At 45.3% G+C, this 72,089-nt stretch overlaps 1 protein-coding gene across 1 annotated transcript; it reads left to right on the plus strand.

Moving 5' to 3' along the window:
- Positions 1-5,529: 5,529 nt before the first annotated feature.
- On the plus strand, positions 5,530-51,619 carry LOC137439949 (uncharacterized). The gene is made up of 6 exons (XM_068136235.2): positions 5,530-5,858; positions 18,206-18,689; positions 18,815-18,856; positions 35,053-35,164; positions 48,131-48,341; positions 50,373-51,619. The coding sequence occupies exons 1-6, from the start codon at positions 5,786-5,788 to the stop codon at positions 50,897-50,899; spliced, it is 1,449 nt and encodes a 482-aa protein (XP_067992336.1). The 5' UTR covers positions 5,530-5,785; the 3' UTR covers positions 50,900-51,619.
- Positions 51,620-72,089: the final 20,470 nt, after the last annotated feature.

Here is a 72,089-nt window from a genome sequence, read left to right on the forward strand (position 1 = left end):
GTAAAGTGGAAAAGCGGGAGGGCCGACGGGAGTTGTGGGAGATATGTTGAAGGCAGCAGGAAGTTGGGGTGTGAAGAGAATGACAGAGATCTGTAATCTGGTGGTGAATGAAGGCCGCATTCCAGTGGATTGGGAACTGAGTACCCTCGTCCCTCTATACAAGGGGAAAGGTGACCCTCTGGAGTGTGGCTCGTACCGAGCGACAAAGTTATTGGAGCATGGAATGAAGGTATTGGAAAGGGTGTTGGAGAGGAGGATAAGGAAGAAAGTGAAGATCGACGAAATGCAGTTTGGATTTATGCCAGGAAGAGGAATGACAGATGCGCTTTTCATTGTGAGGCAGTTGCAGGAGAAGTACATGGAGAAGAGGAAGAAGTTGTTTTTTGGGTTTGTTGATCTGGAGAAAGCATTCGATAGGGTTCCACGCAAAGTATTGACATGGGCATTGAGGAAGTTAGGAGTGGAGGAATGGTTGATCAGAGTAGTGATGGCAATGTACAAAAGAGCGCGCACAGCTGTAAGGACGAAGGACGGGAACAGTGGTGAGTTTGAGGTGAAGGTGGGAGTGCATCAGGGGTCGGTACTAAGTCCACTACTATTTGTAGCTGTGATGGAGGTGCTGGCTCAGAACGTAAAGGAGGGTTTACCGTGGGAGTTGTTGTATGCAGATGATCTGGTGTTGATTGCGCAAAGTATGGATGGACTGAAGGAAAAGATGAACAAGTGGAAGGAATGTATGGAGACAAAAGGTCTGAAGGTGAATATCGGAAAGACGAAGGTGATGGCAAGTGGTAAAGCATGTGGTGAGGTGGAAAGAACTGGGAAGTGGCCGTGTGCTGTGTGCAGGAAGGGTGTCGGAGTGAACTACATTCAATGTACAATATGCGTTGAGTGGGTTCATCAAAAATGTAGTGGTCTGAGAGGGTCATTTACCAGTGTGGCAGCTACATTCAAATGTAAGGTGTGCACAGAGGGAGCTGCAGATGGAGGAAATGTTGAGTTGGATCTTGGAGACGGCGTGAAGCTGGAAGGTGTGAAAACATTTTGCTACCTCGGAGACATGCTGAATGGAGAAGGTGGATCAGACTCGGCAACGGTTGCTCGAGTGAGATGTGCATGGAAGAAGTTTCGGGAACTGAGTGGCGTGCTGATGAGGAGGAGAGTGTCGCTGAAGCTGAAGGGAAAGGTGTTTGCTGCATGTGTGAGAAGTGTTATGATTTATGGGAGCGAGACATGGGTAATGAACGTAGAGCAGCAACGAAGGCTGGAAAGGGTGGAAATGCGAATGGTTCGATGGATGTGCGGAGTATCGTTGAGAGAGAGGAAGACAAATGATGAATTGCGAAAGATGATGGGAATATTGCCTGTGATGGATGCTGTGAAGAGGAACAGGTTGAGATGGTTTGGTCATGTGTTGAGGAAGGATGAAAGTGACTGGTTGAGAAGAGTGATGGAAATTAATGTAGAAGGAAGTAGAGGACGGGGAAGACCGAGAAAGACTTGGCTAAAGATGGTGGAAGAAGAAATGCGGGCAAGGGGGTTAACAAGGAGAGATGCAGAAAATAGGGCAAAATGGAGAAGATTGTCATGGGGACCGCAAGGCTAACCGCCGCTCTAGCAGGGAAAATGGCCTTAAAATGCATGTTGTTGTTGTTGTTGTTGGTGGTTACTCTATTTACCTCTCCTGAAACCTCGTCCCTCAATCAGCACAGGCATGCACACCTCTTATTCTTGACCGATTGACCATACTATTCTTCCTCCGCCCCTCAAACGTCTCCACCACTCTCCCTACCAATTAACCAATTACCCACAAACCCATTCCCCCTGTTCCACCTTCTCCAAAACACACATCCCTCCTCCACACCCAAACGAACCCATTTCCTTATGCTTCCCTTTCAAACTCAACCCCACCAATGTTCTCCCCGCCCCCTGGACACATTCACCCTAATCGCCCATACCGCAACCCATTTACCCTAATCCTCCACCCCCGAATCCATTCCCCCTATTCTCCCACCCCCAAACCCATTCACCCCAATCTCCCACCCCCAAACCCATTCACCCTAATCCTCCACCCCTGAATCCATTCACCCTATTCTCCCACCCCCAAACCCATTCAACCTAATCCTCCACCCCCAAACCCATTCCCCTAATCCTCCACCCCCAAACCCATTCACCCTATTCTCCCACCCCCGAATCCATTCCCCCTATTCTCCCACCCCCAAACCCATTCACCCCAATCTCCCACCCCCAAACCCATTCACCCTAATCCTCCACCCCCGAATCCATTCCCCCTATTCTCCCACCCCCGAATCCATTCCCCCTATTCTGCCACCCCCAAACCCATTCACCCCAATCTCCCATCCCCAAACCCATTCACCCTAATCTCCCACCCCCGAATCCATTCCCCCTATTCTCCCATCCCCAAACTCATTCACCCCAATCTCCCACCCCCAAACCCATTCCCCCTATTCTCCCATCCCCAAACTCATTCACCCCAATCTCCTACCCCAAAACCCATTCCCCCTATTCTCCCATCCCCAAAGTCATTGACCCTAATCTCCCACCCCCAAACCCATTCCCCTTATTCTCCAAACCCATTCACCCTAATCTCCCACCCCCAAATCCATTCCCCCTATTCTCCCATCCCCAAACTCATTCACCCCAATCTCCCATCCCCAAACCCATTCACCCTAATCTCCCACCCCCAAATCCATTCCCCCTATTCTGCCACCCCCAAACCCATTCACCCCAATCTCCCATCCCCAAACCCATTCACCCTAATCTCCCACTCCCGAATCCATTCCCCCTATTCTCCCATCCCCAAACTCATTCACCCCAATCTCCCACCCCCAAACCCATTCCCCCTATTCTCCCATCCCCAAACTCATTCACCCCAATCTCCCACCCCCAAACCCATTCCCCCTATTCTCCCATCCCCAAACTCATTCACCCCAATCTCCCACCCCCAAACCCATTCCCCCTATTCTCCCATCCCCAAACTCATTCACCGCAATCTCCCACCCCCAAACCCATTCCCCCTATTCTCCCATCCCCAAACTCATTCACCCTAATCTCCCACCCCCAAACCCATTCCCCCTATTCTCCCATCCCCAAACCCATTCCCCCTATTCTCCCACCCCCGAATCCATTCCCCCTATTCTGCCACCCCCAAACCCAATCACCCCAATCTCCCATCCCCAAACCCATTCACCCTAATCTCCCACCCCCGAATCCATTCCCCCTATTCTCCCATCCCCAAACTCATTCACCCCAATCTCCACCCCCAAACCCATTCCCCCTATTCTCCCATCCCCAAACTCATTCACCCCAATCTCCTACCCCCAAACCCATTCCCCCTGTTCTCCCATCCCCAAACTCATTGACCCTAATCTCCCACCCCCAAACCCATTCCCCTTATTCTCCAAACCCATTCACCCTAATCTCCCATCCCCAAATCCATTCCCCCTAATCTCCCATCCCCAAACTCATTCACCCCAATCTCCCATCCCCAAACCCATTCACCCTAATCTCCCACCCCCGAATCCATTCCCCCTATTCTCCCATCCCCAAACTCATTCACCCCAATCTCCCATCCCCAAACCCATTCACCCTAATCTCCCACCCCCAAACCCATTCACCCTAATCTCCCACCCCCAAACCCATTCACCCTAATCTTCCACCCCAAAACCCATTCACCCTAATCTCCCACCCCAAAACCCATTCACCCTAATCTCCCACCCCAAACCCATTCACCCTAATCTGCCACCCCCAAACCCATTCACCCTAATCTCCCACCCCCAAACCCATTCACCCTAATCTCCCACCCCCAAACCCATTCACCCTAATCTTCCACCCCAAAACCCATTCACCCTAATCTCCCACCCCAAAACCCATTCACCCTAATCTCCCACCCCAAACCCATTCACCCTAATCTCCCACCCCCAAAACCATTCACCCTAATCTTCCACCCCAAAACCCATTCACCCTAATCTCCCACCCCAAAACCCATTCACCCTAATCTCCCACCCCAAAATCCATTCACCCTAATCTCCCACCCCAAAACCCATTCACCCTAATCTCCCACCCTCAAACCCATTCACCCTATTCTCCCACCACTTAAACCCATTCACCCTAATCCTCCACCCCCAAACCCATTCATCCTCATCTCCCACCCCTGAACCCATTTCCCCTATTCACTTGTGTTTTTTTCCAAGTTTGGCCAACTAAACCATAGGCACCATTTTGTTGCCCTCCCAAAACCATGTTGGCCAATCTTTTTGAAGGCACTGCCACTCTCCACCCCCCACCACCCCTCGAATTCAACCCCACCACTCTGTGTCCCTTGGACCTGTCCCAAAAATACTCCCCTTAAACCCACACACACCCTCAACCCCATTACCAACAAACCCACCCCTTGAACAAGTTCACACCACTCTTCTCCCCCACCCCCCGAAACAGTTTCCACCCCATCTCCCTCCATACCCCCAAATTAATCATGCTCACCACCTCCCAAATCCACCCTCTCTCATTTAAACGCACCAACTCCTCTCTCCACCCCCTTTGTGAGCTCATCCCCACCGCTTCCCATGGCCCCCTCCCAGAATCCACTCTCCTAGCCCCACCCTCACTGCTCCCCATGTCCCTCACCCTGAATTCGCACCCCACCCTCACTGCTCCCCATGTCCCTCACACTGAATCCGCTCTCCTAACCCCAGCCTCACTGCTCACCATGGTCCTCACCCTGAATCCACTCTGCTAACGCCATCCTCCCATGTCCCTCACCCTGAATCCACTCTCCTAACCCCACCCCCACCGCTCTACATGTCCCTCACCCTGAATCCACTCTCCTAAACCCACCCCCACCGCTCTACATGTCCCTCACCCTGAATCCGCTCTCCTAACCCCATCTTCACCGCTCCCCATGTCCCTCACCTTGAATCCACTCTACTAACCCCACTGCTCCCCATGTCCCCTCCCTGAATCCACTCTACTAACCCCACTGCTCCCCATGTCCCTCACCCTGAATCCACTCTGCTAATCCCCCCGCTCCCCTTGCCCTCCTCCGTAAACCCATCCCCACCGCTCCCCATCACCAGTCCTTCCGCGCCCTCCGTTCCTGGTACCGCGTGCTCTGCAGCGCGGGGCCTATCCGGGCGTGGCGTGAGCCATGTGCCTCGTCGCTCATTGGTTGGCGCGCTCACCGCATTACGTCACTTCACTCCGACAATGTGCCGTCCGAGTGACCGGGAAAAGCTGGGGTGGATTTCAAGATCCAGATTCGGACGGCTTGGCACGTGCCTCCTCAACCGAGGATTCTCCGATCCCATAGAAATGTTAAATTCCCGTTTGGGATTATCCGAGTATCCGAGTATCGCCAATAAAACGTAACTTTCCCTCGACCTTCGAGATGTGCACATTTGCGCCCCGTGGAAGCACACGTCACGTCACGTATGAATATATTTTAAAGAACCACGTGGCGGCGTTAAAGAGGAGGATCACGAACGGGTTCGGTCTCTGACGGGGGAACGGGGGGAGGAGGGATGGGGAAGAGGAAGATCCGCCCCGGGAGTTGTGTCGAACCGGCGTGCGAGCCTCACAAGCGCTCGTGGCTCTTCGTGTTCTCGACTCGTTTTGCTTTGTTGCTCCACCGACCTCGCTCGGTCCGATCGCGGCCACGGGCGGGTGGGGGCCGGGGGGGGAGCCCCGGCGAGCCGCCTGAGCCCGATCCCGCACCCGTCCCGAGCCGTCTCTGCCGCCACCGTGGCCCGGCCGCCCGGGAGGCGTCATGGGGATCGAGACGTTGCTGGAGGCGGCGAGGTTCGTGGAATGGCAAGCTCGGCAGAAGGAAACGGCGCGAGGTGAGTCGGTTCGGGTTTCGGGCGCGATCGGTTGTTTTTTTCGACCCCACGATTACTGAAGCGTCAAACGGAGGGGGTTGGGGGGAAGGGAAGCTGCACCCCACCCCCTTAACACCGTGCAGACGTGGCTCCCCGATTACTCACCTTTTGTCCCCAATGTTTGACATCGGTCCGCGACGTTCAAGCGGGAAGGTGGTGAGGTAAAAATAAAGGGGGGTCGGGCTGCGGTTTGAGGGAAACGGAACATCCGGTCTTCAAGTTTCAATCTTGTGGGACTCGTCGTTTTGAGGGAAATCGGGGCCAGTTTGGTGTGAGGGGGAAATATTGATCGGGACCGACGAGTCCATTGAGGTGAAGGTGTTTATCACGTCCGTTCCGCTGGGGAGGCGGAGGGGCTTATGGTCACGGACAAGAGGAGCGCGTCATGTTTGGCGGTCTTCATTGATCTTCTTTACATCGTGAGACTCAGGTCCCCCCGGTTCGCGCTATTTTCAGACTGTGCGAAAGGGAAAGAGACGAGACCGCGTGCCTTCACCACACCCACGACCTCCCTCCTCCCCCCGAACGGGGTGCACGTGCTTGCTGAGGGGCGGGGCTTTACCACGGGGCGCAAGCTCCGCCCCTCGGCAAGTTTCACTCCACGTGTGACGCAACCCCCGCCCCGCCCCGCCCCATATTGATCTCTCCACCTCTCTCACACCACCGGAGTATTCACCGAACTACGTACTATTCACCGTCTTCCAAACCGAACGTGTTCTCACGCTTCAAGCGTCGGTGCGTTTTTAATAGACGACGGTTCAAACTCGTAAGGTGCCTCAGTGGGGTGCTCGGTGCTCGACTCATTCGTTCCGGGTTGACTGAACCGAATGCCCCGCCCCCTTTTTCTCCGTCCCGCCCCTTTTTCGTCCTCCCGCTGTTCTGGACCCGCCCCTTACCGCGTGGTTCCCACGTGTGTTGCTAAACAATGAGCGTGCACCTTTTATCAGCAAGACCTCAAGAGGGCGCGCGTATAAATACTATCCCTTTATCTTTATCGATACCTCCTCCTCATCTTCAAGTTTCCACGTGTAGCAAACGTGTTAGTTCTTTCTCTTTTTATATCTTTCGCTCTTTTGTGTTTATTATTTATTTATATTTATTTGTGTGTATTCTGCTTCAATCGTCCCCTCTGTAATTGCAGATTTGTTTTGAATTCCCTTTTTGAATGCACTCTAATATATCCATCCCTCATATTCACGTAGTCCAGCGCATGTTCGATTCGCTTGATATCAATTGAAACGAATCGGGAGGCTTTCATTGAGCTCTTGGGGCATGGGGCTTTGCAATTTGCTCACACAATGCCCACAGTATGAATGGCTTTGCCTCAAATGGTTCCTGAGCTGGAGCAATTCGATTGGAGACTCGTCAAAACATTCCAAAAGTAGAACGGCACTCAGTAGAGAGCACACCTCCACCTGGTTGGTCGTATCACTCAATGGTGAAGAATCGCTTAAAAAATTATACGAGCTGGATCCGGATGCAGATCTTCACCAAAATTTAATAGATTCTTCCTTCTCACACACACGACCTGTCTGTCCACCAAGTTTCGTCCAAATCCATGCTTAACTTTTTGAGATATCCTGCTATGAATCGTTTTTGGCTCTGTCTCCCAATGGTGAAGAATCGCTTTAAAAATTAAATAATTCTTATATACAAATCCACGTTCAGATCTTCACCAAAATAGAATATATTTGTCCATGTCAGACACCCAACCGGTCCACCAAGTTTCATCCAAATCCATGCATAACTTTTTGAGATATCCTGCTTTGAATCGTTTTTGGCTCTGTCTCCCAATGGTGAAGAATCGCTTTAAAAATTAAATAATTCTTATATGCAAATCCACATTCAGATCTTCACCAAAATAGAATATATTTGTCCATGTCAGACACCCAACCGGTCCACCAAGTTTCATCCAAATCCATGCATAACTTTTTGAGATATCCTGCTTTGAATCGTTTTTGGCTCTGTCTCCCAATGGTGAAGAATCGCTTTAAAAATTAAATAATTCTTATATGCAAATCCACATTCAGATCTTCACCAAAATAGAAAATATTTGTCCATGTCAGACACCCAACATGTCCACCAAGTTTCGTCCAAATCCGGCCACAACTTCTTGAGATATCCTGCTATGAATCGTTTTTGGCTCTGTCTCCCAATGGTGAAGAATCGCTTTAAAAATTAAATAATTCTTATATGCAAATCCACATTCAGATCTTCACCAAAATAGAATATATTTGTCCATGTCAGACACCCAACCGGTCCACCAAGTTTCATCCAAATCCATGCATAACTTTTTGAGATATCCTGCTTTGAATCGTTTTTGGCTCTGTCTCCCAATGGTGAAGAATCGCTTTAAAAATTAAATAATTCTTATATGCAAATCCACATTCAGATCTTCACCAAAATAGAAAATATTTGTCCATGTCAGACACCCAACATGTCCACCAAGTTTCGTCCAAATCCGGCCACAACTTCTTGAGATATCCTGCTATGAATCGTTTTTGGCTCTGTCTCCCAATGGTGAAGAATCGCTTTAAAAATTAAATAATTCTTATATGCAAATCCACATTCAGATCTTCACCAAAATAGAATATATTTGTCCATGTCAGACACCCAACCGGTCCATCAAGTTTCGTCCAAATCCATGCTTAACTTTTTGAGATATCCTGCTTTGAATCGTTTTTGGCTCTGTCTCCCAATGGTGAAGAATCGCTTTAAAAATTAAATAATTCTTATATGCAAATCCACATTCAGATGTTCACCAAAATAGAAAGTATTTGTCCATGTCAGACACCCAACCGGTCCACCAAGTTTCGTCCAAATCCATGCTTAACTTTTTAAGATATCCTGCTATGAATCGTTTTTGGCTCTGTCTCCCAATGGTGAAGAATCGCTTAAAAAATTAAATAATTCTTATATGCAAATCCACATTCAGATCTTCACCAAAATAGAAAATATTTGTCCATGTCAGACACCCAACATGTCCACCAGGTTTCGTCCAAATCCGGCCACAACTTCTTGAGATATCCTGCTATGAATCGTTTTTGGCCCTATCTCCTAATGGTGAAGAATCGCTTTAAAAATTCTACTAGCCGGATCCGAATCCGGATCTTCACCAAAATCGAATCATTTCGTCCTTGTCACATACGCAACATCACGGCGAAATTTCGTTCGAATCCGTCCACAACCTTTTGAGTTATTTTGTTCACAAACGGACAGACAGGGGTGAAAACGTAACCTCCAGCCACCTTTGGTCCAAATGTTCACATTTCCGTTTTTCTTGTCCATTCGCTGTTTGGACAATGTTACAGCCTCCATTCGTGCCTCGTGACAGCCTTCCCGAGATGGTGGATTAATGGTTTGCCAAGACTCGTGATGATATAAAATTAGCTTCATTACCACCGTTAATCATCAACCATGTACGATGAAAGCGATTGCCAAAGGTGAAAGGTTCATTCCTCTGATTCTTGTACGTTCCCTCCTTTGGACAGGTTGCTGATTTCTCACACTAGGAATTGGCAGTCACTGTCTTGCAGATCGGTGTCATTGTCTGATTGAATCTCACATTGGAGCTCTTCTTCTTCTTCTTTTTCTTCTTGCCATGATTATTCCCACGTTCTTGTCGGGTTGGCCAGGGAGAGCTTCGCCCAAGTCTTTCACGAACATGCTGGCTGGGGCTGATGTTCGACGAAGTCGTTCGGGGAGGAGTTTGTTAATTTGTTCAGGTTGCCAGCCATGGCTCGCCTACTTTTCGACATCCGCGGGATCAACTAATGTCGATGATGGGACGCCCAGTCTAGCGTCCGTCCAAGGGGCGGCACACACATTGATGAAACGTTGGGATGATCGTGTGCCAAGATTTGAGCACAGGCTAGACTGCTTGGAGGCGAGTGTGAATAACTCTCGGGCCTTGGCCATCCTCGAGCCACGAGTATCAAAGCGCTTGTCATGTCATCATGTCACCCTTCCCTCCTCCCAAGTACAAATCCAATATCCAGTATTGATTTGTCCATTGTCTCGAACCGTCTCTTCTTCATGTCTTGTATGCATGGTAAGCCTCCATGTACGTGCCATAATTCTCTCATGGAGACGATGGATCTTAACTGTTCCCATATGCCACTGCAATGCCGTATGCGTTAAAGGCAGATAAAATGTAGGTCATGAGTAATGCCCTATTTACATGTGACATGTTTTTGACTCGGGATGAAGAAAACGAGTGCAGTTCCCTCACATATATGTCTGAACCAATCATACGTCCTCATGGGTTTTGTAATCACAGGTGTGTATCACCGTGACCTGTTGATGAATGCATACATTGTGACGTCACTGAAGTTTGTTTGTCTTAACATTACCATCCGAAGTCGTGGCTCATAATGGGAACCGGCGTTCAAATCCCTAAATATATTTTCCCATTTTCTACTAATAGTCTGTATGATAAACCCAAAAACACGGTCGGTAGGTGTTTGTCATCAACTGCTGTAGGCTCGACCAATGGCTCGATCGTATATCCGACATCAACTCTGGGAACTCATCCAGGACATTGCACTGGACTCTTGGAATCTTTCTTCCTGGATAACTTGTAATCTTGGACACAAAATGACACCATGTAAACTTCCATCATGTTTTCTGCAATGCAGCAAATAACACGTATGCTCCCTCCACCCAAAGGACGGGACAGTCCAGAGCAGCAGGGTTGGCTGATGAAGGTGAGCGAGCAATGAATAGATCAGGATGTTTGTGAAGTACAACACGCTGTCCTTTGATTAAATCCGTCAGCGTAGCAACGGGTAAAACTGCCGAGTCCATACATAATTTGAGAAGTGTCTTGTTTGTTTGTTTGTTTGACTTCTCTGCCCTCCTGAACCGCTTCTCTCTATGTAAATGTGTATCTTGTACAGTAGTCACATGGTGTTACCTAGTGGGAGTGCGGACCGAGGCCCCTGTTGGTATCACCAGGCGGCCTGATCATATCTGTCCGTTTTGTACATCATTTCGGAAATTACCAGAGAGCGCTCACTCGTGGGAGCCCCGAGGGTCTTGTGACTGTCCTCGGGATGCGACACCTACAAATTGCATACGCATCTAGACATCATAGAAGTGGGGGAATTAACCTGTCCGTCCGTAAGGACGTGTTCTTTGTTGGTGTCCTTATAATCTATCTAAGTATGCTTATCTCTCCTCATGTCTTTGCATGTTTATGAGCACAAACTCCTCCATGAGTCTTGACCTCAATATAGTTTGCAGGGTTGGTCATTTTGTACATTACGTTTACTGTTTATCTTATAAAAAAATTCAAGTGTTTGTGCGTTTTTTTTTCACGGCCAAACTGTAGCATGATTTAGTTTCCCAAATTTTCAATGTAGGTTCTTCAGAATCTGGGCAAAATTGTAAGCTACCACACATTGGTCTTGAAGTCTGTTTTGAGGCCACCAAAGGCTGCTATAAAGTATATTGGAATGTGGGGTCAGGCAGTGCTGCTGCTGGCCTGCAGGCAAAAGGTAACCACCATGAGGCCAATAACTCCATAGCTCCTTAATGTCCAACACATCCCAAAACCACCGCCGAGAAAAGCTCACCCAGCCTCGCTGCGCCGGGTACCCCTTACCCCCTAGTACCTCTGCCACCTTAGACAGGTGTGAAAACATAACCACCATCCACCACCTGTCTGTTTGTCTGTGAACAGGATATCTCAAAAAGTTGTGGACAAATTCGGACGAAACTTATCTCTCCTCATGTCACTGTGAAAGGTTGGGGGTGTGACAAGAAATACATGTAATTGATCCAATTTTGGTGAAGAGCTGGATCCGATAATTTTTTTTACAGGATTCTTCACCATTGAGTAACACAACAACAACATGCATTTTAAGGCCATTTTCCCTGCTAGAGCGGGGGTTAGCCTTGCGGTCCCCATGACAATCTTCTCCATTTTGCCCTATTTTCTGCATCTCTCCTTGTTAACCCCCCTAGCCCGCATTTCTTCTTCCATCATCTTTAGCCAAGTCTTTCTCGGTCTTCCCCGTCCTCTACTTCCTTCTACATTCATTTCCATCACTCTTCTCAACCAGTCACTTTCATCCTTCCTCAACACATGACCAAACCATCTCAACCTGTTCCTCTTCACAGCATCAATCACAGGCTCTATTCCCATCATCTTTCGCAATTCATCATTTGTCTTCCTCTCTTTCAACGATACTCCGCACATCCGTCGAACCATTCGCATTTCCACCCTTTCCAGCCGTCGTTGCTGCTCTACGTTCATTACCCATGTCTCGCTCCCATAAATCATAACACTTCTCACACATGCAGCATACACCTTTCCCTTCAGCTTCAACGACACTCCCCTCCTCGTCAGCACGCCACTCAGTTCCCGAAACTTCTTCCATGCACATCTCACTCGAGCAACCGTTGCTGAGTCTGATCCACCTTCTCCATTCAGCATGTCTCCGAGGTAGCAAAATGTTTTCACACCTTCCAGCTTCATGCCGTCTCCAAGATCCAACTCAACATTTCCTCCATCTGCAGCTCCCTCTGTGCACACCTTACATTTGAATGTAGTTGCCACACTGGCCACATGCCACAAGAATGCCACACATTCTTCACCTCGTATCTCAAATCTCAAAAAGGTTATGGACGGATTTGAAGAAAACTAGGTGGGTGAGTTGGTTAGGCGACAACAAGAAGCTGATTAGATTTTGGTTCAGATCCGAATCCAGATCTGGCCTATCAGCGGGATACAAAACGTAAACTGTTCAGTCTGGTTGAGATATGTGCTCTACCAAATGCCGTTATAATTTTCTTTGTTTTAAAGCTCGTGGAGGAGCTTGTGCGTTACCTTAGCACATATTTGAATACCCTTGCCTGAAATGTACTTAACTCCATGAAGTAGATATTTTGCCAATCAACATAGTAGATGGGATTTGAACCTGGGATCCCAGCATCATGAGCCATGTGCTTGAATGGGAGTACAGTACCAACTAGAACGGCACTCGGTGGGGCACATACCTCCGCCAGGCTGAACAGTTTACGTTTTGTATCCCACTGATAGGCCGGATCTGGATCCGAACCTGAGCTAAAATCGAATCGGCTTGTTCTTGTGGCCGAGCGAACTCGTCCACCTCGTTTTGTGTTACGTCCACAACGTTTTGAAATATGATGTTGTATATCATTATATATTTATTTTTAATTATAATTAATCATTACTAGGGCATGCCCGTACTATATATATATCTAAAATTATATCCCCCCCTCTATTTACATGAAATGGTTTGGTCCAAAGCGAACGGCTTGCGAGTACGGTGACAATCCCCCCCCTCTATTTACATGAAATGGTTTGGTCCAAAGCGAACGGCTTGCGAGTACGGTGACAATCCCCCCCCCCCCCCCCTCTATTTACATGAAATGGTTTGGTCCAAAGCGAACGGCTTGCGGAGTTTGGTAAAGAAATCGCCATAGCGTGCATAAACGCGCAGGAAAGCGAAAGAATCGCAAATTAGTTTTAATTAGTTTTAAAACATAGTTTAACGGCAACATAGTTTGCCAACGTGAAATAAATGAATACGCTCTCAAATGTGCCGTCCGAGGCAGAGTCTGTTCGCCACGTTCGGCACACGTGATAGCTCGCTGCTCTCTGATTGGTTGAATCGTTTTTTGGACATAGCTCGGTAACTACTTCTCCGATTAATATGAAACCTTGAAAAGGCACATCCTCGGGTCCCCAGCAATATACCTGGCAAGTTTAAAGTATATCGGACCCGTGGTTGTCGAGAAACAGCGGTCACAGACATACAGAGATTACTGGAATTATAGATAGACTAGGGCATGCCCGTACTATATATATATCTAAAATTATATCCCCCCCCTCTATTTACATGAAATGGTTTGGTCCAAAGCGAACGGCTTGCGAGTACGGTGACAATCCCCCCCCTCTATTTACATGGAATGGTTTGGTCCAAAGCGAACGGCTTGCGAGTACGGTGACAATCCCCCCCCTCTATTTACATGAAATGGTTTGGTCCAAAGCGAACGGCTTGCGGAGTTTGGTAAAGAAATCGCCATAGCGTGCACAAACGCGCAGGAAAGCGAAAGAATCGCAAATTAGTTTTAATTAGTTTTAAAACATAGTTTAACGCCAACATAGTTTGCCAACGTGAAATAAATGAATACGCTCTTAAATGTGCCGTCCGAGGCAGAGTCTGTTCGCCACGTTCGGCACACGTGATAACTCGCTGCTCTCTGATTGGTTGAATCGTTTTTTGGACATAGCTCGGTAACTACTTGTCCGATTAATATGAAACCTTGAAAAGGCACATCCTCGGGTCCCCAGCAATATACCTGGCAAGTTTCAAGTATATCGGACCCGTGGTTGTCGAGAAACAGCGGTCACAGACAAACACACAGACATACACACATACACACACACACACACACACAGAGATTACTGGAATTATAGATAGATAAGTATTTAATTAATTAATCATTTAATCATAATTTTTTTTTTTTAATGTCATTATATGAAATATCATGCAGGGGTTTTTGGTCCTATAACTCAATGGTGAAGAATCCCTTTAAAAAAAAAAAACAAGACACATAGTCTAACAATGGCTTAGCCAGGCTTGTTTGATACTTTAGTTGAAGAGGATAGTGTGACCTGGGTGAGGATACCAGTTAGCGGTTAGCAAATAAGGCAAGTATTTTTTTTGACTTCCAGCATGGACAGCCAGTTCGTGAATGCCTTCGGTATAAAAAGGACGAATGGCAAACGATGAACCAATAAATTCATTGGCACCTTCTCGAACATCCGACATTGACAGCAGGTTCGTGAAGGACTTGGACAAAAAAAAACGTACCCAGTCTGAATGTTGCTTTTCCCAGTCGATGGCGAATCTGCATATGGGGAATCCGTGAATGTCATGGATGGAAACCCTTACCCATTTCCTCATTCTGCTTTGAACTCGATATCTCTATTTTCATTCCAAACAGCATAAATTCATCATTCCAATCACAAATTAATACTATATTAATATATCAAAATATATCAACTGTATTGAGATAGTTTCAAACCAGCGAACCATCATCTGTTCACCTCCGGATTCGGGTGCAAGGTCCGTATTTATTGCATTGCAAAATCCTAATTGTATTGAGGAATTTCTGAAACCAGGAACCTACCTCATGACACCCGCTGGGACCCTAAAACGTTCCACAGAAGGTTATTATATTTTCTTTTAAGTTTTAGTAAAATATGCAAATGTAATGGTTACTACATGCTGTCCCCCTGTTATGTGACCAGATCCTCAGTTCTGATTGGTGGATGCTTGTGAGGGGAATATATGCATAGATATAGACAGGCAAACGCTGTTCTAGATGGCATTTCCCTACGTGCTACGCTGTAAAAAAAAAAGTAACCTTGTATCTGGATCTTCACCAACATGTAATCATTTCATCCTCATCACACACCCAATAGTGCATTATGATATGTGATGACGCTCGATTTTTGGTGCCAAAAGTGATTTTTTTTGCAGTTTTGTCAACGTTGGGGGGTAAATTAACAGAAAAATTAGGGGTTGAATTTGTTCGCTAACTTTTGGGGTATTGGGGGCCCTTTAGGGGGGGTACCCCCAAAAATTGCACAATCTGTATCTCGGCTCCTAGACATGCTAGCTTCATGATCTTGGTGTCTAGGATAGGGTTTCTGGGGGCGCCGAGTTCAATTATGATGTTTACCAGATGATCTGAGGTCAAGGTCATAGGCTCAAGGTCACCACAGGGTCATAAATGACCCCAAAATGTAAAATCAGCCAAAATAACTGAACTATGTCATATAGTACCACTTCATGTGGGTTTTGTTGGGTGAGAAATTCAGTGGTGACATATTTTTTTACATTCGAGGTCACGATCAGGTTATAAACTAGGTCATGGTCATTTCCTGTTGCCATTTCCTGTGTGAAATTCCAATGTGGTCAAAGTTCCCAAACGTCCATGTGCTGTGAGGTCAATGAGGAGGACCAACACATCAGTGTCCGGAGATGCAACAACAATATGTCTGAATTCACAATCCTTGATGCAGTGAAGAACATGAAGGGGGATCTGTGAGTCAGCCTCCTCGTGCTCATGGGTAAAGAAGTCCTCCAAGCCTGTGGGGTGCATTGATTTTGATATTGGTGTCATATGAGATGATAAGTCGCAGATCCTGTCCCTCAAACTCCCGTAGAAGTCCCTGGGCAAGAATCCTTGCAAGCTGACCTTTGGTCTTGGAGGAGGACAAGAGCTCCCGCAGAGGAACAGTCGTGATGCTCATTTCGTCATGGACCTCATATCCAGCGCTTGAAGCTTCGTCTGATGTAGCCCTCTTTGCCCTTGTCTTCTCTTTCAGACTGAGGGGAAGATATTGATCAAAGAGTACCCTGACTTCTTCGTAACCACCCTTATATGTACGCTTTTTAATGGTATTTATGAAGGCGTGCTTGAGGTGAATGATTTTCTTCATCCCTGGCGTTTGGGGGTCACCCCCCCCAAAGGCCCCCCAAAATACCCGAAAAGTTCGCGAAAAAATTCAACCCCTAATTTCCCTTTTAATTTACCCCCTAAAGTTGACAAAACTGCAAAAAAAATCACTTTTGGCACAAAAATCGAGCGTCATGACATATCATAATGCACTACAACCTGTCTATCAAGTTTCGGCCGAATCTGTCCACAACTTTTTGAGACATCGTGTTTACAAACAAACAGAGGTGACAACATAACCTCCGTCCACCTTTGGTTGCGAAGGTAAACACACTTTTCTGCTCAAAACCAACCACCATTGATCCATTCGCTCCATTCCATTCGCTCAATTCGCTCCATTCGCTGTCGCTCCATTCCTCATCCCTCAGATCGGCAGTCTGCAGCCTCCTCACTCTCTGCAGACCTGGACAAAATCACAGACTGGGCAAACAAATGGAACATGTCTTTCAATCCTGATAAATCTCACACTCTTACGATGTCTCTCCGAAAAGACCGACTGGAAAACCCTCCCATCCACTTTCTGAATAATCCTCTCCAAGAAGTTCTGTCACTCAAGCTTTTGGGTCTCACTATTTGCCATGATCTTTCCTGGGAAAACCACATTTCAAATCTGGCCTCCAAAGCCAGTCGCCGACTGGGCATCCTCCGTCGTGCGAAGTCCTTCCTTGGCACACCTGAGCTCCTCACCACATACAAGGCTTTCATCCGCAGCTCTATGGAATACTGCTCTCCCCTCTGGTCTGGTGCTCCTGCCTCACACCTAGCCCGTCTTCACGCTGTTGAAACCAAAGCGTTCAGAATCATTGGAATCTCCCGCGATGAAGCTAACTCCAAGGGCCTTTCACTCACTCACCGCAGGCAGGTTGGTAGTCTTTCCGTCTTCTACCGACTCCTCTCTGGCCTTGCCCCCCCAGCCCTCTCTGGGCTCTCCCCCAAATATTCCTACAGGTCGCACAAGATCTGCCTGCAACCCTCTTATGGTTAAACTGCCAAAATCAAGACTTTCTGCTCACCTTCACTCCTTCATTCCTCTTTTCTCCCACCTCTGGAACAAACTCCCTCACTCTCTTCAATCCCACTCCAGCCTCCAGGTCTTTAAAACAGCTGTTCACCACCATCTCTTATCCTCCCCCATCCAAAACCTTGATCTTTTCTACCCCCGCTAATTTCGGTCCCCTTGTGTTTTATACTTCTCCCCCCCCCCCCCCCCTTCCCACGCCTCCTGCCCCCAAGCCCTCTCCCTCCCACACTTCTCCCTGCTCTCAAATGTTGTGGTTGTGTGCTTCCCCTTCTCTCCCCATCTTGTCTTCCGCTCCCTCTTTTTGTATATTTTGTTTGTCTGGTTGATTTGTTTGTGAAATAAATGTTAGCTCTTTCACGAGCCTCGATTCAGTATACAAAAAAAAAAAAAAAACCTGTTTTGTTGAGGGTTCTGTGGTGACTATGCCTCAAAGGTAAGTGACACGTATGTACAGTATCTACGTTTCAATTCCACCCTCTTTGGATAGGAGGTGGGGGAGAAGAGGAAGAGGTCACATCACTATATATTTATTTAGATACCTTCTGTTTGAATATTCTCACCTGCTTTACATCCTAAAACTGATAATTCTTCTTGCATGATTCACCAACTGCTTTCACGTAATGCAAATGTGTATGAACTTGTTTCATGCCCGCTTGACACGGTCTATTGCACAAAAATGATCCTAACCTCATCTACTGTCCTGTTGCGCAATAGAACATGTGCACACCTGCAGCTGACTTTGTGTGTGTTGCAATGATCTCTATTTTTTTTTTCCCTTTGATTTCAGAGCATCTTGGCTGTGAGGGAGAAAAGGTGAACAAACCGCTAGAGGATGAGAACAGTCCTGGCTTGATTCCATGCAGGGATGGACTGCTGGCCCAACGCAGAGACTCTTTGTGTCCTGGCTTATGGCCTCAGAAACAGGATGTTGTTTCATGCCGCAGCCCTTTGCACGAACGGCCTTTGGATCCTCTTGGTGTCTCGCGTGTCGTATGCTGTCACCCATGCCCATCAAACGGGGCCAAGTGGAGTGACGGTTGCGAAAGACCCGAGTCACAGAGGTCGCCGTGCTCGACATCGCCTGGTGCGTTTGAGGGAGCTTTGCTACAAGAGATAGACGAGTCTCCAGCAGCCTCGCCTGTCCCTTGTCCCGAAACTCATTCCATAGACTCTGGCTGCACGACACCTCCAGTGGCCGGCCCATCCGTGCGCAGCCCCCGAGGTTCTCCTCAGACTTCGGAAGATAGCACGTTGGGAGTTGTGAGAAGACGGTATATTGTGGTGGTGATAGTCGTCATGGCAGTGCAATGCAATTCTATAAGCTTTGTGGTGGTGGTGGTAGTGGTTTTCATGGTTAATAATACTTGCCTTTCTTTTTTTTTCTTCTTCTTTGCAGACCCGGTTTGAGAGAGGCTCATAACAAATTGGAGAAGCACAGGCAAGTCCTAGTTATTAATTTTTAATTAAATAGAAGGCTTCCTTGGGTTGGCCTGTTTGGTATACTCATCTGAGCTCAAAATTCATGATACTGAAATCCTAGGTTGAAATCCCATATACTTTGTTGATTTTGTTAATTTTTTTCCCTTTACTACACATCAAGGTGTTCTGGCATCTCGTAATATCCACGTTGTCTTGCATGTCATATATGCAAAGCTTTTCACATGAGCCTTAAATCGTTACACAAAAGGCTGCTCATTCAGCTCGCATGCAGAAAAAAAGCAAACGAGGAAACAGTGGCAGCAATCAGAACTTCCCTTAGGGGGCTTAAAAGAAACAGCTTTTGTCATGATGTCATGATGTCATAAAGATGAATTAATATATGGAGCGAATCAAAATGAGTCGAATTTAGCATGTGGGGAAACGGTATAGCGGTAAAACACCATGCTCGGTGGGGAAAACGATATCAACTGGAGTCGATGGCAAGCCATCACAAATCCCAATGCTTCCCACCTAAAGCAATATTTAAAGAACCACCTTTAGAGGCCATTTTTCCCCGCAGAGCAGGGGTTGGCCTTTTTTGGGCACCATGGTCCCCTTTTTGAAGCAATGTTTTATGGCTGGATGCCCTTCTTGTCGCCAACCCTGTTAGTCGCCTCTTGCGACACACAGGGAATTACCAGTGAACTGGTACTCAATTTGCCGACCTCGGAAGGATGACGGGCTGAGTCAACCCCCCTGGTGTTAATTCAGCGATCGACCGGGATTCGAACCCAGGATCCGAGGATCCCAAGCCGGCACCCTAACCGCTAAGCCAACACCAGGCTCTAATAAAGCAATATTTAAAGATGGCATAAATTTCCACCATAAATGACCCAATATCAAAGTTTGAGTTCAAAATGTGCCCCTGTTTTGACCCATTTGACCTTTAAGTCCCCACTGGGAGTTCACATCCAAAAAAAGTCGTTACATATTTTGTGTCTCCAAGTGTTGATTACATATACAAAGTTTTATTAAAAATGTGCCCGTAATTGCATTTTCTGGTGTTTGAATCTTTGACCCCGCCCCCAATGGGCAGGGCCAAAAATAACACTGCTCTTGCACCTTCTTGCTATGTGGTGATCATAACTATCAAATTTGGTAGGTTTCTGCCCAACCGTTTTCGGAGGAGACAGCGTAGCGTGACGAACGGACCGACAGACGGAGCCGATTACAATTTCCTCTACTTTTTTTTAGCTCACCTGGAACGAAGTTCAGGGGAGCTTATGCGATGGCGCATATTCAGTCTCAGTCAGTCAGTCAGTCAGTCCGTCCGTCCGTAAACACTTGAAACGTTTTCTCTGAAACTGCTGATGGGATTGCGATCAAATTTGGCACAAATTATATTTGTTGTGTTGTGACTAAAGTTTGTTCACGGCATTAAAAAAAAGTCGGTCTAAGAGGGTTTACCGGGGCCAAAGTGGATCCAGGTTTGACCCCCTCTCCCTCCCCCCCCCCCCACCCCCCCAAAAAGGAATTTGCTTTTTCCTCTGAAACTACACACACTATTTCAATGAAACGTGACCACAACCTTCATCACCCATGAGGTACCAAAGTATGTTCACGGCATTTAAAAAATCTGCCCCTTTGTGGGTCTACGGGGGGTTGACCCCCAAAATAGACATTTGCTTTCTTCTCAGAAACTACACACAAAATTACGATGAAACCTGACCACAACCTTCACCACCCGTGAGGTACCAAAGCATGTTCATGACATTAAAAAAGTTGGAGTCTTAGGAGGTATATGGGGTTGGGGGAGGGGGGGGGGGGGGGTTGCCCCCCAATATAGTTTTTTTTCTCTTTGTTTGTTTAATGTTTTATGACTATATTAGTATGATTCTACAAGCTGCCCTGTCTTATAGCAACCATTGAAATTGGTGTAATATACCCTTAGTCGGTGCAGTATACTGTTTATTATACCAGGTGAGCACCAGCGGTATTGCCCCTATGTTTGTTATAATTTCAAAAAGTGAGGGGATAACAAGTCTGTGTGAGGGATTATTTCGTGGGAAGACAAAAGGCCACAGCTCTGTGTTGCCCACAGTTCACCCCTGCCAAGATGCAGAGAAGCTGATGGTTTGAACATTTTGCAGGGATTCCCATGCAAATAGATGGCCGACTTGTCTACATTAGGAACTAAGGAGTACACCGTCAGATCCTGCTTTGTTCCTGACATGACTGAAGATGGGGGCCGGTAGCAATTCTGGGGACCTTGTCAGTATAGGCAGATACCAGTGCAGCTTTTGTTTCCATGACAATATTAGAAATAAATATTCTGAGGTTGTAACCACGTCAAAAGACATGCAAGCAGAAATTTCTCCATCTCAGCTTGGGCAATGACACAATAGGTAAAACTGCAATTCAGTATAGAAGACCTACTGCACTGTCCTCCATTTGCAGCAGAGCTCACCACCCTAGGCAGATGAGCTGCCTTTGGGCTGGTGGAGTAATTTGCAAACTGCGAATATCATAGGGTGTCAGAAAACGAGCAAAAACCCTATTTGTGCGATGATTTTTTTTTTTTTGAACGGGGAGTGCAAGTCAGGTGGTTAGATTTGTGACCTGTGAGGGGAAGGTTGGAGAGGCGACGAGAAGGGGGTTTGGATGGTGGGATGGTGGGTAAAGGGTGACATTATCAAAGCAAAACTTACCCAATAGGAAAAAGAAATTCCAAAATAATTTGAATCAGAGTTGCAACAAAACCAAGAGTTGCATCCAAACATTGCAACGGAATGCTGCCAAAGGCAGATTTGAAGGCTGGCCACTTGTATATTAATGATGGAGTTTACTCTGCAAACTGAGATCCGTTTTTCCTATCGTCATTTGAGGGGAAAGGAGGAAAGGAGGAGAGGGTGGAGAGGGAGGAGGTGATGGTGGATGGGAAGGAGGTGGAAGGGAGGAGGAGGAAGAGGAGGTGGAAGAGGAGAAAGAGGAGGAGGAGGAGGACAAGAATGACGAAGAAGAGGTGAGGTAGGAGGACGAAAATGTGAGGATGGAAAAGAAGACGAAGAAGAGGGCTATTTATGTACGCCTCGATCTGCAATGTTTCTGGATGCCTATCCAATTCCAGTTTGAACCCATCTCACTGTTTCTGCCAACATTGGCAGACACCATTGGCTACGAAGATGTAGGTAGACACCGTTGGACAACAGTTTATGTGGTTTTAACTGGGGATCCCAACATCACGATCTAAGTGCTTACATGGAAATGGACAACGAGCAAACCTAAACATGTCATTCTGGAGTTGTGTTATACTATTTTCTGCTAGTGTTATACTATTTTCCACTTGACCCCTTCTACATTACTTTAAAGTTTCACGTCAATCAATGAAGCGGTTCAATAGATACAAGGTTTTTAAGATTGCCGTTGAATTACTTATCGCTGCCAAATCATGTGACCTATCACAAATTCCAAAGGACCATTTTAGCATCCAGACATGCGGAACATATTTCTGAAGTTTCCACTTGATATGTTCAAAAATGAGGGAGGAGATCGGTTTTAAAAGTTTTTGCTTCAAAAAATAATAGCTTCCAAACCATGTGACCGACGTCATCACAGCCCCCGAACATTTTATTCGTCATGGGTATGCGGTCATGCATGTAAAGTTTGGCCTCTATCTGTTCAGTTCTTTCGGAGAAAATGGTTTTTTAGTGGTTTTTAAGGCTTTTCACTAAAACAAATATGGCGGCCAAACCACGTGACCAATTGTCGTTTTTTGCGCATCAATTTATCCCTAGATGATGCTCAAGAAATTTCATCCTGATCGAATGAAATTTTGTACTTATCGAAGTATGACATCATAATGGAGGCACCGATTCACGTGTTGACTTTTTGACCTCAAAAATAATTGGTGGTTTAATTCAGTCACCTGGTATGCAAATCCACTTAAAATTCCAAGTCAATTGGATGAAAATTGAGGATTTTAGAAATCTGGCCTGTGTTGGCCTCAAATAGTTGATGGTTGAATTCAGTTAGCTGATATGAAAATCCTCTTCAAATTTCAAGTCGATCGGATGGAAATTGTGAATTTTAGAAATTTGAAAGAGTTGTTGACCTTTTGACCTCAGTAGTAGAAGAATGGGCGTTTCTGAGCACACTAAAATTTAACATTGAAGTCAATGGAGAAAATCAAGGTTAATCATTGACCCACTGGATTTTCAATTAGATTTTATCCTCCAATTCATTCCCATCCTCAAGATTTCAAGGTGTTCAACAGACATTCGCTGACGCTCATTCTCATTCACTCCGTTCGTTCGCTGTTAGTCATGCATTCAAGACGCCCCATTCTCCTACTACTTGTGGTAGAAGGGAAAATTAGGGGAAGGGGAATTAAGGATGGTAAGGAGAGGGAGAAATGGGGGAATTGGGGAGGGGGCTGCATTTGATCATACTCACTAAGTGGACCAATGAATATTTGTTTGTTTTATTTTAGGGAATAATTTAATTTTCTTATACCACTCATCACCATCAAGTATATTAACAAACAATATGTTGGAACTTGGTTCTTGGTACAAGTATCTTTGTTGAGCAGAGTTTATTATTATTATTATTATTTTTTTTTTGGTATACAAGATCGAGGCTTGTGTAAGAGGTAACATCAATAAGAAAAAAAGAAAAAAAGAAAAGGACACACAAAACATACAATAAAGGGAGCGGGAGACGAGATGGGGAGTGAGAGGGAAGCACAAGCATAACAACGGTAGAGAACATGGACATTGGGAGATCTGTGGGAGGGAGAGGGCTTGGGGGGAGGAGGCATGGTAAGGGAGCTGGGGGTGGGATAGGTATAAAACACATGGACACTGCTAGGACTTCCAGGAAAGAAGTCGGTATTTCAAAAAAGTGGATCTGGGGTGAATTAACGGGGGTAGAAAAGATCAAGGTTTTGGATGGGGGAAGATGAGAGATGGTGATGAACAGCTGTTTTAAAGACCTGGAGGGAGGAGTGGGATTGAAGAGAGTGGGGGAGTTTGTTCCAGAGGTGGGAGTAAAGAGGAATGAAAGAGTGAAGGTGAGCAGAGAGTCTTGACTTTGGCAATTTCACCAGAATAGGGTTGCTGGCAGATCTTGTGCGACCTGTAAGAATATTTGGGGGACAGAGCACAGATAGAGCTGGGGGAGCTAGGCCAGATAGGAGTCTGTAGATGACAGAAAGACCACCTACCTACGGGCCTGTGGTGAGCGAGTGTAAGGCCCTTACAATCGGCTTCATTGCGGGAGATTCCAATGGTTCTGAAAGCTTTGGTTTCAACAACGTGGAGCCGAGCTAGGTATGAGGCAGGAGCACCAGCCCAGAGTGGGGAGCAGTATTCCATTGAGCTGGGAATGAAAGCCTTGCATGTGGTGAAGAGCTCGGGTGTGCCAAGGAAGGACTTCGCACGACGGAGGATGCCCAGTAGGCGACTGGCTTTGGTGGCCAGATTGAAAATGTGGTTTCCCCAGGAATGATCATGGCAGATAGTGAGACCCGAAAGCTTGAGTGACAGAATTTATTGGAGAGGATTGTTGAGAAAGTATATGGGAGGGTTGTCCAGTCTGTCTTTTCGGAGAGACATAGTAAGAGTGAGATTTGTCAGGATTGAAAGACATGTTCCACTTGTTTGACCAGTCTTTGATTTTGTCCAGGTCTGCAGAGTCGGGAGGCTGCAGACTGCCGATCTGAGGGATGAGGAATGGAGTGGCAGAGAGTGGAGTCATCAGCAAAGAGATAGAGAGGATGTTCCAGAGAGTCTGAGAGATCATTGATGAAGACCAGAAAAAGCACAGGGCCCAGAACACTGCCGTGGGGAACTCCAGCCTGAACAGGAAGAGGAGATCAAGCCATTGGAGATCAAGCCATTGGAGAAGAGGAAAGATTTCATATCTGAAGCAATGATGGATTCCATGACTTTGCTGATAAGTGGGAGAAGGTTGATTGGTCTGTAGTTGCTGGGATCTGTTTTTGCACCTTTTTTGTGCAAAGCGGTGATGTTGGCAGATTTCCAAGCAGATGGCAGATGACCTTGAGCAAAAGAGAGGGTGAAGAGAACAGAGAACAGAGAGAGGGAGTGAAAGAGCGGAAGAACAGGATTTTAGGACCCGTGGGCTGATGCCGTCAGGTCCAGTTGCAGAATCGGAGTCGAGGGTTGACAGAAACTTTTCCACCTCGTCAGGAGGAAAGGACACAGAGTCCAGGAGCAGCTGGGTACGACTGGGTACGGTGGGTACAGAGAGGGATGGGTTTGGGACACAAGATTTAGAGGCAAACACAGAGTTGAGGCATTCAGCTTTTTCACGTGTGGAGTCAGCCGTGTGGCCGTTTGAGGTGAGGGAGGGGATGGAGGGGGAACAAACACCAGAAACAGATTTGACCCGACGCCACCAGGATTTGGAAGAGGGAGACAGATAAGAGAGTTCGGTCCTGAGAATGGAGAGATATTGTTTCCTGGCTCTCCTGAGGGTGGACACACACTTGTTTTGGGCTTTGTGAAAGGAAATGAGATTTCTTTCCGTTGGATTTGCTTTCCAGGAGACGAAAGCAAGTTGTTTCTGGGCAATAGCCTCACCACAAGATTCCGTGTACCATGGACGGGAGGAAGGGTATGACAACTGAAGACGAGATGGGATAAATCCGTGCATGAGAGAGAGCAATTTACTTTGGAAGAATTCCCAGGATGAGTTGATGTCAGAGGCGGTAGAGATGGGAGACCAGTCCAGATGATTGATGGCTGCTTGAAGACCGTGCCAGTTGGCCTGAGTGAAATGCCAGACTCGTCGACGCTGAGGAGGCTCTCTGAGAATGGTCAGAGAGATGTCCACTTTAACAAGCACATGATCAGATGAGCCGATTGGAGCAGAAGAAGAGCAGCAGACATTTTCAGGGAAGTTAGTCATAACCAAGTCCAGAAGAGAAGATGCTCCGTTGACTGAGATCCGGGTCGGGAAATTGACAGATTGTCAGTCCCAGTGAGTCACAGAAGTCCTTTGCTGAAGAGCCATGGCTGGTGAGAGAGGTACCCACACCCAGCCAGCTGGCATGGTGACAATTGAAATCACCACATATGAGGAAGAGAGAGTTGATTCTGATAATTATTAGACAGCGAGATGTAGATGGAGTCATCACTGTTTGGTGGACGGTACAACACACATGTGAACAAAAGGTGGGAGCGAAGGGGAAGCCGTAGCCAAAGGTATTCCTGGGGGTGAGATGGAGAGAGGGCAGTGCAGGGCGAGTGAGGAAGAGTTTTTTTTATAAAGATAGCAACCCCACCTCCAGGACTCGGCTCAGGTCTATCATACCGGAGGAGGGAGTAACTTGGGAGAGATACCAAGGAATCAGAGACATCATGAAGGAGGAACGTTTCTGTTAAGCAGATCATATCTGGTTTGTCAGAAGCAACCTGTATGGAGAGATCAGTCAAGTTTGAGCGAAGGCCCCGGATGTTTGAGGTCCATACTGTTAAAGAAGAGGAAGGGGGAGCATCGGATACAGAACAGGGGGGGGGGGAGCGGTAGGGTAAGATGTGGAAGAGGGGGAGGAGGTAGGGAGAGCTGTTGAAGGTGTGTCAGAGATTTCAGAATAGCTTGGAGAAAGGGAAGAATGGGGCGGACAAAAGGTTTGATGGTGATTGGGTGAGGCGCAGTGAGGTGTTATTTGAGGAGGGGGAAGAGTGAGGCAGAAGGTTGAGGGAGATGAAGGTGAAAGTTGGAAGGGGGAAGAAGCGGGGAGGACGCTTTGAGGAGGAGGGGTGAGAGGGGAGTCTAGGAGGGGAGGAGTGAGAGAGAGTCTCGGAGGGGAGGGTGTGGGGGAAGTTTAGGAGGGAAGGGGCAAGGGGGAGATTTGAAAGAGATGGGTGATGGGGATGATTTGGAGGGGAGGGGCAAGGGGGTAGATTTAGAGGGGAGGGGTGATGGGGAAGTTTTGGAGGGGAGGGGTGATGGGGAAGTTTTGGAGGGAAGGGGTGATGGGGAAGATTTGGAGGGGAGGGGCAAGGGGGAAGATTTGAAAGGGATGGGTGATGGGGAAGATTTGGAGGGGAGGGGCAAGGGGGAATATTTGAAAGAGATGGGTGATGGGGAAGATTTGGAGGGGAGGGGCAAGGGGGTAGATTTGGAGGGGAGGGGTGATGGGGAAGTTTTGAAGGGGAGGGGTGATGGGGAAGTTTTGGAGGGAAGGGGTGATGGGGAAGATTTGGAGGGGTGGGGTGAGATTGGATTTTGAAAAGTGTACGATTAATGGGAAACGAACATTTATTGCAAAATGAGTTTCTTGAGACCTTCGAGTCAAAAATACGTTTGAGGACGCTAAAGGATGGGTGGAGTGCTGTCGAGTTTCGGGAATGTATGAAAGAGGCACTGTAAGAGATGGAATTTTTTTTTGGAATGAAAAGATTTGGTGAGCAAGTCGAAAGCATCCTTTTATAGAAGAAGAAGAAAAAGGTGTTATAGTATACGACAGAATACAGTTCTTCAGGGGACAGTTTAAACATTTTTTAACAACGTGATCACGAACAACGTGGTCGAAGAACGAACGAACAAATAAGAACGAACAAACGGGTAAGAACAGAGAAGGGAATTTTTTTTTTTTTTTTTTTTTTTTTTTTTTTTTTGAGTTGAGATTTTAAAACAAGGAAGTATGGGGTGAAAAGACTGTGAAAAACAGAGACCGAAAGTAATTGCAGCGCAATCGAAGAACCGCTGAGACAAAAACAAAGCCTCAAGCCAAGGTTGGTCACGGTAGCCTACTAGTACTACACTAGGCCTCAGAATACGCAACACGAACTAACCGACGATTCTGTACACAGGTATGAAAAACCAACACCGAGAATCCTATTAAAGACACACCAATAGTTACACACACCGAAAGAAAGATGCAGTTTCGACAAAAACACAATTGTGAAAAATTACTTAACTTCGAAAGCGTGCGCGCATGGACAGCTTTGAAGAGACGTGACCTCCAATCTTGCGCATGCGCAGATCTCCAAGCGCAGCGCATGCGCAGATTTTATTTTCATTCTTCTGTTAAAAGACCTTCCTTATCGACTTTCATCCCCCCACCCTTCGAGGCTTATACATAATTTCATGGGTGAGAACCTCGTGAGTGGTCTGATAAGGGAATGAAGAGAGGAAGTGGAAACCGTGGCTGGAAAGGCAGGCTCGGGAGAGAAAAAGGCGAAAAACAAAGTCTAGATGCGCGCCCAGTTTTTGTGACGAGTAACTCAGCCTGTGAGGGTTCGTGGAGGAGTTCAGTGATCCCTCCCCCCCAAGGGCTGTCGGTTGGAGGCACCGTCTGTGTGGAAGGGACAGGTGTGGAAATGCGTCGTGTAGCAAAGAGGGGGAGGGAACAGAAGCGTGTGCCCCTCGTCAAGTATCATTTTGGTGAACCTGAGTCAATGTGCTATTTCCTGGTGTTGAAAAAATTGCTCTGATCCATTGGTTCGTGAAGTTTGAGGACACGTACCGAGAGAGAGAGAAAGGTGGTGAGGCGACATTTTTGGGGCCTGCGGCTGCGACGAGGCAGCTGGAAGTAATCTCAAACAGGCCTGAATTCCCCCCCCCCCCCTCTTTTTCTTTTGCTGATTATTTTCTTTATAACCTGGCAAATATTATTTTGTTTTTGTTCTTTCTTTCTCCCTCCCTCCTTGGGATTAGATAGGGATATCTGGTGGGGCGTTAGATTGTCTTTTCCGCGTTGTCTTGGGGCCTGTCTATCTGTATTTAGTTACTTATTCTTTACCCCCACATGTCTGTGGGATTTTCCTATGGATTTTGTATTGCTTGGTTGTATGTCCTATTTTTTGGTTTATCCTGAGTAAATGATTTGCATTCATTCCACTGTTTTGAACTTGCATTACATTACTGGATTGGCATACATTTGCATTCTGTGTCGGTGAGTTGGTGTGTAAAGTTGCATCAGCATTCGTATGATAACTCCACTTGGTCACATCTGACTGCTTAAACGGCACGACCCACACACAGGGAACGTATTGGCCTCCCGAATAGGTCAATTAGGACCTCCGGATCAATAGGCCATACCCCGAGCACTCTACGCAAGGGTCAGGTCATAACAGTGTGTTTGTGTATGTTTATGTGTATGTATGTTCGTATTCGTAAATCAGTGGGTGGACCATCGAAGGACTGCCTTACACCCATTGGCTGCACAGCTGGTCTCGGCCGCCATGTTCCTGCTCAGGTCGGCCCAAGCCATCTGCAGAAGTGTTATGCAGCATTCACAATCATTATACCTTCCATTTCAGTTGTCCCTTCAGTGTAAAGCAAGGATTATCAAATATATATAGAAAGGTTGCAACCAATAGCCATCAAGCGCCTTGAGAAGGCCTCAGACTTTTTGTTTTCAGGCCTCAAACAGCTTCTTTATCTGAAGGGATCGTGTTGTTGGTGTTGTTGATGTTGTGAAGGTAACATTTCTTTTTTTTCTGAAGCGATTGTGTTGTTGTTGTTGTTGTTGTTGTTGTTGTTGTTGTTAAGGGAACATTGAGGTAATATTTATTTTTCCGAGGCAATGTTTACTTCAGAAACACAGCATTTCTCTGCACATCGTATTCTCATAACAGGAGGATTCACAGTTCACACACACCTTAACCAGAGGTACGATTATATTTATTCCATGGAGCCTGTGTATTTTCCTTACAAAGTGCTCCCCCACCATGAATCCTCCCCATCTGTTGTGCAGAAGTTCCACAGACCTAACTAGCTAAAATTGTTAAATATTCTTTAACTGTTGTTCATGATACATTCATTACTTGTAAAGAACCACAATATTACTGTAAAAATTGTTAGAGATGTTTGGTGTGCTAAGTATATAGATAGTAAAGAACATTAATTATGTGGTTCCCAGTCTGCGGTCATAACCTGGTGTTGGCTTAGCGGTTAGGGTGCCGGCTTGGGATCCTAGGATCCTGGGTTTGAATCCCGCTCAATTGTTGAATTAATGGCAGGGGGGTTGACTCAGCCTGTCATCCTTCCAAGGTCGGCAAATTGAGTACCAGTTCACTGGTAATTCCCTGTGTGTTGCAAGAGGTGACTAACAGGGTTGGTGGCAGGAAGGGCATCCGGCCATAAAACATTGCTTCAAAAAGGGGACCAAGAGTGCCTAAAAAAGGCCAACCCCTGCTCTGCGGGGAAAAATGGCCTCTAAAGGTGGTTCTTTGTTCTTACTTCAGTCTGCGGTCATTTATCGTGACCTTTGCCGGTCCTTGGTGAGAAAAAGGTTACGAACCACTGTTCTACCTGTTAGCTCTTACACAAGCTTCGACTGAGTATACAAAAAGAAAAATCGTAAAAATAACTAATTTCTTAATGAATTGGCTAATGGCATACCTAAACCACCACTGTTTCATCCAAACCTAACTTTATGAAAATTAAATAATTAATTGAAAAATTAAACAATGAATCCATAAATCAATAAATCAAAAATACCCTTCTCAGCCAAATCACTTGGTCATTGTTGTGTCCAAATATCAGTCTCCTAACTCAAAAGGTGCCTGAGATATTGCCCAGATGAGAAAGAAAATAAATAATTACTTGATAAATGGATAATAATTAAGTAATTAATTAGTCAAAAAATAATAAAATACTGTTTTTGCCAAGGCACGTGCTCAATATTTTGCCCAAATTTTAGTTTCCTAGCTCAAAGGATGGCTGAGATATCGCCCGGACAAACAAACAAACAAGAAAACAAACAAGAAAAAGCAAATGGTGTAAAAACTGACTACTGAGTACTCCCTTTCCTGGCACGTCATCCCCGGGCCACCTTCAGCGCCCGGGGATGACGTCATGCTGCGCCTGGAGTTGGAATAGGAAAGGAGCGGTGTGCAATAGTTTATTCCTCAGTTTATCTGAGGAAGTTAAAGTCGACATGTGCATATTGTGACAACCGTTGGCATTTCGGGTTCCCTTGCGGTTGTTTTTGTATGTCGAGTTTTATCCCCATCCCGATTTGAAGGAGCTTCCATGGGAATGATAGTTGCAACCTCCAAAACGAATAATCTAGATGAGAATGGATGATGACAACTGGACAAGAAAGTAATATGTCATCATCACTTGGGAGGAACCAAGTCTGTGCCTAAACTTTACACGCACATGCATATGGAGAAGTAAATGTTGTTACCTCTTGTATTCAGTGTGGGCTCTACCCTGCTTACAATGTTGTTACCTCCTCTATCCACCCATCTTTCTTTCTCCCTTTTATTTCTGTCTATTTATATCATTTTCATTTTTCTTTGGCAGTTTCTTCAGAGTAAACTCATGCTTGTTGTTGTCTATGTTCTGCAAGTGATCTATGTACGAGCTCCCAACATGAGCCTTGGATTACAATAAAATAAATTTTAAGGTTCAATTTCTTCGGTCACTACCTGTTTCCTGATTGACTGCGGTTAGCCAAAAACTTCACCTGACTTGTGCCATTGTTTGTAAAGCCCAAGGGAAGTGAAGTTTCACAACAATTGACCATGCATGACACCGAAGACAGATGAGTTGGAAATTGATGGGAAACCAGTCTTTCTTGTGGAGGACAGGTAAAGCAACTTGGATGAAATCGACAATGTTGATTCAAGTTTTGCTATCCATTGTGAAGCTTTCGTTCGAGTATAAGGCCTCCCACCTGAAACGTCAGCTTCACCTTTCTTCTCACGGTGGTTAGCTTTCTCCAATGAGTACTCCATTTATTCATTCCTTTGAATTGGGAATAACATTTATTTTCCAGTAAGCTTGCAGTAAAATACCTGTGAATATGGTGTAGTTTATGCGGATTATAGTTCAGATCCATTCCACGGAGGATAAAAAAAACAAAACGCAAGTCTTGATTTAAAAACAGGTCGGTGCTCCAAAATGATATTTTCCGAAATAGATTAAAAACAGAATCCCCATTTTTGAAGCGTATCTGCCTTGTAATGAAAGCGTATTGAACCCGAGTTGTGTAGGACATATAACGATTTGGTGACGTCTCCTATAATGTGGCCTGACAACCCTGCTAAACCTCAAACTGTTCCGTCGCTTCGGGCAAGGCTGCAGCTGAACAAGAGGCACCAGCTGAGATGAGAACATTGCTGTGGGGCGGATTTGTCTTCACTAGTTTATGCAAGAACCAGTCCTGCCAGGGTGCTCTTTAAAAATTTGAGACGTTCCTGTCTTCTTGAGGTGCAGTCTTGTCAGACATCTTGTTTGGCGGTCATTCATGAAGGAACATTCACGAAGGTACATTCACATCAGAATGTGCTCGAGTGACCTCCGGTGATTTCCCATGGGGAAGTGAAATGTTATTTCCATGATATATTGATTGTCAGAATGTAAAGATGGCTGGATGGCCTAGAGGTACGCACACTCACCTATAAGCTGTCTAGCCTGTGTTTGAATCCTGGCCCAGCTATAAACTCTTATCCTGGTGTTTCAAAGGGAGGGCGATTCATGATTGTGCGTGCCGTCCCTTGGTTGGATGTTAAACTGGGTGTCCCGTCCCGTCTGCCGGTATTCGTTGAAGATCCTACGGTGTCTTTCGTGAAGAGAAGATGGGTTATCGCCGGCACCATGCCCAAATTCCAAATTACTGCCCCAACTACTTTGTTGAATGTCAGGCCTGACCAGGTGGTTCATGAAGACTTGGGCCAGAAACGTCTCCCCAGCCAACCCCACAAGAACGTGGGAATAATTGTGGCCACGAAGAAAGAGGAAGAACGATTGTTGCAATATACACCACAAAGTGCTTTTCAAATCTATGGCAAGTTATTGGAAGAGGAACCCTGAAATTACTCCCAAAAAAATAATAATACAAGGATAAATAGTGTCGTGTTTTGGTGCATCGGAATATTACAATTGCACGTGCACGACAAGATCAATAAATTGTAGAGACTGAAATGGCCCCACAACTGGCTTCCTGGAGAGACACAATTTCTTTGCACAGTCAGGTTAGTCACCTGGTGTTGGAGTTATCGCTGAAATCATGTATGTTATACTTGAAGAATAACTAGTAAGACAACCAAAAAACATAACCAAAAACTTCATTGGACTACTGCTGTCTCCATTGTGAGCTGTTGCCCTCTTTACTTCATACTTCGCTCATGGATGATGTACAATCGAAAGGTCTCATCATTGGCATCTACCATAAAGAAGAAGCACAGGCACAGATAGATAGGGCCTCCTGTTCGCTCATTGCAACTGGGTTCTAACCCCTATGCTTTATACCACCTCTCTTTTATTTCTTCTCATGCCCTTTCAGCCTTCCGCCCCCTCCAGGCTACATTCATTACCCCCACCACTGGAAGTGGACGGAGGTTATTTTTCACTGCTGTCTTTGTTTCTTTTGTGTGCAGGATATCTCGAAGTTGTTGAGGGATTTGGGCCAAATGTTGTGGACAGGTTGGGTGTGTGGCAAGGACTGACTGATTCGATTTTGGTGAAGATCTGGATCGAATCATTTTAAAGTGATTTGTCACCATTGATGGGGCCAAACCCGATATACACTTGGTCCTTGGTTAACATCGTGGTTACGTTCTTGAAAACAAGATGTTACATGCTAAATGGATCAATTTTCATAATAATGTAAAATAAACTCCAAACAAATCACCGTTTAGTACAATAAAACACTCTACGGCTGGATGGTGGAGAGTGGGAGGTTGGCGTGTCACCGAGGTCTGGAGGGTTCTCCTCCTCGCTGTGACATGAAGGCTTCTCCTCGTTGTTGAGATGACCGTTTTCCTCACTCCAGAAAAAAATAATATAAAATAAGTTGACTGCTTGCTGCTGTGCCTCTTCTTTTCTTTATAAATTTCATAGTACCGCCGAAGACTTTTCATGGCATTTATGTCCTGACGTTGTAATAGCGAGTTGTAGGGAAATAATCACGACGTTCTGTAAAACCTTGGTATCTAATTAGTATAGACGTTATAACGAATTAACATTAACCAGGACGACGTTAAGCGGGGACACCCTGTATAGCATGATATTTCGAAAACTTATGGATTGATTATGACAAAACTTGGTGAATGAGTTGGTTGCGCAGATTCAATTTTGGTTCAGGTCCGAATCCAGATCCGGCCTATCAGTGGGATACAAAATGTAAACTGTTCAGCCTGGCGGAGGTATGCGCTCTACCAAGTGCTGTTCTAGTTACTCCCGCCAGGGAGTAATGCATTCGATTGTGTGTGTGTGTGTGTGTGTGTGTGTGTGTGTGTGTGTGTGTGTGTGTGTGTGTGTGTGTGTGTGTGTGTGTGTGTGTGTGTGTGTGTGTGCGCGCGCGCGCACGTGTGTGTGTTCATGTGTTTGTGCACAAGATATCTGGAAAAGTTCTGAACGGATTTGGATGAAAGTTGGTGGGATGATTGCCCTTGGGATAAGGAAGAATTGATTAGTTTTTGGTGAAGCTCAGGATATTATTCCCGATCCAGGAATTTTTTGAAGGATTTTTTTACCATTGGAAGATAGGGCTCAGCAGCGGCCACCCACGGCGGGAGTATGCGCTCTACTGAGTGCCGTTCTAGTTGTTGCAGTGATATCCTCCTTATGAATATTCCCAAATACAGGCTTCCTGCCTATGTCAATGCCTTTGTTCTTTTTCTCTTGCATGAGAAATCACCTAGCTTCGTAAATTCAGTTTGCCCTCCCCTTGAGGGGTTCCAGAAGGCAGTACATCTCATCTCATCTTTTCTTGTCTTCCATCCATCCATACCCACAATCTTTATCCCCATGAACCCCCTTGCCTCCAGCAGCCTCTTGCCTCCATTTTCCCATTCGTTCATCCACCACCTTGTGTCCAGTTGTTTTCCCACCACCATGTCAGTCCATTACCCCCACTCTTCCACGAGGCAAAATTTTTGTTCACGAAACGCGTTGCACCCAGCACTCAGTGTGCTTGTGATGATGCATCACATGATACCATGTGCGTATGTTTATGAACATCCTGTTATGCATATCAACGCTATTTTCCTTCCATGCATTTCATTAGAACCAAACTTGTTTTGAATTGTCAATGGAATCGATAGGGTAGAAGCTGACGCTTTGGCCATTAACCCTTCATCCCAGCAAATTCTGAATCGCTGTTGCTTTTTACTTGATATGTTTGTTCTGTGTATGGTGTGTGGCATGTTATCCATTATCAGAAACTCTTCCATGAGCCTTGACGAGGTACAGATAAATAAATAACAATTGTGTGTTTTGGCTTTGCAGACGTGCACAACTCAAAGAAGCTTTTGAGATGCTCAAGAAAGAGGTGCCAACACTACACGTGGGACGCACATCCAATCTGGAAATTCTTTGTGGTGCTTTCAAGTACATACAGGTGAGCTGGTTGTCTGGTTTGGGTGAGTGCACCCCGAGTTGGGATGCGTTGCATTTCATTCTGAAGTGAAATTATTGAAGCATTTCATAAAAGTAATGACATTCGTGCGCAAGTACATGTGTAGATTGGCCTTCGTATCCGAAGAAGGCCGTTCACATGAACAACTTGAACTACCTGGCCAGTTTGGTTATATAGTGCAAGCTGTTCTCCAGAGAGCAACGCAAGTCTGAAGATAGCAAACAGTGTATCCAGGTTTCAAGGTATTTTTTTATGCTGGTCCAAGACTGGGGGTGTGTTCCATTACCAAGCAGCTTGCTATCACTTGCCAAGTGTCTTGCCTGTGATTCAAAACCCTCAAGCAAGCACTTTAACGGAACAGAGTGCTCTGCACTGGTTAACAACATGGCGGTTACCATGTAAACAATGCTATTGCGGTACTCGAACAAATGCTATCCAGGCCGCCATTTTAAGTTTTTCTTGATCCTCTTGTGACAACAACTTTCCCGAATTAATTTGATGTGCTAGAAGCAGCTACAGAGGAAGAGGGAAGGAAATATGAACGAGAGGGGAGTCAGAAGGAGGAGTCGCCGGCTTGCCAGTTTATCTATGGACCTCCACTGTTAGGGGTTTTGCATGTTTGTATAGCTTGAAGAATTAGGATGAAAAGTAGAGTAAAAATTAAAGTATGAAATTAACGTTTCAATAATACTGTACTAGCAAAGTACCTACCCTCTGGGCATGTACAGTTTGAGCATTACTTGCTGAAAAAAGTACACTATATTGCAAGAAGACTCTTGATGTTTGTGTGGTGTGTTTAAAAGTGTCTAAACGGTGTAAATATCTTAAGGGTCGAAGAGGTTAAAGGGTTCCAATAAAGGTTGCAAAGGATATGTTCCAATAGTAGTTCTAGGGTCTAAGTGGGGTCTATGGAGTATAAGGGTCTAATCAGATGACAAAAATGGTCTAAAGCATTTTCTTAACCTTTTTAAAGGCGCTGAACCCTAACGAAACCCACCGAACACTCACGGAACCCCTCAAATTTGACCAAAAAATTAAGAAGAATTGCATCTTAATGCGTTTTCTGTTCTTCTTTTCGGGAGGCGATCTGGGAAATGCGTGGTTTTGTTTTGGCAAGGGCCATCCTCAAATCATTTTCGCATGCAAGCCTGCTCCTTTTCTTTGTTTTAATGTCCACCAGTTTGGAAAACGCATGCTCGCAGAGATACGTTGCAACGAACGGCGTGAGGATCTCAATGGCAATTTTAGCGATTGGAGGATACTCTTCCATTTGGCGGCACCAAAACGTTGAGAGCATTGTTGTGTCGAAGAGTTGTTGTTGAGTCTGGCTCTGCTGAAGGTCGATGTCGTCGTCGAGGTATTGGTCGTTGACATCTGCCGTTGCAACGTCAAAAGTAAACGGCTGCCGCACCCATGCTGGGTATTGCTCTTGGTCGGGTAAGTATCCGTCGAATGTCTTTCCCAGCTCATCCAAGTGCGTGGCAATCGCTTGCTTCAGCTCCCCCGGTACAGCAGTGCCTCCAACTTCAGACTCATCTTCGATCCCGCTCACGCACTCGTCCAGTAGCGAAAAGTTTGCGAAGTTGTCGTTCTCTGTTTGCCGCCTCCACAACGGTAACTTCTTTCGGAAATCGCTCAGCTTTTCTTCAGATTCGATGACATTCACTCCACCGCCCTGCATCTGGCAATTGGGATGATTGAGTGCGTCGAAGATGTCAGCCAAGTATGCCAAGGCGAGGATGAACTCTGACTCTTGGAAGTGCGTTGCATGGCAATGCTGGTGTTCTCGCAAAAACAGGGCTAATTCTACACGCAAGGCAAAAACACGGCTCCCTCGTGATAACCATCGAACATTAGAGTGGTAGAGAAGGACTTCGAATTCAGTGCCGATTTCATTGCACAGCTCTTTGAAGATGCGATGATTCAGAGCACGGCTTCGCACGTAATTCACAGTTTCAACGACGATTTTCAGAACATTGACCAGTTTTGGAGGCAGGGTTTTTGATGCCAGCGCGTGTCTGTGCAGGACGCAGTGCATGACGATGATGTGTGGTGCATCGGCCTTCACCAGCGCTCCAAAACCGGAGTTGCATCCCAGCATGGCTGGATCTCCATCCGAGCAAACTGCAGACACCATGTTCCACGAGAGGCCGTTGCTTCTGAAGAAGTCGTCCACAAGCTTCTTCACGTCAGCTGCCTTCGTCGTTGTTGTGAGAGGCTTGCAGAACAGAAAGTCTTCCTTGATCTCGTCTTCTTTGACATAATGCACAAATAAGATGAGCTGGCTCAAATTCGAAACGTCGGTGGTCTCGTCGAGTTGAAGGCTGAATTTCGTCAGGCTTGCGACTAAATCTGCAACTACCTGGGCAAGGATGTCATCGCTCATGTCGTCGATTCTGCATCTGATGGTGTCATTTGAGAGTGGAACGAGAGACAACTTGTTTTCAGCAGCTTTTCCCAGCATGATGTTGGCCATCTTCAACACGGCCGGTTTGATGAGTGTCTCGCCAACGGTGTGCGGTTTGCCCTGCTTTGTGATCAGGTACGCAACTTCATATGACGCGGTGAGGATCGGTTTGTCAATTGGAACAAAGCCGAAAGTGGGCAAGGTAGCACTTGCGTCGAATCGGACTCTCTTCAATTTGAATTCATCCAGCATTGCGTCTTTGTATGAATGACGATTCATTCATACAATGATTCATTCATTCAGGGTTGCGTCTTTGTACTGCCCCTTGCCGTGCAGTTTTTTTAAGTGTTCCTGTAGTTTTGCTGGTGCTAGGCTGGAGTTGCTCAACTTGACATTGCAAAGCATGCATTGAGGACGCTGACGTCCGTCCCGTTCCGTCAAACACGTGAACCCGTACCGCACGTAATCCTCCGACCACTTCCTTTTTTTGCTCGACGCACTGCAAAAAAAAAAAAAGTAACAAACTGATCTTAATTGAGTTTGGGCAAATAATTATATGACAAAAATTAAAAAAGGAACATGCTTAAATATAATCAGTACCCATCTGAAACAGAAATTTTAATGAAGAAAACATAACTTATAGTTACGATGATGGGATTTATTATCTACTCAACTCTATGTCACCTCAAATCCCATTATAATATTACATAGAAAACTGCAAATTGTTAGTTTTGAATTGCGACCAAAGGAGTTGTATCACCTCCACCTAATTTTATGAGTAATTCGATCATATTTTATAATCACCAGCCACTTTTGACTTTAATATAACTCTGAACCCACCCTGCATATCCACAAACATTTCCAACTTACTTTTCAATTAATCAGTAACTCCAAAGTAAGGCGCGACCAATGACGCACGGCACACGGCAAAGTAATCGAGGCTATTCACTGGAATTTCCGAACACCTGCAAAGTCCAAAATCCAGTAAGTAAGTAAGCAAGTAAGCACCATCAACAGAATAATTAGCAAGTTGCTCATTGATTCAACTTACTACAGTCAGTGTGAAACAACTTATCTTAAACACAGACCAGAGAAACCATGAATGGGATGGGAATACAATTACAAATAACATTTCCATTCGTTCGTAACATACATAGCAAAATAATAATAATATTAATAATAAGCGTAATTACACATAGATTCAAAATTGATACAAAACTTAAAAAAGCAAAAAAACAAATTGCAATGCGTTTCGGAGGACCTCCGCCCAACCCCTGAGACTGGCTCACTGAACCCCTGGGGTTCGGTCGAACCCAAGTTAAGAACCACGGGTCTAAAGTGTCTCAGGGTCTGAAGGGGCTAAAATATCTGAAGGATCAAGGGGTCAAAGTGTCTTAAAATATCTAAAGGTTATAAAAAAAAAAGTCTAAAGGGTAAGTTGCAATTGTAGCTGGGGATCTAAGTGGTCTAAAGGATATAAATGGGTCTAAAGTCGAAAGTGTCTTAGAGTCTAAAATGTCAAGATTCAATACTTTATTACCATATCAGCTTGACCGTTGTTAGGAATTTGAGGTCGTGCGCTCTTAAAGACAAAAAACATACATTAATGGGGCATGGTAAACATCCAAACATTCAGTGGTCATAGTATACATTATAAGGTGCGTATAAGAGCATTTAAAATGGCCTGTAGCTAAAGTGCCAAGTGCATTATAAGCTCATGAGTAGTTATAGGAGTGGTACTGTGCATTCAGAATGTGGATGGCAGTAGCATAGGTCCCGTTCCTGAACCTAGAGGTTCTGACCTGAGTCTTTTGACCTGACTCTGAGTCTTTTCCCTGAGGGTAGGAGTTCGAACAGAGGGTTGGCTGGATGAGAAGCGTCTTTAAGGATATTTAGGCCAACCCTCTGAATCCTTAAGGATGTCAAGGGGGCGAAAGGGGTCTACTCAGTCTAAAGGGACTAAATGTTTAAAAGGTACATTCCAATCATATATATATATATATATATATATATATATATATATATATATATATATATATATATATATATATATATATATATATATATAAGAGCTAGCTTACCTTTTCACAGATAACACTCGGTATCTTTTCCATTCACCAGCCAACACTAGTCGATGGGACACCCATATTGATGTCATTTTGAGGGACAGCACACACATTCGTGCTTCGCCCTGCACGTGAAGCACCAGGATGATGGTTTATAGCTGGGCCGAGATTCAAACCCAGGCGAGACAGTTTGTAGGCGACGTGCGCGCCTCTCGGTTATCCTGCCAGCCTACTCCCACGCATGCTGCACTTTTGATTCTCTGTTACTTTGCGTGATATTGCATGTCATGCTTAGCTAGAACACACAGTTCCCCCGTGAGTATGTCTCCCCACTCCCTGTCGAGCCGTCATGTGACCCGGCACCATGAGGGAATGTCTCCTCTATTGTGCCAAGTTCTTTCTCGTACAATATGAACGCGCAGCCTACAAGGCCTTTGTCGAACGAGTGATTGGTCATAGTTGTTTTCCCATCCAGGGTTAAGTTATCTTGAGTCTGATTATTTGTTGAGATTATTTATAAAATTTCTGGTGCTCTAGTCGTTGGTCTACCTCTTCACCTTTCTCCTCTTCGCTACTCTTCAATTTCCTTTTTAATCACCCTATTCCTGGTCCTAGCATCATTTCCCAGCCTCCTTATTCCTGCCATGTTTTGTCACATTTCTTGCCTTTGGACAGTTTCCTCTCACTGATAAATGTCAAAAATGGTGTTTATGAAATATTTCACATCAAATCCATGTGACTACCGGTACTACTCGTCTTGTGTGGCGACCCATGATGCTTTTTCTTGTCATTCCTCCTTTCCATTCCCGATTTAAGAATCGTTTTTCCTGCCATATCTTTTAGTTTTCCATTCCTTCTGCTAAACACCCTCGTTCTTCTTGACCACTCCATACCTGCTCCTAGAGTACCTGGACCTTCTAACATTTTCACCTGAATTACCTCATCGTTTAACTCTGCACAGTTTGCTCGTCATGGTTTCCATTTGTCCTTGAAAGGTATCCCTGCTTATCATTAACTTGGAGATAGTTTGCTCTCTATGATCATAGCGTTCTTGATGGTTTTACTCTCCAAGGCTTGGGATCGCACCTGTGATGTCTTTCTTTTTTCAGAGTAAGGATACTGTGCTCACAAGGAGTGCTGAGAGGATGCAGGTTCTGGGGGCTGGAATTGCAGTACCATTTTGAACATGTTCCACACACATATGTACCTCTATCTCTCTCTCAACTCATATACCATACTCTTCACAGAGTGTCGGTACCACCGAAGCAGTTTCCTGAGCACGGGTTATTATACTGGGTGGTTTGCCATTGCCTTCCCAGCAGTCCGTTCAGGCAAGAATTTGTAATTTCTGCCAGGGTGCCGGCGATAGCTCGCCCACTCTTCGTGAAGAATACCACGGAGTCTTTAATTGACAAAGAACTAATGTCGGCAGATTGGACGCCCAGTTTAACGCCCATCCGAGAGGTGGCACATGCACTTGATGAATCGCCCTACCTGGATGACGACAGTTTATAGGTGGTTCGGGATTCGAACCAAGGATAGATAGGCAACCTCCAGGCCATCCTACAAGCCCCTCTTTAGGAATGATTGTTAACATGCAGCGAATTATGACCTCATCGTCGGACGGTTATATGTGTCAGCAAGTTCCTGACGCGACTCGGGCTAAAGTGATCACGTTTTGATTTGGCACCTGAGCTGTCTAATAAGTGTGATGACATCATGGGCTTGGAGCTGAAGCTGCTCACGCCAGCGAGTTTTGTTCGTGTCCGTCCCTAAACGCCACTGGAAGCGCTGTTGTTGCAAAAGCACAGGAATAAACCCCCTTTTTTATTTAACAAAACTGCTTTCCTTGCAGCAATAAAAAACAAAACCTTTTCATGGAATAATTGCATAGAAACAAAAAGGGGACCGAACACGTGCTTAATTTATTTTTAAAGAAGCTCAAAAGTCAATTTGTACTTTCGGCTTTTCTAATACGTGAAGGTGTCTGACGACATATTTTGAGTCGGTCGTCATTGGCACGTGTCGCAGTGTCCTTCGTTTGAAGATGTGGCCGCAGTGGCGGTTTGCTTTGGACGCGTCCTGTCCCGTATTGTTTACATGGAAGAGCATGATGGTATACCGATGGCAATTGAAAAAGTTGTTGATACCGATGGTAATTGAAATGTTTTACATTTGAAGCAGATGATTTCTCTCAAATATCAATTATTATCTCTGTGATGCCACAATAACCCGACTGCCCTGTGCCTCATAAAGAGAGTAGCTCCGAGAATTGTCCAAATCTTGCTTGGCGATTCGCTGCCCTCTCAGAAGAATATATTTTTCGCCTGATGTATTAGTAGCGACGCACATTTTGAAGGATCCTCAAGAAGACTATTCTGGTGGAGTCGAACTGCCAGCGGCGTGACACGTGTTCTAATACACGACGAGGTTTTCTGGGCCGGGGCAGATGGAAATCCCTGGCCATGCAGAAGGGGAAGGGGGAGAGGGCTTGTTATCTTGCAGCCATTTCTCAATGCCTGCTCTGGCTCGCTGCCCATAGAGGCGCTCTCCTCGAGGGTGGGGACTGTGCTCGCCATGTGATCGGGATTGCACGTGGCTGTCTGGCCTGAAAAGCATGGACCACGTGATTCCTCTGGCAAGCGCGTGCGTCAGGCCTGGATTTCCTCCTCCAGCAGAGCCCGTGAGTCATGTACTGACTCGGATTGGGGTTTAGAGTTTTCGCTTAGAATGCCACCACGACACCATGGCATGGCAAGCTGCCCAATAGATTAATGCTAAGCAAAGCAGTATTGTAATACCATCTTGTTTGCACTGGAGGAGGGAGGGTGATGTCTCCATCTGTCTCTGCGTGTGTGCGTGTGTCCATTCCTCTTGCAGCTTCAAAATGACGTTACGTTGAGCTTGTTAATGGCTCAGACATTGTTGTCTGCGTGTCCTTTGTCTTCGGCTGACATGCATGCAGCCTTCCATCATCAGCGACAGTTTAGAACATTTATTCTTTTAGCGAGAAGGCACAGCAATTGGGTGTGCCATGTTATCCCCCATCGATCCTTTTCAAACCACTTCCATCTTTTTAAATCTTATTTTCGTTAATGTTGATTGGGGCGGGTTTAGACAGCCTGATGGAGCAGACGCAGGCAGCTGCCGGTCTGGGGCCCACTCGTGCAAGTCTGCTGGGCCAGACAGTGTGCGCTGTGTGCTTCTGAATGCCTTTGAACTGGTGAGGAGAGAAGAGCCAAATTGGGTGAAAGCGTGGGAGTGATTTAACTGAAAGGGGGAAGGAGGGGACATTTGACAATTTCCCGTTGATCAGACTGTCTGCAGGTGATTGGTTTTTAGATGTCATCTTCATCCCTTATGTGCTATCTATTAATTATTAATCCCATAAATTGATGATATACGAGGGAAATGTCATGAGCATTGTGACAAATGCCATTGAGGATAGTTTCATTTTCAAATCCTCGAGCGACAACTCCCCAAATGTCAACTTTCCACCTCGGTTCATGTCCATGTTCAAGCCTTCTACTGATGTCACCCTCCATTTATTAGCCAGGAAGTCGAAACCAGGACTTATTCATCTTGGAGGTCCTTTGCGTTCCATGATAACCTTATTAGTTCCGTGATGGCTCCTTGGTGATTTTCTGGTGCTTTTGGGATAGTAAGATTAGAAATGACTAATTGTTAAATTGGTTAGTTTTACTCAATATTTGTACTGCTCATGAAGCCGTCAGGGCAGAAACAATATGTCCGTGATTGGTGTATTGTGAACTTGAGAAGATCCACATGATCATGCCATGATGCCCATCCTGGTCGGTGGTCTATAGTCATCTGTGGAGATCGATTCCGTCGAGGCAGGTCAATAAATCTATCTGAGTGTACCATCTAGGGTGTGTGCGTGCGTGCGGTCCGAGTTCAAATCCTAGAAGTCAACCCAGTTGTGAGGGGGGTCTCTTTATGGAAACTGGGTATATAAGGAAGTCCCTTTTAAGTAATGTGTGTCCTGAGTTGGTTGGTTCTATTTAGGGCCCAATTTCCAAAAGTCCTGTACTTGTTCTAGGATTTTTGTTGTAAAGTGGTGTGTGCACGTGTGTGTACGTGCGTGTGAGCATGCATGTTAGTTATTTACGTCAGGGTTTGATTAGGTTGCGCTGACATTTACGTGCGTTTTACGAACTTTGGACAAACGTGATGCTCAGACGGGGAATCATCGTGAATGATTTGGGGAGGTCTGATGTGGGTAGCAACAAACTACACGTAGCAATGCTTGATCGAGAAGACTGGAAGCTGAGGGTCAATGGCATTCGAGTTCGGCCTGAGAGCCGACTTCAGAAGATGTGGTTAATATTCAGTGCAGAAATGTAGGTTACTTCCCATTATTAAGTCGTGAATGAGCAAACGTGTTTTAAAATGTAAAACTTGTCTGGTTTCTTCATCCACCATCATTGTTCAGGAGCGCACGTCAGACAAGTCGTCTTGCTGTTATGAATGGGAAGGACTGGCAGCTTGCCCTCTGGAATGCGGAAATGGGTCGCTGGTTTGCGGCGAGGTTTGGGCCACAGTGCAAGCATCATTGGCTGCATGCCCAACGGGCCAGCCTTCCATCCCTGGTCTTGTTTCCAGGCAGAAAGGCTTGGCCTTCCGACACCTAGACGGATGTATTCAGACTCTTGGCATTTGCCCGGCTCGAGATAAAGGAAAGAAAAAGCTTCCTTCACCAGTGTACCTTGCATTTCGGCAATCCCCTTTGAGATCGGCGTTAAAGTTAATAATTATTAACTGGTTAAAAAATTATTATCGGCGTTAAAGTTAAAGTTGTGACCAAATCCTCAGCTATAATTGTTGTATGTTTGTGCGAGACATACATACAAACAGACGAACACTGTTCGAGATAGCTTTGCCCGACGAGCTACCCCGTAAAAAAAAAAAAAAATTCAAACAGTTATGCGACAAATATTTATATAGAAATGTACAAATGGCAATCGGTTGGCATCCATGGCGAGGAGGACATTCCTCCTAAGTAAATGCCCCACCAAATGCGGTGAGAAAAGCAGTGCCATTGTTGTGATGTTGCTGGTACCCAGAGTATTCTGGGAAGTGATGGCACTTCCTCCAAGCTCAGTGGCTGTTAAGTGTTTGTCTTATCAGTATGTCCATGAGTGTGTGAGTGGTAGCTCCATTACGAGCTTTAAACCTTGTATTAAAAATACAAAAATGAACCCACCTATCTATATTCATCATCAGCCGTTGGAAAAGGGTTAGTCTTTTGAAGTTCTCGATCTTACCATCAGCCATGACCACGGGACCATCTCCTGGGCTGACCATTTTGCAAAGATCTGTCAATCCAAGTCTTTCCTTGGGAAATCAGAGTTACTCACAGTTAACAAGGCCTTTGTCCATAGCTCAATGGCGCACTGCTTTCCTCCATGGGCTGGCGCTCCAGCATCACATCTGTCTCTCCTGGATTCTATCTGAAATGTAAGGCTCAGAATTATTGGAATCTCCCATGATGAGGCCGAAGCTCAAGGTCTGTTGCTCTCGCATCGCGAGAGGGTTAGTCTATGTCCCTCTCCACTCTCGGGTATTAGACCCTCTCAAACTCCAGGATGTATGTGTTCTTCCACGTAACCCCTCTTAGTTAAACTTCAGAAATCTAGGCCGACTGCACATGCAAACCCTTTCGTTCCTTGCTGCTCCTGTTTGTAGAACCATCTTCCAGAGGTTGTTCAATCCACTGTTTCCCCCATCTTGTCTCCCGCTCCCTTCATTATATGTTTTTTTTTATGTGTCCGTTTTTTTTTTTTGTGATCAATGTTAGCTCTTACAGGAGCCTCGATCTTGTAAACAAAAAAAGAAAAAGAAAAAAGTGACACGGCCATAGTATACTTGACTGCAAGACCTCCACCATGTTCCAGATTTACATTATTGGTGTACAGCATAAAGTGTTCGGGTGATGACATTCGTTTACCGCTGTTTTACCCATTGTCCATTGCAGCACCTTATTTAACACAGATTATTTATTTATGCCTGTTGTTTGTGTCCTTTATTACATCCTTAAAAACAGTACATTTCCTGTTTGCCTGTCTGACTGTAAAACAAAATTGAAAATCATTCGATATATAAAAAAAAAGATCTCACCACTCTGCACATGTGCGATCGGAACGAATTCCGAGACAAAGTACAGTAAAACGTCAGACTTGTTTTCCGCTTCGCGATCAAAATTATAACATTCAATTTAAATCAAGTTTTTCCTTGATCTTCTGACATTTGTAGACAGACAAAGTGAATCAGTTGTTTCACCCAACGTTTCGATTTGCATGTGCGGGATAATTAGCTGCTGGTGATATTGAAGATGTTTGCAATTTAATGTTTATTTATATACTAGCCGAAAGCACCCGGCATTGCCCGGGTTCTTTTTGAATGAATTTACTACTATAATTCAGCTTTTACTCGTGGCCGTAGAAGATTGACTACTATAATTCAGCTCAGCTTTTAATTGCGAAATAGGCCCAGCCTGGCCGAAGCGGCCTCGGCCGGCCTCGCCTCCTAGCCTAAAACCTTCCCGGGGCCCGTCCCGACATTTTTTATTTCAGAGGTTTCTTCCTATCTTTCACCGTTCAGATTAGTACATTTCGTTTGGCGTGCAGACAAACAAACAAACAAAAACTTTCTTTTATATATATATATATATATATACACACACACACACACACACACACACACACACACACACACACACACACACACACACACACACACACACACACACACAGTCACGTGAAAAAGTAAGTACACCCCATGTAAAGTTTTGACTTTTTCAACATATTTCAACATACAGCTATTTGATCTTCATTTCAACAATATTGAGAGATGAAGGTGATATAATATAACAAATATCATGAAACATTGACATTTTGTAATCCATTGTATAATTTAAATAAACATCAATGCAAATTTCGCATGTGGAAAAAGTAAGTACACCCCTACATTTATCACTCCTTCAAATACCTAAAATTAGAATCAGGTGCACCAACTCAGGTGCAAATGATTAGAACATCGTTAGAGAGGATATTGGAGGAACCTGTCTTATTTAAACCTCAGACATTTCGTTTGGTTTGCTCTTTGTTGTTGAAGTGTGCGGAGTCACCATGCCTAGATCAAAAGAGCTCTCTGAGGCCTTCAGAAAGAAGGTTATAGATGCCTACGAGTCTGGGAAGGGATTTAAAAAGATCTCCAAACAATTTGAAATCAATCATTCGACTGTCCGGAAGATCATCTACAAGTGGAGAAGATTCCAAACAACTGCCAACTTGTTCAGGCCAGGCCGCCCCAGCAAGTTCAGCCCGAGAGAAGACCGCAAGATGCTAGAAGAAGTCTCGAAGAACCCCAGAATCTCACCACGGGACCTACAGGTAGCTCTTGCCACTGTTGATGTCAAAGTGCACGAGTCTACCATTAGAAAGAGGCTGCACAAATTTGATCTACATGGGAGGTGTGCCAGGAGGAAACCTTTGCTGTCCAGAAAGAACATCAGGGCAAGACTAAAGTTTGCCAATGAAAACCTAGGCAAAGACCAGCACTTCTGGAACAATGTGCTCTGGACAGATGAGTCAAAGGTAGAGCTATTTGGCCACAGTACCAGAAGACATGTTTGGCGAAAACCAAAGACAGCATTTGACCACAAGAACCTGATACCAACTGTAAAGCATGGTGGTGGAAATATTATGGTTTGGGGCAGCTTTGATGCATCAGGGCGTGGGCATCTCACCATCATTGAATCCACTATGAATTCTTCATTGTACCAGAGGGTACTTGAGGATAATGTGAGGCCATCTGTCGGAGTGTTGAAGCTCAACCGAAGGTGGACCATGCAACATGACAATGACCCTAAACATACCAGTAAATCCACCAAGTAATGGCTGAAAAGAAAGAAATGGAGGGTTCTGCAATGGCCAAGTCAAAGCCCGGATCTAAATCCCATCGAGATGTTGTGGGGGGATTTGAAACGAGCTGTGCATGCAAGAAACACCTCAAACATCGCACAGCTGAAATAATTCTGCATGGAGGAGTGGGCAAAAATTTCTCCCAGTCGATGTCAGAGACTGGTAGACAGTTATAAGAAACGCCTACTTGAGGTTGTTTCTGCCAAAGGGGGCAATACCACCTATTAGAGCCAGGGGTGTACTTACTTTTTCCACACGCGAAATTTGCATTTATGTTTATTTAAATTATACAATGGACTACAAAATGTAAATGTTTCATGATATTTGTTATATTATATCACCTTTATCTATCAATATTGTTGAAATGAAGATCAAATCGCTGTATGTTGAAACATGTTGAAAGAGTCAAAAATTTACATGGGGTGTACTTACTTTTTCACGTGACTGTATATATATATATATATATATATATTTTTTTTTTTTTTTTTACAATTGCCTCAATGTCTCTTACCTTCCCGTTTGCACTGTGCAGACACTAAAGCGCAAGGAGAGGCAGCAGGAGCACGAGAAGGAGCACCTGGTCAGGCAAAAGATTGCGATGCAGCAGCGGCTTGTGGAGCTTCGGAAAGAGATGGGCCAGTTTATGGATGCCGACGAGGTCGACCTGTTGGTTTGGCAGGCAGGGCAGCAGCTGCCTCACAAACTCCCCCAACAAGACGATGATCAGACCTCCACGGCCTCTGGTAAGCCAGCGTCTCAAACTAGAATAGCAAGGTGAGAACACTGTGGGACTGATTAACATAATCATCGACTAAGAGCAAATGCTAAAGGTTGAGGTTAAATTTGCAAACTTGTACACGATGCGTAAAGCCACAAAAGCCACAAAAGCTTTTCTTTCTTTTTAAACTAATTGTACAGGACAGGCCTTTAAAGAGAGCTTCGGTGGCAGCTCATCCTACCTCTGAAATGTGTTGGTGAAAACTTCCTTCGCTACAGGTCCTAAGGCTTGTGGAGGAGCATGAGGGTCCCACAGGCACCAAATGGGGGCAATAGAAATTTCCCTAGATTAAGGGAAATCCCAGATTTTTACACCTTTTCGTATTGACCGTGACTGACAAATTTATCTCAAAAGGAAAGGAAGTACAATAAGCATTGCAGCATCAATTGGCCTCAGCGCAAGTTGCATTACCATTCCAGATTTTTCCATGACCCTCAATGTCACGTGTGATACAAACAACGTGATATGAACACGTCCAACCTGCTTGTGTCCTTCCCACACTGCAATCTGCGCGCGCAAAGATTATTCCGATTATGTTTTTAAAAACTCTATCTCAAAGATGCGAGATTAGTAGCCGACCGACCTTTTATTGGGAATTGATCGAGTTGGCCTGCTTTTGTGGCCCACCCTTGCTCGCATCATCAGAGTTGGCCTGCCACTTGCACAAATCACATCAGTCTTTCATTCCCACCTGAGCCCTGAACTCGTGACCCTGGTATCCCTGGACTCGTGACTTTGGTATCCCTGGACTCGTGACCCTGGTATCCCTGGACTCGTGACCCTGGTATCCCTGGACTCGTGACCCTGGTATCTCTGGACTCGAGACCCTGGTATCTCTGGACTCGTGACCCTGGTATCCCTGGACTCGTGACCCTGGTATCCCTGGACTCGTGACCCTGGTATCCCTGGACTCGTGACCCTGGTATCCCTGGACTCGTGACCCTGGTATCCCTGGACTCGTGACCCTGGTATCCCTGGACTCGTGACCCTGGTATCCCTGGACTCGTGACCCTGGTATCCCTGGACTCGTGACCCTGGTATCCCTGGACTCGTGACCCTGGTATCCCTGGACTCGTGACCCTGGTATCCCTGGACTCGTGACCCTGGTATCCTAGTTCAAACCCCTCAAGGCTATGCGCTCATATGTCCTGCATTGATGATGCTGATTTCTCCTGTTTTTGTTCCGCATGTAATTTATGAACGAGCTCCTTGTGAGCCTTGTAATACGATCACCGTTTAAAACAGTTATTTGGTGCCAAAGAATCGACATTTGTCACATTTGACTTTCCCCAATGCATTGTGGGCCATGTCCCGAAGATAACCGATGTTGAAAATACGTCAGATCGAAGATAAATTTCCTAGATTCGAGTTACCGGATCGCAACAGAGTTTCAAACTGTGGAAACGATCCAATACAACGATTCGTTACAAAGTGTGAGTGAAAAGGGTCCAAGCAGTGGTCGTGCCGTCCCACACTATGAAAAAGAAAGAAAGCCGCTAATTAACAACTCTGCACATATCCTTCCTGTTCCAGAACTTCTATGGTTTGACTTTTCACCAGGATAGCGTGTAAAGCCATTTCACTTTTAAAGCGTCTATCTGAGAACGTTTGTAACCAATGTTCATAGGACAACATCGTGCTTTCTATTGTAAGTGACGTCACGTGATGCCTCAATGCCAACAGTTGGCGACTTTAATTGGTCCCGGTTTAAAAATGGATGCTTATTTCACACCATGCTATTACATCCGTCCATCGGTAAGCATTGCAACACGAGCAAGCACGTGCTCCCGGCAATAGTGAGGAAAAGCGTTTCGTCGTTTGGGAGACACCCAATCAGCTTGACTGTCCCTGAACTCGGTCACTTCTTTGTTTCATTCCTCTCACAACACACTTGGAGGTTGTTATCAAGAATTGTCCATAAAATGTGAAACTGCTCACCTACACGGGCTAAGGGTTTTGTCCAAGTTAACATTGTGCTCTTTGTTGGTATCTACAGAAGCGGAGTCCATGGAAGGCAACGAAGGTTGTCGAAACCCACAAGCTCTCATCAGCAACGTGCCCATCGCCAAAGCCGCGGAATTGGTGCCCGTAGCGCTGCCCGAGGTGTCCCTTTCGTGCCTGGCCCCGCATCCGCCTCTCCTGCTGACCTGCCAACCCGTGCCTCAAACCGCGCCAAAACATGGCACCACACCCCCACCGGTACCGGTATCGGTGTCGCAGGTGGCAAACGCCACTCACGGATGGCCTCAAGCCCCCCTGCGCCGCCGAGGAGATCAGTACCCTCTTCTACCATGGCCGTCGATCTCGTCTACGATGACGCAACCGCAAACGCAACAAATCGTCCCGCCGGGCCGCATGGTGGCAGCCGTGTCGCGGCCTCCGGCCATTGTCGCGCGCGTGACGCCCGTCATCCAGACGTCGGTGATCCGTGGGCCTTTGGCTCAAGTGCCGGGGCCCGTGAAACAGCACAACTGTTTACCCCCACTTCTTCCTCCGGTCATCGGTCATCCTAAAAACGTCTGACCATGCACCCAGCTGCGTGGCTCGTGACTATTGGATAGTTCAAAAAATAAATTAAAAAGAAAACGCACTCCTCCATTTTTCCTTCCACCGTAGACATCCGTTGTCCTCCACGGCTCTCCAATCTTCAAATATTTACTCTTGCTGAAGAAGTCGACCAGTCATTCAGACTTTGTCCTCTTCGGGGATGAATTACATGCACAGGTAACACGTGTGCCATGAGGGTAAGACCATCTTTGCCTCGTCGTCCGCGGTTTGGTTGGTCTAACCAACGCAGCATTCTCTTCGCCTTTTGATTCATTCCAGGACCACGCTGCGTCGTAGATGGCATTGTTTTTGTTTTTTAAACTGCAGTGTGGTGCTGCAAAGTACTTTGTCCCTTTGTAATATAAAATTTTATAAAATAGATGCTGGATATACATAGTGTAATGAAAAAAAAAAATTACAATGCTATAAATTTCCAGTGCACTTCCATTCGGTACCGCGTGGAATTAGATTTACGAGCTAACTTGCACAGGTTCTTTGTTGGTTTTGTTTTTTTGTTCGTTTCCATATACCTGTAATCGGCTTATGTTAATATCTTCGTAGATGGCCAGTGCATGGCTGACTGCTGTGGTTGTTCTCGATGAGTAACATGTCAGACAAAAAGGTTCCGATTTATGTGCGAGATGTTACGACTGACCGTGTCAGGAATTTGCTGGAATACAACTCTATTGTACCAAGGGTTCTTGTGACGCTTATTGTACCTGCACAGGATGCACCACAGCACATCGAGCACTGTACTATTTGTCACGCAGTTCTTCTTATTATTATTTTTTCTTCCCCCATTTACAACCAACTTCACGACTCGTTTTTGCATCTTCAGATACATTGGGCTGCCGAAGCAGTTTCTAGGCAATTAGGCACAATTCTGGACGGGTCGCAACTCCAACGCAGGAGACATCGCCGTAAGGCTGGTGGTCACTTTGCTGATCGAAGGATGACAGGCTGAGCCAACCCACCTGGTGTTACAATTCAATGACATAACAGGGTCTTGAACTCGGGACCCTAAGGAAAGGGAAGGCAGTGCGAGGAGAGGGGAAGGGAAAGGAAAGGTGAGGGGAAGGGAAGGCAGTGTGCGCGGAAAGGGAGGCAGTGTGGGCGGAGGAGAAGGGAAGGCAGCACAATAGAGTACAAGGGGTTGGCAAAGAAATGGAAAACCAAATACTGCATTGGAGTCATCAGAAGGAACCCAAATAAGCAAAGAGCAACGATGGAGTCATCAGGAGGAACCTGGATAGGATTCGGGTTATGGCTGCTACTCCTCTACCCTCAAACCCATCCAGGTGCAGCCAAGTGAGCCTTTCAGAAAGATTTATGCAAAAATTCACTTCTAAGACAAATAGGTAAAGAAGGAGAGAAATAGAGAAGAAACAAGAAACTTAACGGGCACAAAATAACTCCCACCCCACTTCTTACCCTGAACTACCCCACTTCTTCCCCTCCCTCCACCAGACACCGACCCCAGTGGCATGTACAATTACTATTTTGCAAATAATACTGAAATATAGTGCAGTATTGAGGTTTTATAAACACCCTCCCCCTTTTTTGTAATGGTACAATCCACAGTTTGTGGATTGGGAAACGGGTAAAGTGAAATGCACCCTAACTTCACGGAAAAAAGAAAAGCACTCAAAGTTGAGCATCTCAGTCGTGTATAATCATCAAAGTTAAAACGCAAATAAATCAAATGAAAGGTAAGATAATGGTGAACAGTGGTGGTGTTCCATTACCAAGGTGGTTGTAAAGCGTTTGCCAAGCGGCTTAAGCACTCAAGCAAGCGCCTCCAACGAAATTGTTGAGATGCCCAGAGTGGCCAACAATGTCCGAAATGGACAAATTAACACTTTTTTTTTTTTTTTTAGCAGTCAGACTGCTGCTTAGATCAATTCTGCAGTTAAATTTTGAAATTTGGTTCAGGTGAAGAGATTATCGAGGATATCGCATGTTATATGTAAAACGTGTGTGGAATTTAAATAAAGGCACGAACACGGGTTTATAAGCATTGCGATTGTTACGTGCTCCTTCCCAACCCTCTGGTCACGGTGTACCTCCCAGCCCCGAGAGGAGTCACGGCAGAAAAATGTGTTATTCTGTATGTCAAAGATCAATGGTGAAGCCACACCCATTGTTACCAACAAACAAATATTGTATTAAGATCACACAAGAATAACAGTACAACAATAATAGTCATCAAAAGTACAATCAATATATATCCTATGATGGTACCATCAGGTTCGTACAATATAACTCGCTGTGCTCCAAGTGAGCGAAAAGAAGAAGATTCCCAATGTCTCTAATCCCTGCTTCAAGCCAAAGTTGATTCGCTCCAGCGATCGTCAGATACATTGGGCCCTTGGTTCCGCTTCCGGTCCCTCGAGCGACGGGGCTTGCTTTGATCTCTCCACGGCATCAAAGTTTGAGTGTTTTCCCGTTCGTTTCTTTGTCAAATTTCCGCTGCGTATTTTGTTGTGTATGTGTTATTGTGTGTTTCTATTTGGTTTTGGTTTTGTAGTTGTTGCAAATTTGTGTGTAATTAGTCGTTTCTTTGTCCGCGCCTCGTGCGGCCTGGTGTCTCGTGCGGCCTCCTCGTCTCGACTTGTGCCCCGCCCCCTATATTCTCGTTTGTTCTTTCACCTCTGCTCCTGCTTTCTCAAATCCACGTTCTCACTTAGAGACTTTTCCCAGATTGTTTTCATGGTTTTGTTTAAATATTTATTTAGATATGTTTAAACCGCAGCGGTGACCCCCCCCCCCGGGATTTCCATGTTTTAAACGTTTCCCAGTGTGTACCCTGGATAAGAATAGGTACGCCGTATCCCTGCGTGTCGTAGGAGGCGACTAAGAGGGTTGGCGTCAGGAAGGGCATCCGGCCATAAAAACCATTGCCTCAAAAAGTGAACCATGACAATTACAACTACATGTGGGCAGGGTACAGCCCGAAGTGGAGATCGGTTTCTGAGGTTTGGGACATGGAATGTAGGGACAATGACAGGGAGATCAGGAGAAGTGGTGGAAGTATTGGTCAGAAGAAGAATGGACATATGTTGTGTGTAAGAGATGAGATGGAAGGGAAGTTGTGTGAGAATGGTGAAGGGTAGGCAGGGACAGAAATACAAGTTTGTGTGGCAAGGGTGCCTGGAGGGCATGAATGGTGTTGGTGTCCTGTTTTCTGAGGAGTTTGTAGACAGTGTGGTGAGTGTGACTAGAGTGAGTGATAGGTTGATGATGGTGAAAATGATGATTGGAAAGCTCTTGGTGAACGTCATCTCAGGATATGCTCCGCAGGTTGGTCGGAGCGATGAAGAGAAGGACAAGTTCTGGTGTGCGATAGAGAAGCTGATGGAAAACGTGAAAGATGAGGAAGTTGTTGTGGTAGGAGGAGACCTAAATGGACATGTGGGAAGGAGTATGGATGGTTTTGACGGAGTTCATGGGGGTTACGGATATGGTGTGAGAAATGGAGAAGGTGAAAGGATTTTGGAGTTTGCTGATGGAGCTGAATTGTTGATTTGTAATACTCAGTTCCAGAAAGAGGATAATAAGCTTGTTACATACACGTCAGGTGGGTCGATGACAACCGTTGACTACCTGATGGTGCGTAGGCGAGATAGGGGGCACCTCCGAGACACAAAGGTGATCCCGGGGGAGGAGGCTGTTTCACAGCACCACTTGGTTGTCTGCGACGTAAGGGTGAAAGGTGCGAGGAGAGCTCGGCGGGTGAAGTACCAACCGAGAATGAAGGTGTGGAGGTTGAAAGAGGTGACAGTAAGGGAGGCATTAAAAGAGAGGCTGAGTAGGGTCGAGGATGATGTGGTTGAGCTTGAAAGTGGTTGGATGTCAATGAAAGCTGGTCTGTTGGGAGCCGTTTGTGAGGTATGTGGATGGACAAAAGGACCACCGAGGCACTCGGAAACATGGTGGTGGGATGATGAAGTTGGAAAGAGGATTGACGAGAAGAGGAAGAAGTTCAAGGAGTGGCAGAAGGCGAAGGGTATGGGAGCAGAAACAGCAGAGCATGAAAGTTATAAGGCAGCCAGGAAGGATGCAAAGAAAGAGGTAGCAAAGGCGCAGCAGGCATGTAGGAAAATGTTCGGAGAACGCTTGGATTCGGAAGAGGGTCAGAGAGCGGTATTCAGGATTGCAAAGCAGATAGCGAAAGAGAGGTGTGATGTGATGGGGGTGAGCTGCTTGAAGGGTGAAGTGGGACAAATCGTTGTCGACCCAGATGGAATTAAAGGAAGATGGAAAAGATATATGGAAATGCTGTTGAATACAGAGAATGAATGGGATGGCAACATAGAGAGTAACCCAGTTTTAGGACCGGCAGAGAAGATAACTGAGAAGGAAGTTGAGGAAGCGATAAAAGCAATGAAGGGTAGAAAAGCGGGAGGGCCGACGGGAGTTGTGGGAGATATGTTGAAGGCAGCAGGAAGTTGGGGTGTGAAGAGAATGACAGAGATCTGTAATCTGGTGGTGAAAGAAGCCCGCATTCCAGTGGATTGGGAACTGAGTACCCTCGTCCCTCTATACAAGGGGAAAGGTGACCCTCTGGAGTGTGGCTCGTACCGAGCGATAAAGTTATTGGAGCATGGAATGAAGGTATCGCACAGTGTACAATGTGCGCTGAGTGGGTTCATCAAAAATGTAGTGGTCTGAGAGGGTCATTAACCAGTGTGGCAGCTACATTCAAATGTAAGGTGTGCACAGAGGGAGCTGCAGATGGAGGAAATGTTGAGTTGGATCTTGGAGACGGTGTGAAGCTGGAAGGTGTGAAAACATTTTGCTACCTCGGAGACATGCTGAATGGAGAAGGTGGATCAGACTCGGCAACGGTTGCTCGAGTGAGATGTGCATGGAAGAAGTTTCGGGAATTGAGTGGCGTGCTGATGATGAGGGGAGTGTTGTTGAAGCTGAAGTGAAAGGTGTATACTGCATGTGTGAGAAGTGTTATGATTTATGGGAGCGAGACATGGGTAATGAATGTAGAGCAGCAACGAAGGTTGGAAAGGGTGGAAATGCGAATGGTTCGACGGATGTGCGGAGTATCGTTGAGAGAGAGGAAGACAAATGATGAATTGCGAAAGATGATGGGAATAGAGCCTGTGATTGATGCTGTGAAGAGGAACAGGTTGAGATGGTTTGGTCATGTGTTGAGGAAGGATGAAAGTGACTGGTTGAGAAGAGTGATGGAAATGAATGTAGAAGGAAGTAGAAGACGGGGAAGACCGAGAAAGACTTGGCTAAAGATGGTGGAAGAAGAAATGCGGGCAAGGGGGTTAACAAGGAGAGATGCAGAAAATAGGGCACAATGGAGAAGATTGTCATGGGGACCGCAAGGCTAACCCCCGCTCTAGCAGGGAAAATGGCCTTTTAAAATGCATGTTGTTGTTGTTGTTGTTGATCGTCAGATCAATGTCCAATCGAGACCAGAATCCCGTTGGGTTGGCAGTTACAGTCCTGCTGCCAAAGCTGCGCAAAGGCGCCCTCAAGGCGACTGGGAAATCCAAAGGCGCCCTCCAGGCGACTGGGAAATCACACCCTCGGGTATGGACGTTTCACGGCTCGCAGTCGGCGAACCACAAATTAACCTTCAAAATCCACGTTGCACACACACACGCCAGATAAACGTCTGAATGCGGTGAAAACAGCTGAAGCGAAGCAAAGAAAACTTGCGCTACGTGCAAAGCGCGCGGGTCAAAGTGGCCGACAGCCCGCACTCGAGACGTAACGGCCCGGCGATGATTCTCTTCGGAATCAACCGCAAAACCTGACACGCAGGTTGATCTGTCACAGCGATAACAACTCTGTCGCAGGAATCCCTTTCCTGGGAACCCAAAGTTCACTCGTGACTCTTGCTCGCCAACGTTCGCTCCAGACCGCAAAGCAACTATCCTTCTTCTCCGACTCACTCGCTCCGCCTTTTTTTCTTCTTTCTCTTCGTCGTCGTCCGGTTCCGGTTTCATTTAAAACATTAACTTTTTTTACCTTTTGAAAATAATAATTTCTATTTCCCTCAAACGACAACAATAATAATACATGGAATCAAAAATGTTTACAGTGGATGAAAACCACAACAACGGAAGTGACGAATCCGTAACACGTCCCCCCCTCAAGAAAGAAAGTTTGAACATCGTGAAAACTTTCTTTGCAGGCAAAAACTCTTTTAACAAACAAAAGTAAAACTCACCCCAAATCATCAATTCCCGTGAGTAACGATAATTAATATTTCCCAAAAATAAAGCAACAAAACTTCCAAACAACCTACAGAAATTTCCAAAGTTAGTTCACTCTGGACAAAGCATCAGCAACGACATTGTCCCTGCCCTTTACATGCTCAATTTCCAAGTTGAACTCCTGCAAAGCCAAACTCCATCTCATCAACCTCTGGTTTTTATTTTTCATTTTTGAATGACGGTTAAGGGGTTGTGATCAAAAATCCAAAGCAAAGCAAATCTATAGCACTTTTTAAAGGAGGCCGAGCTGAGAGCCAGGTTTCATGGTGGTTGGGCGGTGAGGCCTGGAAGTATTCACTGCATGGATGCATTTAGGAACGTGGAGTTCACGGGTTAATCCGTGTAGGAATCTTGGCTCGGCTGCTCCTGAGCACTCAGTGCTTCCAACTCTTCTCTTGATCATAAAAATCATAATCACAGTTGTAGAGTCGGGTGCTGTAGTCACGTGAGTAGCGGTCCCCATCTTGGCTACCACCATAATAGTCATCCCGTCGAGAGTTGCCAAAACTGCTCTGCTGCTGCTGGGAGCCTCCGTAATAATCATGACTGCAGCCGCCACCAAAACTACTACTCCCACCCCGGGAGCCATCGCCACCCCTGAAACTAAAACTAGCCTCCACGTTTTCTCCCTCTTTAGCCCCCTCGACGCCCATGGCCTGCCTTCTCTACTGTTATGGTCCGACCATCCAAATCCTTGCCATTCAAATCCTTTTCTGCATCTTTGGCGTCCTTTGTGTTTTCAACCGTGACAAAGCCAAACCCTCTCGACTTTTGCGTCTCCCTGTCTTTTATCAGCAGCACTTCCAAGAGTGGTCCATATTTGCCAAAGATAGAGTCCAGAACATCTTCACTTGTGTCAAAGTTCAGTCCACCTACAAAGAGCTTGCCAACATTGCCTCCATCCATAACTTGTGTGTGCTGACACTTAGTTTCAGGGCACTCGACAAGACGTGCCTGTGCAAAGCGTGACGTCAGTACCTTCTCCTTCTCTTCATAGCGCTTCCTACCCATAGCACGAGTCGCGGCACAGGATGGAAAGATACCCGGAATCTCCTGCTCTAACTGTGCGGTGTTATTTTCCATACTGGGCTTTTCAACCAACATTGGATTACCAGAAACTCGTCCACCGGCCAAATCATTCCCGATAATAAAAGAGATTCCCTCTACAGGAAGAGTGGCTTGTAAACCTACGGTGACCGGTCCTGACACCAAATCAGACTTCAAATGGATGACATGAAGTGGAGCTTTAACATAGCCACCAACCCCCTGTAAAAGAACACTAACACCAGTTGCCGTCTTCTCTGACAATGGCAAAATGCCCTCAAGCATCAAAGATTGATGTGCTCCTGTGTCCCTCAATACCCTAACAGGTCTCTGGTTAGTCGAGTCTCCATCCAGTGACACAAACCCCTCTGAAATAAAAGGTTTGTAACTCTCTTGAACAAGGTCGTTCTGTGATGCCGTAACTTTGGCATGGGAGCCTTCACAAGGCACTGTCCTCCAAGGACGATTTCTCTCATTGGCCAATGCATTCGGAGTTGTACTAGTCTGACTCCGCTCCTGATTTTTCCTTTTTCAGGGCATAACATTGGGACATCAAATGCCCAGGTTTCTTGCAAAAAGCGCAAGTAGGCCCGGAGGAAAAACTCGTGGTCTGCCTCAGGCCCCCCGGAAGATAAGTCTGTCTTGGAACTGTCGTCTTCTGATCCCCTAAAGTCGCGGTATCAGATTTGTCCCCATAGTCATCTCTCGGCCGCCTCCATGAATATTTGTTCTCCGAACCTGATTTACCATAACTCCCATGGCTAACTCTAGGCGAGAAGTTAGGTTGGTGGAACCCTATCCTGTGTGTCAAGGCATAGTCATCTGCCACGGTTGCTGCCTCATACAACTCTAGTACTTTCTTTTCCTCCAGATGTATTTAATGTCCGTGTGGACACACTGTTTGAATTCCTCCACCAAGATCAATTGTCGCAACAGTTTGAAGTCTTTCCCAATCCCCTTCGAGTCACACCACTGATCAAACATGGTTTCCTTCATTTTGGCAAACTCCACATGGGTCTCATTCTCCCTCTTCCTGGCATTCCTGAATTTTTGCCGGTAAGCTTCAGGGACCAATTCATAGGCTTTGAGAATGGCTTTCTTCACTTTCTCATAATCTGCACATTGGTCAATCGGTAAAGCCGAATAGATATCTTGAGCTTTACCCACCAGAACACTTTGCACTAACATAGTCCAGGACCCCACAGGCCATTTTAGCATTTGAGCCACTTTCTCAAAGTGTAAAAAAAACTTGGCTACCTCCTTTTCATTGAAGGGTGGAACCAGCCTCACATGCCTACCAACATCCCTAGTGTTCTGACTAGTTAGTCAGGTTCACTATGTTAACAAATATAATTTCGTTCAAAATTTTGGTAGATTAGCAAAACTATACATTTCTGGAATACTCAGAGCATGAGGAATCCAAAAAATAATGTTGCATTTGCATAGACACCTTTGCGAAAATGACACTCAGGACAGTGATGAAAAGTCAGGTTCACTATGTTAACGAATATAATTTCGTTCAAAATTTTGGGAGATTAGCAAACCTGTACATTTTTGGAATCTTCAGAGCATGGAGAATCCGAAAATCAATGTTGGCATTTGCACAGACACCTGCATGGCCGCCATTTTGGATTTTCAAAATGGCCGCCATAAAATACATATTTTGCGCTATCTTGGCTTCTAGTCAACCTCGAAACTTAATTGAATATGCTAATCCTATGTTTTCTGGGTTAAGGAATCCAATAAAGGCCTCAAAATAGTGCTCAGGATTATAGAAAAGCAACAAACAAAGGTAATTGAAAACCATTGTCTTTATATTTGTGATATAACTGTATTACATAATACATGATATTGCAAGTCCTTTGAAGTTATAGGTATGGGTTTATAAAGCAAGAAAGCAGCCTCGTTAGTATCAGATTGAACTATAAGTCCTATACACAGGATCTACTAGGTCTACACCGTTCAGGAATATGCTTTTACAGATCTTCATCACTGTCCTGAGGGTCATTTTCGCAAAGGTGTCTATGCAAATGCAAACATTAATTTTTGGATTCCTCATGCTCTGAGTATTCCAGAAATGTATAGTTTTGCTTATCTACCAAAATTTTGAACGAAAAAACATAGTGAACCTGACTAAGTTGTCGAACTAGCCGGCATGGATACGACTTCTCTCCGTTCTCCCATTAATTCCAGCTCCTTGAGTTTAAGCTCCTTCTGATACTCCGTCACATTCCTTTAACTCCCTTTTGGCTCTCCTTTCCTCTGCTCTTTCCCCTGCTCTTCTTTCTTCTTCAGCTCTCCTTTCCTCTGTTCTTCTCTCCTCGAGTTCTTGTTCGTGTTCTACTCTTCTTTCCTCGAGTTCCCTTTCAGCTCTCCTTTCCTCTGCTCTTCTCTCCTCGAGTTCTCTTTCAGCTCTCCTTTCCTCTGCTCTTCTCTCCTCGAGTTCTCGTTCCTGTTCTGCTCTTCTTTCCTCGGCTTTCCATTCCAACTCTTTTAACCTTTCCTGGCTCTGCAGTTGCATCTCCATTTTCCAGAGCTCCACATTTTCTATTTCCTCGGGTAACCAATCCAAGGTTACCTCTGTCCATGTTCCTTGTCCCACCAGAAATGCTATCACCAATGTCTGCATCTCTGCTTTCTTCATATGAGCTCGGACCTCCAAGTTAAAATGTTTGGCCAATATCAAGAGTTCCGATCTTTTTAACGCTTGGAACTGTGCCTCATTAGGGGACGCCGCAAACTTTTCTGTGTCAAACACCATGGTGACTATTAGTTAGCACCTGTTAACCTTCACACAAAAATTTTCAATTTTTTTGGAAAAATTTGGGAGTTAGAAAAATTCCAAATTTGGGAATTTTGGAAATGTTAGGGAATTCTATCCCGGACGAATGTTATTAGGGAATTTAATCCTGGACGAGCCCCCAATTTCAATTTGGGCCAATTTTGGACGAGCCCCCAGTATCCCAGACGAGCCCCCAATTTCTGTTACGTGCTCCTCCCCAACCCCCTGGTCACGGTGTACCTCCCAGCCCCGAAAGGAGTCACGGCAGAAAAATGTGTTATTCTGTATGTCAAAGATCAATGGTGAAGCCACACCAATTGTTACCAACAAACAAATATTGTATTAAGATCACACAAGAATAACAGTACAACAATAATAGTAATCAAAAGTACAATCAATATATATCCAATGATGGTACCATCAGGTTCGTACAATATAACCCACTGTGCTCCAAGTGAGCGAAAAGAAGAAGATTCCCAATGTCTCTAATCCCGGCTTCAAGCCAAAGTTGATTCGCTCCAGCGATCGTCAGATCAATGTCCAATCGAGACCAGAATCCCGTTGGGTTGGCAGTTACAGTCCTGCTGCCAAAGCTGCGCAAAGGCGCCCTCAAGGCGACTGGGAAATCCAAAGGCGCCCTCCAGGTGACTGGGAAATCACACCCTCGGGTATGGACGTTTCACGGCTCACAGTCGGCGAACCGCAAATTAACCCTCAAAATCCACGTTGCACACACACACGCCAGATAAACGTCTGAATGCGGTGAAAACGGCTGAAGCGAAGCAAAGAAAACTTGCGCAACGCGCAAAGCGCGCGAGTCAAAATGGCCGACGGCCCGCACTCGAGACGTAACTGCCCGGCGATGATTCTCTTCAGAGTCGACCGCAAAACCTGACACGCAGGTTGATCTGTCACAGCGATAACAACTCTGTCGCAGGAATCCCTTTCCTGGGAACCCAAAGTTCACTCGTGACTCTTGCTCGCCAACGTTCGCTCCAGACCGCAAAGCAACTATCCTTCTCCGACTCAGTCGCTCCGCCTTTTTTTTCTTCTTCCTCTTCGTCGTCGTCCGGTTCCGGTTTCATTTAAAACATTAACTTTTTTACTTTTGAAAATAATAATTTCTATTTCCCTCAAACGACAACAATAATAATACATGGAATCAAAAATGTTTACAGTGGATGAAAACCACAACAACGGAAGTGACGAATCCGTAACAGCGATGTATACAGGAATACAGCGATTCGTATGTATGATGATCAGCGATATAACCATTCATAGATATGAAGCTTTATTGTACAGAAACCAACCTGTTCTGAGTCTCGGCTTATTTGAGCTGAGCAGACAATGGCGGAATTAAGTCCCCGAGCTGAATGGAGGCTGTCCAAAGGTAAGCCTGTTTGTAGTTTTAGTGTAAATTTTTTGTGTTAATGATTTTCAAAAAGGGTGTGGTAAAACACCTAAACACCCAGTTTTCATCCATGCACTCCATTGGAGTTTGATAAGTATGCATGCAAAGTTTGGGGTGTCTACATTTCATGGTTTTGGAATTATGGAGGAGAAGCATACACACACACACACACACACACACACACACACACACACACACACGCAAACATACACACTGGCTTCTATCATAAAAAAGGGCAACTGGGTGTTTGGATGTGTTTAAACACCCATTTTGAAGATAATTTAGCGGATGCTCATCACAAAAACAAAACAAAATATGCCTTACCAAAATGGTGGTGTGCCATCTTGGTCAGCCCACTGTCACACTGCTGTGTTCTTAAGCTGCCATTTTGTTTCGGACTATTCAAAAGTGCCTTGCCTTGGAAACACGATGAACCCTCACAGGCTAATTAAAGCATATAATCGAAATCTGGACTCGGATTTCAGGATCGGATCCCGTAGACTAAATAAGTATCGAAATCTGGAGTGAAATCAGAAAATTTTAAGAAACTAGCGATTCTTATAACTAAGGGTATATCTTATAACTAAGCTTTAAGCAGGGCTGTCCTTCCTCCTCCATATTGCTAAAGCATTAAACTTAATGTTTTCTATTGTTCCAACAATTATATTGAGTGAAGAAAATATTAGAGTGTGCCCAAAGTGAAACTTTATTGAGTGCGACGAAAATAATTAACCAGCGGGATCGCCGTGAAGGCTTCAGCAGTCACAGCTGGATACTTCGTGGGATAAATCTCTGGAGTTAGGAAGGCAAAATAACACAATGGAAGGATTACAATGAGTAAAGCAACGATGGGACAAGTGAACTCCAAGCGGTCATCATCGAATACCTGATCTTCATTCGTACGAATTGCTTATTCCTTGCAAGGAATGCTCACTTGAGTGCTTAAGCCAGTTGACGAGCGCTCCACAAGCTCAATGGTAATGGAACACAACCCTGCTCCCTGCTCATGCTACATGATGGACCCAGATTGAGTCTATTTAATTTATTTCCTTTCTTTAAAAAAGTATCATCCCCCGATATTTCCTTCGTCTCATCCCCCGATATTTGTCATATTTTCGCGAGCCAGTCAAATTTGCATTCAGAGACAGAATAATTATGGTTACCATTTTGAAATCGCCACTCCAGTTGAAATGCTGAAAATTTTGTTTAAAAGGCAATTTGAACTAGAAAGCATCTGCAAATGCAAAGCCCGTCCGCAACCTCGTTGTAATCAGGCGTCTTCGTCTTCTTCGTTATGCTAAACATGACGAAAACCACAAAGAAATAGAAAATTAAAATTGTCTTCTATACAGCCTTGATCTAAAAACACCAATCAATCACCTTCTAACTTTTGATTGGTGAACAATTTCAGTGATCCAATATGCAAACCCTTGAAATTTCAGGTCAATTGGATGTAAATTCATGATTTTAGGTGACGCTGACCTTTGACCTTTTGACCAAATTATTAATTTGTCTTCATGTTCTCATAATAAAACTTTGTTGAAATTTCATGGCAAAAGCTCAAATGGTAAATTTCAAATTTCAGGTCAATTGGATGGAAATTGATGCTTTTAGCACTGACCTTTGACCTTTTTTGACCAAATTATTAATTTGTCTTCTCTATGTCCTCACAATAAAACTGTTGAAATTTCATGGCAGAAGCTCAAATGGTAAAAAGGTTATGGCCCGGACAGACACAAACAGAAGCGATTGCAAAACCCCGTCTCCCGCTGCTGCGGGGGACGAGCTAATTACACATTCTGCGCTGGCAACGACAGGTTGATTAAAAGTGCCCGGCGATCTGAACCGAGTCACTATAAACACACAGCGCATGCGCAAAAAACCTCGTTTAGCATTCGTACGTCATTTCGAACGTCCCCTATTAAATGAGTGTCATTTCATTATTCTAAGATCAAAATTCGTTTGACAATTACATCTCACGTTGAAATTCTGCATTTTAAAATCTGAGTTAAGCTTCCCTTGAACTTCCAAGAATCTTGACATCCAATGATTCCCAAAAGGTTTTAAATTAAGTGCAAAATGGAATTGCCTTACCAACTCCAACAGTATTTCAGCAAAACGGTTTCTGTGATCAAAGAATGAACTTTTTTCTTGTTTTGTGGAATAGACAATAATGATAATGAATTAACCTCCCAGAGTTGGAATCCAAGTGGACGCAGCACTCATTATTAGGGATTTGAATTCTAAGCTTCAGGAAGCCCAGCTAATCTGAACTACTACATAATTACTGGAGGTTAATAAAACCCAGTTGGCTTGTGAAGGACCTTTAGGGTACGGATAATGGCCTGCCTATAATAATAATAATAATGCATTTATTTTATATAGCGCTTTTCAGGAAGCCCAAAGACGCTTTGACAGAGTGCAAAACATAATGCATAGCAAAACATAAAAACAATTGCAAAAAAAGAAGAATCAATAGGGAAATATTCAAAGCACAAAGGAGGGAGAAGGAGAGGAGATAGTCAGGGGTTAGATGTGGGTTAAATGTTGAATGCAGTGTTGAACAGGTGGGTCTTGAGTGATGTTTTGAATGTGGTGAGTGAGGAGGAGTCTCTGATGGTGTGAGGTAGCGAGTTCCAGAGGGTGGGAGCAGCGATGGAGAAGGCCCTGTCCCCCCAGGATCTAAATTTGGTCCGGATGGGTGGGGGTCAGGAGGTTGGTACCAGCAGAGCGGAGGTTGCGGGTGGGAGTGTGTCTGGAGAGGAGGTCAGCCAGGTAGGATGGGGCCAGGTTATGGAGGGCTTTGTAGGTCAAGAGGAGGATTTTGTACTGGATTCTCTGGGAGATGGGGAGCCAGTGAAGCTTGTAAAGGACGGGGGTGATGTGGTCACGGGTCCGGGAATGGGTGAGTAGACGGGCAGCGGAGTTCTGAATGTATTGGAGTTTATTGGTGATTGTTGAGGGTGAACCATAAAGGAGGCTATTGCAGTAGTCCAGACGGGAAGTGATGAAGGCGTGGATGAGGGTTTCAGCAACCACGGAGGAGAGGGATGGACGGAGACGGGCGATGTTTTTCAGGTGAAAGAAGGCTGTCTTTGTGATCTGTTTAGTGTATTTGTCGAAGGAGAGGGTTTGGTCAAAGATGATGCCAAGATTCCGGATGTGAGGGGAGGTGGATACTGGGAAACCGTCGATGTTGAGGGCAAAGTTATGGGTGGACTTGGTGAGCGTTTTTGGGCCAATGATGATTATTTCAGATTTATCACAGTTAAGTTTGAGGAAGTTGATTTGAAGCCAGGATTTTATTTCAGTGATGCAGTTTGTCAGGATAGAGTGGGTGGCGGTGGAGATGGACTTGGTGGAGATAAAAAGCTGGATGTCATCGGCGAAGCAGTGGAATTGGAGACCATGACGGCGGATTAAGTGACCGAGGGGGGACAGGTAAAGGATGAAGAGGAGGGGGCCAAGAACTGAACCTTGGGGGAGGGGAGCAGTGGGGGATTTGCAGTTATTGATGGAGATGAACTGACGTCTGTCAGAGAGGTATGATTTAATCCAAGAGAGGGCAGTGCCGGTAATGTTAAAGGTGGTTTCAAGTCGGGTGAGGAGGATGGTGTGATCGATGGTGTCAAAGGCGGCGCTGAGGTCGAGGAGGATGAGAATGTTGAGGTTGCCAGCGTCAGAGGAGAGGAGAAGGTCGTTGGTGATTTTGAGGAGAGCAGTTTCAGTACTGTGGTTGGAGCGGAACCCGGATTGGAATGTTTCATACAGATTATTGGCAGAGAGGTGATGTTTGAGTTGAGTGGCTGCAGCGCGTTCCAAAACCTTTGACAGAAAGGGTAGGTTGGAGATGGGTCTGAAAAGACCATCTGATGGAAAAAGACCATCTATACCATCTGATGCAGGCCCACTCATGGTCAGCTGTTCTTCCTTCAGTGTTCATTTCCATAACTAGAACAGGTATTGGAATATGGCTGTTTGCATGGGAGTAGTGGAAGTAATAAACTCTCAATCAGCTTTTGGACCCTTCAACTATCCCTACCAAATATGGAATCCCCCATCCAAAACCAGGATCTTTTCTACCCCCTAAATTAACAAATTTCCAGTTTTTCCTTCCTGAGAGGAAACTTCCACCCCGGGGGTCCTCTCCAACGCCTCATTCCTCCCCACATCCCTTAATTGTCCGTCTGTCTATTTTGTCCCTCAACCGCTGTTGGTGTCCCCCAACCCCTCTTGCAGCTGTTCCAGCTCTTCCATGAGCCCCGACTTTGTATACACACAAGAATGACCGCATTGTGGTCACAACCTGCGACAAAATCCGGTTAACGGACCGATTGGGAAACTTGGGAAATGCACTTTTTATTCGCTATTGAAAGATTAACTCGACACCTCTCATCCATCCATGTCAGCCTCCGTCATGGTTATGTCAGAACGAGCTGATTTGTCACATGGTCACGGGTTTTTAAACTCCATTATGTAGGGTCTTTCAAAAATTAGTAACGGGATTTTTGAGGGAGGCATATACTGTGCGTGCTGACAGGCTCGATTAAACGTTACTAATAATTTTTATTCGACATATGATTAGAATTATGGAACAATCCTTCGCTGCAATCTTCGATCAAGTTCTCACTTGCGGCCACGTCCAGGGAGGTTGGCTCCAGTGCCATGGGCCTTAAACTTCCTGATAACATTGCGTACGGTGGACACAGGAACATCAAGGTCTCTGGAGATGGACTAGTAGCCTTGAGATTGTCCATGCGTGGCTACAATCTTGTGTCTGACCTCCTCAGACAATTCTCTGGTTTTATTTCTTTTCTCCTTGCTCATTGTGGTACACACAGTGACACAAAACAGCAGAATGACTCCTTTTCTCTATCAAACTGGTTGAATGAGTGATTTTTATATTGCAGGCACCTGCAACTCACCACAGGTGAGTTAAATTCCAGAGTAAAGGAGAATCACCTGTTTGAAATCGAATTATTTCCAACAACTTCTGAAAGGTGCCAATAATATTGTCCGGGCCATTTTAGGATTTCTCTGTGGAATAAGCTAAGATTTAGTAATTTTTCAGCTCTTTTGTTTTGTTTGTTTCCAGTGGATTGGGAACTTTCCAGTGGATTGGGAACTGAGTACCCTCGTCCCTCGAAACAAGGGGAAAGGTGACCCTCTGGAGTGTGGCTCGTACCGAGCGATACAGTTATTGGAGCATGGAATGAAGGTATTGGAAAGGGTGTTGGGAGAGGAGGATAAGGACGAAGGTGAAGATCGACGAAATGCAGTTTGGATTTATGCCAGGAAGAGGAACGACAGACGCACTCTTTATTGTGAGGCAGTTGCAGGAGAAGTACATGGAGAAGAGGAAGAAGTTGTTTCTTGGGTTTGTTGATCTGGAGAAAGCATTCGATAGGGTTCCACACGAAGTATTGACATGGGCATTGAGGAAGTTAGAAGTGGAGGAATGGTTGATCAGAGTAGTGATGGCAATGTACAAAAGAGCGCGCACAGCTGTAAGGACGAAGGACGGGAACAGTGGTGAGGTTGAGGTGAAGGTGGGAGTGCATCAAGGGTCGGTGCTCAGTCCACTACTATTTGTAGCTGTGATGGAGGTGCTGGCTCAGAACGTAAAGGAGGGTCTACCGTGGGAGTTGTTGTATGCAGATGATCTGGTGTTGATTGCTGAAAGTATGGATGGACTGAAGGAGAAGATGAACAAGTGGAAGGAATGTATGGAGACAAAAGGTCTGAAGGTGAATATCGGAAAAACGAAGGTGATGGCAAGTGGTAAAGCATGTGGTGAGGTGGAAAGAACTGGGAAGTGGCCATGTGCTGTGTGCAGGAAGGGTGTCGGAGTGAACTCCATTCAATGTACAATGTGCGCTGAGTGGGTTCATCAAAAATGTAGTGGTCTGAGAGGGTCATTAACCAGTGTGGCAGCTACATAGGTGTGCACAGAGGGAGCTGCAGATGGAGGAAATGTTGAGTTGGATCTTGGAGACGGCGTGAAGCTGGAAGGTGTGAAAACATTTTGTTACCTAGGAGACATGTTGAATGGAGAAGGTGGATCAGACTCGGCAACGGTTTCCAGAGTGAGATGTGCATGGAAGAAGTTTCGGGAACTGAGTGGCGTGCTGATGAGGAGGGGAGTGTCGTTGAAGCTGAAGGGAAAGGTGTATGCTGCATGTGTGAGAAGTGTTATGATTTATGGGAGCGAGACATGGGTAATGAACGTAGAGCAGCAACGACGGCTGGAAAGGGTGGAAATGCGAATGGTTTGGTGGATGTGCGAAGTATCTTTGAGAAAGAGGAAGACAAATGATGAATTGCGAAAGATGATGGGAATAGAGCCTGTGATAGATGCTGTGAAGAGGAACAGGTTGAGATGGTTTGGTCATGTGTTGAGGAAGGATGAAAGTGACTGGTTGAGAAGAGTGATGGAAATGAATGTAGAAGGAAGTAGAGGACGGGGAAGACCGAGAAAGACTTGGCTAAAGATGGTGGAAGAAGAAATGTGGGCAAGGGGGTTAACAAGGAGAGATGCAGAAAAAAGGGCAAAATGGAGAAGATTGTCATGGGGACCGCAAGACTAACCCCCGCTCTAGCAGGGAAAATGGCCTTAAAATGCATGTTGTTGTGTTGTTGTGTTTTGTTTTGTTTTGTTCCACTGAAAACCAAAGAAATACAAATGTAGATACCAAAATATTTCTTAATTTCATCAATTTTCTGGAAAAAATGGTGCATTATTTGAAAAAAAGGGCAAGGGTGCCAATCCTTTTGGCCACGACACTATATATTCCCTGTGCGCTTATTTTCGATCACGGAGGAAGTGACCTCACATTCACAGAAGTGATGTGGCGACTGCCTTCACCCCATTGATTGGATAGCTCATCCGACTCCGCTCACTCAACATCATGCGCCACCATTTTATGAAGCATCATAGGCCGCAGGCCTCATGCACGGAGCTCTTACTAGACTGCAAAGCCGCAATGAGCCGGCGAAGCCAAAGCCTCTTGCCACTATTTTACCCATCACTTAGGCATCAGTAGGTTAGGTAGTTGGTAGTAGGTATGTGTAGTAGGTACCGTACCAAGGACAAAATGACACCATTTGCATTCTGGATGAGATTAAAATTTATAAAATTTCCTTCTTGATTAATTCGGTGAATTCCGTCTCAACTTCGGATATTTCTGGCCGTGAAAAACTATCCCCGACGGCCGCGAGATTTCAAAAAAATAATTCTTCCTCAATTTTAGAATATTTGACGCCGTTTTCACCCTCCGAAATGTAAAAACCTTATTTGAAATATTTTTTCAAATGCTCGAATCTCATTGGTTCCGGTGTTTGGTGACGATTTTCGTTGAAGATAACCAGGCCCGTGCGGGCCGAGGTTGGTCTTAAAGTATTTTAATTACAAATTAGAGGTGCATAAGATGGTGAATCAAACAAAGACGGGTGAAACAAACTCCTATTGAACTTTTTTCAATTTGTTATGCATACTTCCGCATCCGCAAGATGGCGGCCACCATGGAGCGATTTGGTGCGTCAAAGCTTCGAAATTCTCAAGGGATCCAGCAAAATCTGGCTTTTCAACATAATACGTACGCGTTCATTGACAACACCGGCTTCGCCGGCTATAATCACGGAGGTATATAATATGGAGAGCCAATTGGCCACCTCGCAGCATTAGCCGCCGTGAAGCCACCGGAAATAGTCTGGCGGCCATATTGGGAAGCCGATTGTTTTGTAAACAAAGCCTGTCAAAGCAAACGCGTGGCGCACTGATGATGCAGCTGGAGCGAATTTTAGGGCCGCCGACTATTTAATTAATATAGAATACTAATATTTGAACTGATATTCGGGCTCAGAATCCCGTTCTTTAAGGAAATGGTGTTCATTAAGTTTGAAGTTGATTCTAGACGCATTTTTCCTGGGGAATCCAATGGTTTAGAGCTTGTTTGAAAAAAAAGTGCCAAAAATTACCGCTCGGTGTTCTTTATCGTCCTTCTCATGACCCAATCATCCACTAGTAGGAATAAGAATCCTGACATGTTACACCCCTGTTTAACTCCTGTCTTCACCTTGAACCATTCTGTTGTTTCACCTTGGTCGACGACCGCACATTGAAAGTCTTGGTAAAGGGCTTTTACAAGGTTCACTAATTTTCCAGGTATGCTGTATTTCTTCATTATGACCCAGACTTTCTCTGGGCAAGGAGTCGAAAGCTTTCTAGAAATCTATAAAATTGAGGTACATCGTCGTTTGCCATTCTTTGGCTTGTTCTATAATGTTCCTCAATATAAAGATCTGATTTGTTGTCATGTTATATGATGTTACTTAATTCAGTCATTATATTGTAACTAAGATGTGTATGTTTCTATTACCGAGATGCTAGAAACCAGTCACATAAATGACATGAAACGCTGTCATGTAGTTAACCCACACAATTCTTGGGTTTCGGAAGTTTTTGCTATTCATAACATACAAGACTTACATGTTGCAATGGAACGTTCAACAGGACATGGTAATTGTTACATGAATAATGGAGCGGAGATATAGACATCTCATGCAACACATCTTTTACAGTTTAAATATTTACATGAAGTGTTGGTGAACTCGCCATATCAGACAAAGGGCAACCCACTTGCAGACTTGATGTCATGTCGCATCAAGAGGCGCTTATATGCGGCAACAAACTGCCGGGCCGTTGGGTTATTCCCACTTCCACATGCAATGCGGACCGCTCCAAAGAAAAGTTCAATGTGGTCTTGGCTCATTTTGTACGTGAGCAGGTATCGCAGGGGAGATGAGGCAGGTTTGACATATGTGAAATACAAAATTTTGACACTCTCTATGCAGATCATGAAACCAATGAAGGGGGTTTTCAAACGCGTATTGGTCATAACTTGACCATTCATGTTTTTGATGTTGGACAAGTAACTGTAGGCAGTATCCAGGAATGGCAGGAAAAGTCCTTCTCGTGATGTCATGAGTGGTGCCTTGTAGTTTCGTGCCAATGGATTGCGAGAATTTAGAATGTCAAACAGTTTGTCCAATGTTTCAATGTATTGGCAGGTAGCCCCACTGCCCTGAAATTCTGATAGTTGCAAAGTGTCCCTGCAAAACCGAATTGCATCTGCCACACTAGTGCTCAATGTCTGAGCGCTGTGTCCACCTTCATGACATTGCTCTTCCACTCGATGTGTTTCCGGGAGAGCTTATTCCCCAGACGCAAGCCTTCCCTCTTCTGCAGATCAAAGAGTGCCTGGATGTATTTCCACGCGATGACTTTTTTGTTGCCATCCTCCATCATTTTCATGGATCCAAGACAGTTTCTTGCAAGTTTAAGCATGTGACATGCATCGAGTACTTCGAGTACTTCGGCTTCAGTCGGACGGTTTGACCAGTCCTGTCGAAGTCACTCTCATTGAAGTGATCACTGCACAGAACTGTGGTGCCTGGGGTGGGGTAGAAGGACTCCCTTCTCAGGGCAGATGTCCATCGGGAGCACAAGTCCTTATCCTTTGGAAACCTTGAAACAAAATACGTTGTGGTCACAAAATGTGGTTGCGGGTCAAAACCTCAGAGGGCAGTCAAAACATCCGAGTCAAAACGACTCCATATCAAAATAATATTTTGAGTTTCATATGTATAGTTAAATACAACTTCATCTGCTAATGTTTGCCA

Source organism: Myxine glutinosa, chromosome 14 (assembly GCF_964187855.1).
Source record: "Myxine glutinosa chromosome 14, kmMyxGlut1.1, whole genome shotgun sequence".
Classification (NCBI taxonomy): domain Eukaryota; kingdom Metazoa; phylum Chordata; class Myxini; order Myxiniformes; family Myxinidae; genus Myxine; species Myxine glutinosa.

What these genes read in the sequence shown, in the direction of transcription:
- LOC137439949 (XM_068136235.2), top strand. Translation starts at nt 5,786, where the DNA reads ATGGGGATCGAGACGTTGCTGGAGGCGGCGAGGTTCGTGGAATGGCAA. An exon ending in AACAAATTGGAGAAGCACAG is followed by an intron (nt 18,857 to 35,052) that starts GCAAGTCCTAGT and finishes TTGGCTTTGCAG; the next exon opens with ACGTGCACAACTCAAAGAAG. An exon ending in TCAGACCTCCACGGCCTCTG is followed by an intron (nt 48,342 to 50,372) that starts GTAAGCCAGCGT and finishes TGGTATCTACAG; the next exon opens with AAGCGGAGTCCATGGAAGGC.